This window comes from Arvicola amphibius, chromosome 3 (genome assembly GCF_903992535.2).
Source record: "Arvicola amphibius chromosome 3, mArvAmp1.2, whole genome shotgun sequence".
NCBI lineage: Eukaryota > Metazoa > Chordata > Mammalia > Rodentia > Cricetidae > Arvicola > Arvicola amphibius.
This window is the reverse complement of record NC_052049.1, coordinates 117,051,113-117,112,060: the sequence shown is the minus strand read 5'-3', so window position 1 is coordinate 117,112,060 and position 60,948 is coordinate 117,051,113. Positions and strand designations below refer to the sequence as shown.

Here is a 60,948-nt window from a genome sequence, read left to right as displayed (position 1 = left end):
AGTTTCCTTTTCTTCTGAATTATTCTCACATGTATAGGAAAATCAGAAGAACAGTGGAGACAGCTAACTCTCTGTTCTCCTGCCTCCACCAATGCAACTCTTCCACAGCCAGCTGACTGCAGCCTTGACTGGCACATGTGTGGTTGTTACACCAAAGACGATAGTCTGTTAGCGGGACAGGGGTGTCTGCTTCCTTTGTTTCATTCCCTATTTTTCGAGACAAGGTCTCATACAGCTCAGGCTGCCCGGGAACTTTGTGCATAGTCAAGGCTGGACTTGAACTTTTGGTCCTGTTTCCTCTCAGATGCTGAGGTTTTAACCGTGAGTAGCTGCACTGGGCCTGACGAGGACATTATGCCATTTATTTCTTCGAGTATGTGGAAATGGTGTCTGCACACTTGTGTGTACGGGTGTGGAAATGGCGTCTGCACACTCATGTGCACAGGTGTAGCCACACCAAAGGGACTCCTGCTCTGTCAAGCCATGACTTACTCCCTGAGATAGGGTCTCTCACAAAAGCTGCAGCCAGAGAGGAGGAGAGGGTGGGATCAATCAAACAACCACAGCAACAAATCTTTGATCAGGGAGCCAGCAAGATGGGCTCATTGGGTAGAGGAGCTTCCCAAGCCTGGCAATCTGAGTTCCATCCCCAGGACCCACATGGTGAAAGGAAAGAACAAACTCCCCAAAGTCTCCCTCTGACCTCCACACCCCAAACCCCAAAGTAAACAAAAATAGTTTTTAAAAGGGACATTAAAGAAAGTCTTTTATTGAATGATGCTAAACATTAATAGCTCTCATCTTCAAGAAGCATCCTAGTTACTTTTTGGACCATGTTTGGTGAAAACTTAAAAAGCATTTCTATTTATCAAAAATCAATGTTTCTCTTAATTAAAGGGGCCTAGCAGAGACAAAAAGCACTCTCTCTGCTGTATTGTTTGTAGTTGATGTTCATTAGACAATACCAGGTTCCCATTAGCCGCTTGTAACTCAAGAGCCCAGCGACTGTTCCCCAAGCCTGAAGACGTTACCGCCTAAGTCTGATTTAAGACAGCTATCTGGATCTCAATTATTAATGAAATTAGGGTCCTGGATGCCAGCAAGAACATTGCCTTAGGTAAAGGCTGTAAAGGAAATCATATTAGCGTGGAATTTCCTCTCCTCAGGGGCTCCTCTTCTATTGCATTATTCACTTAGCCGTCTCCTGTAAGGGAGATGGACTGTTGGCCATCGTCCTAGGGCAGAGCCAAATGGAGATGCTAGTGGGGTTCATGAAGGCATCAATCTCAAAACCTCCATGTGGTGTTTGTATGCCTCGGTCCAGTGGCATGCCCACAAAATAGCACCAAGGTTACCACAAGTGAGCAAGCAGAAGCACAGGGTGGAGAGGTGCCGAGCCACCCTACAGTCACCCCTCTTCTCTGGTCCCTGCCCCAGCACAGCTGGCAAGTGCGATGAGTCTTCCGTGGTCCTGCCTCCTGGTGGCTGCTGTAGGTAAGTCCTGCCCATAGTTAGACTGGGCACTGTCTTAGCTCTCGCAGTGTGGTGTCCCCACGGAGCGGGAACACTTCAGAGTCATTCCTTTTTATTCATACTCTGTTGAACGCTAGTCCTAGGATAGAGACAAGCGATATGTCTCTATGTCCCCTCCCACACACAATCATGCACAGCTATACAGCATCGTGCCCTGGGACTTTATACAGGTGAAAATTCACCCTGAAACATTACAGTTGGTGGGCAAATCTTCATGTCTGAGGAAATCCGGCTCACTGTGGTAATTTGCATTAAGCATGGGGCAATCTCTTTCAGATATGAACGGAGAGCAGGTTTTAGGATCCTAGATAGCCTTGGCATTAATATAAGCCTTTAGCTGAGCAGAGGAAGAGTCCCATGGATATATCTCAACTGTAGATGCCTGCATACTGTTTAGATACTTCAGTGTTTAAATCCAGCTTTACAGAATCTATAGACGTGGCTAGTATATTGCTAACAGCAGCTGCAAAAACATGCAAGTTTTGAGTGTGTGATTTCTCTCAAAATACTTTAGAGATTGTATGTGTTTTAATGTATGAAATGATATTTCCATGGTAACATTCACTATATATATATATTGAACTGTTTTAGTTAGGATGCAATTAATTTCTTAAAAAGAGTGTAAAATGAAGGATCTGTGGGAGATCCATACCCACACCTGGGTATGCATCATTCTCTTCTTCTTACATCCCCTTCTCTAATCCAGTGGTTCTCAACACATGAGTCGTGACCCCTTTAGGGGGCCAAACCACCCTTTCACAGGGGCTGCCTAAGACCACCAGAAAGCACAGATATTTACATTACAATTCATAACAGTAGCAAAATTACACTTATAAAGTAGCAACAAAAAATAACTTTATGGTTGGAGGTCACCATGACATGAGGAACTGTATTACAGGGTCACAGTGTTAAGAATGTGGAGAAGCATGAGGACTAATCTGTTAAAGTGTCTTTTCCTACACTCCAACTGTTTCTGACTTCTAACATGCTACTTTTTTCCAGCATCCCCCTCATGCCCTCCCTCTCTGTGGGTGCTCCTAGAATTTGGGTCTGAATTCTCAAAGTTTAAAATATAACTGCAAGTAGTTATGCAAGTCAGTTATAGAAAGGAAATAAAGACATTTGGTAGCTAGAAAGCTGGGAATTTACAGAGAAAGGAAGAAAACACTGGAAATGATTTTTTTCTTTCTGTTTGGTAGAGAAGAAAAATAGCACAGATATCCTGAACATTTAACTTCAAGGATAAAAGCCTATCTTAATTATAAGAGTAAAATAGAGGAAATTTCATTAATGCCAAATGGATTTCTTTGCAGAAAATAACTATCAACATGAAAATAAGATAAAATAAAGAACCGACATCCAGAAGCCTCAGGAGATCCTTCTTACCAGCTTTCCCTCTGATGTTCTGTGCTCAGCGGGACAGGAAGAATGTTTTACCAGGGTCTAATGGCTGAGGCCTCCTCGTAAATCACACGGAGGGCATCTGTGGCAAAGGGATCTGACATTGTACTACAGAGTTGACTTGTAAACAGCAGAACTGGTTTTTGTCCTCTGCACTGAGCGGTGCTAGGGATTAGGCTTGTACACCTACAGCCTCACTATTCACTGACCCACATAAGTCAATTCATTCTTTAGGCAGTTTTTCAGGGCCTTATGTAGCCTGGGTTAGCCTTGAACATACCGTAAACCTGAATGCTGAACTCTGATCCTCCTGCATCCACCTCTCAAATTCTAGGCTACAGCTGTGCACCATCTCGTCCTGGGTATGTGATGCCGAGGGAGGGACCCACGCTTTCATGTGTGCTAGGCAAGCACTGTTTACGGGTCCTCACCCTCATACCCTTAGGTTGGTTTTTATCTGGAATATTCACGGAGATCAGACTGTGGAAGCGTAATGTGTAACACAAATGTAAGATATTATCAACCCAGAAAGCACCGGCTCAGGAAAGACCACTGGCTGCTTCTGCTCAGTAATAGACACTGTGCAGGGTGTATCGGTTTTCCTTCCAAGGGCGTATTCAGTGCTGGTCCTAAGGTCACTATAGTGTCATGCCTACGAGGCTGTTCTCTGAATGCAGACCAGCTGTGCTTCAGCGCCAGCCCTTAATTTGGAAGCTATAGCCCTGGGCATACTTTCACTGAATCTGTAATAATTGTGCCTTCTTCACACACACACACACACACACACACACACACACACACACACACACACTCACCAAACCCAAACAAAACAACAAGTGAAAAAGAAAGAATGCTTTTGTTGTTGTTGTTGTTGTTGTTGTTGTTGCTGTCATTTTTGAGTAGGGACTCAGTCTTTAGTCCAGTCTGGCTTGTAACTCAGTATGCAGTCCAGGCTATCCTCAGATTTGTGATTCCCCACCTCAACTTCTGAGGGCTGGGATTCCAGACATGTACCACCATGCCTGCCTTTGCATTCGTATTGTCTTTTTAAAATCTGTTCACCCCCAAATACTTCATAGCTCAGTTCCTAATAGATTCATTCTCCAGAAACAATACAAGTGACTTAAAGGAAGCTGGTTATCTGGACCTGAGGAGACAGGCCAGGAATCTCTCCTGAGCCCGACGGTAGCTTGCATCAGTGTCTATGGAAACAGCCTTGAACTTTGAGTCATTTAGTGCTGTGTGAATGTCACATTAGCTTTCAAGGGGGCATCATTTGCTGCTAATTAATGGTCACTTAAATCCTTAATCTCTCTCCTGTAATTGATCTTTCTCCTTGGGCAAATTTGCATTCATAGTAGAAATGCAATTTATTATTTCCTCCCAGCTTATGCCAGAACTCGGTTCTCTTTGCGTTTATGTGAGCTTACTTTCATTTGCTTTTTATCTTTCTCTTTATTCCTAGTCCTAGCCTGCAAAACTTTCTCTTTGTACCTAGGCTTTTGACACCTTCTAGAAAGCATGGGTCTATCTTCTCCAGGACACCATAAGAGTCAGAGAGAGAGAGAGAGAGAGAGAGAGAGAGAGAGAGAGAGAGAGAGAGAGAGAGAGAGAGAGAGAGAGATTATTTGGGTCCCTTTGAGTGGAGGGTACAAAGAACGTACCTTCACCTCTCAGCATTATAATTTATCCACGTCTATTTCCTGGGTTGAATCATGCCCATTTCAGAATTTCTCCAACTGAGACTTGAATTGGGGATTCCCAAGAGAGGGAAAAAAAAAACAGCTGCTGCCCAAAGCAAACTTTGTAGGGGATCATGGGACTGCCTGGTTTGATACTCCCGACTTCCCCTCCCTGGGGTACAACAGTGAGCAATGTTCTCAGATAGAGAGTCACACCGCATGTTTTGACAATAACAATTCACAAAGACCTTAAAAATGATGTCCCGTGAAAGCCACCCACCTTCGTCCTGCATGCCCAAATAGCTGATCCCACCCTAAGCTTCTTTCTGGGTGAACAGTCAGGGAGTTAAAATGCTCATTGAGTTCACAGTTCTGATGATAAGGAAAGTGTGTTTCTCTGCCCGCTACCAGCCCAGGATGACAACTCCAGCATCGTCATTGGTCGTTTTGGTTTCCACCTCCCTGACATTGATAAAATCATAGAAATTGCTGCTTGTGGTGGCAGGTAGCATGACTTAATTCATAAAGACACGGGTCCAAACAGGATTGTTGCACAGGGAGAAGTGATCTCATTCACTTTCCTACTGGATTCCTCAGACCTTCAGGAATTCATCAAAATAGGGCCAGTCCACACGCAGGACACCTCAGACAGCTTTCATCCCGGGCAGTATGGGAGGGGAGGTGTGCAATTTGCTTTAGCCCAATGACTTATCGAAGCTTCAAATTCCCCAAGGATTGGCGAAGCTTGTGAACAAAATATCTTTTTGCAATTCAGAGAGAGCCCTCACAAATCTGTCACTTCCAATCCCTGGTGTTTGTTTCCCTTGCTTGCTTTCTCCTGCCTCGACACCAATCGTGACTCCTAGCAAATCAAGATTCCGGGATCAGAGGAGATGATTGTTTCCTGAAGCCAGGGAGAATTTTCCCAAAGCAAAGATCTCATTTTTCTGACAAGTACATTTTAGTCAAGGACAGATGGTGTGAGAAAATAGATTTTTCAGTGGAAACAAAAGAGCATGAATTGAACTCTCATTGACTTCATTAGGTGGAAATCCATGCCGATCTTTGGGATCAATGGATTGTCCATTGCACATGGGAAATCAAAAGAAAGAAAGGAAAAATAAAATACAGGCCTGGGGAGGCAGCTCAGTGAGTAAGGTGGTTTTGTTTCAAAGTGTGAGGTCCTGAGTTTGAATCCCCAGTGTTCATGGAAAAAGCTGGGCATGGCTCTGTATGACCTATAACTTCAGCTCCGTAAGGAACAAAGACATGAGAGTCACAGGGGCTTGCTGGTTGCTAATTTAGGTCCATGCTCAGTGAGAGATCTTGTCTCAGGGGAGTAAGTCAAAGAGTGATGGATTGGGACACCCAGTGTCTTCCATGTGGTACATGCACCTGCCCACACTCACAAACACAAACCAACACGGGGTTAACTTTGGGCTAAGGGTGTAGGTGAATTTTTCATCATACAGCAGAGTACATGACAGGAACAGAGACAGAATCCTGTCTCGGCATAAGCACTGTGAAATGGAACTCAAGGTACCGTTTGCATTCCTGAAGATGAAGTCGCTTTATGTATCTTTACAATTCAGTCTCGTTTGAGGGAATATTCTAATTTGTTTTCCTGTTGTGTCATAAACGCCATAACCTAAAGCAGCTTGTTCATCTTGCAGGTTACAGTCCCCTATCAAGAAAAGTCCTTAAGGCAGGAACTGAAGCAGATACCATTGGGGGAACACTGCTTACTGGCTTGCTCCCAGACTCTGGATCACTTGCCATTCTTAAATGGCCTAGACACCCTGCCCACAGATGAGAGTGCCCACAATGGGCTGCACCCTCCTGTACCAATTAATAGTCAAGACGATCTCTCACAGACATGCTTATAAGTCAGCCTGCTGGAGGCAATTCCTCATTTGAATTCACACCAACAGCCGAGATTAGCCCTCACAGGGATCTTGGGCTGTCAGCTTACTTTAAGTAAGTGTCTACTAGAAAGCCCACCCACTGGCTGTGAATTTGGACAGCCTGGAGTCAGTTGACTGTCGCACAGAGAGCCACCATGTCCCAAACGGTCTGTCTACTGCTCTCTAAAGATGCTCATTGTCTTCATCTTCACAGCGACAGCTTTCTTTTTAGGTATCCTAGGCACAGCGACTCCCCATCCCAGGACTCCCTCTCTGCATCGTCTCACCAGGCAGCTCTTACGGCGGTATCACAAGGATGTCAGGCCAGTTTACAACTGGGCTGAGGCCACCACTGTCTACCTGGACCTATGTGTTCATGCTGTATTGGATGTGGTAAGGACTAACCTGCCCTTTCTTGCTCTTGCTGTTCTGGTCGGTTGACTGATTGAATGATTGATTGATTGAGACAGGTCTCATGTAGCCCTGATTGCCCCCAAACTCACTAAGGATGGCACTGTGCTTCTGATCCTTCTGCCTTTGCTTCCTGAGCACTGAGACCACAGGAATAAACCTCCACAGCCAGCCTCTTGTCCTCCACGCTTTATGCAGAAGCCTGGACAGAGGTCTAGTCCTAAGACTTTGGCTGAACTGCTGGTACTAGGAAGAGTCTGCATTTTTTGGAGATGGAGCTGATTTACGTATCTTTTCCATTGTTAGTGATAATGGCATATTATAGTAGACAACCAGGTCTGGGGTTGCAGTTGAATGGTTGAGCACTTGCCTGGTGAGAGAGGGTTTGCTTGTTAGATCCAATACTTACTGTCTGAAATTTGAAAAAGGAAAAAGAAAAATCTCTGCCCTGATTATTGCGAATGTGTAAAGGGCTTTTTCTCGACTGTTATCAGAAGGTGGGAGGACTCATTTGAGACCCTATCAAAAACAACAACAACAAAACAAACGAACAATAAAAAACAGAAACGGGGGCTGGAGAGATGGCTTGGTGCCTAAGAGTATTGGCACCACTTCAGAGGTCCCGAGTTTAATCCCCAGCAACCACATGGTGGCTCACGACCATCTGTAATGAGATCTGGTGCCCTTTTCTGGCCTGCAGTCATACATGCAGGCAGAACACTGTATACATAATAAATAAATAAATCTTTAACAAACAAACAAAAATAAAACCTTGTTTCAGCTCAGGGTTTTGGAGGTTCCATTCCTTGGTTAGTGGGTTTCATTACTTTGGGGCCTTCAGCAGCACTTACCACAGGAACATGCCTCAGAGCAAAGGCGGAGAAGGGCAGGAAGGGTCCAAGTCCCCTTCAATGGCAGATTCCAGTGAGGAAGAGACCTCTTACCAGGCCCCACCTTTTAAGGGTTTCATGGCCTTTCAATGGCACTACTCTGTCCACCCAGCCTTCACACTCTATCCTAGGTGGGGCTACTATTGCTGTGATAAAAACGCTACCACCAAAAGCAGCCTGAGAGGAAAGGGTTTATTTCATCTTCCAACCGCCAGGTCACAACCCACACTGAAGGAAGTCAGGACAGGAGCTCAAGTATGGCAGGAACCTGGTCATGAAGGAATGCTGCTCACTGGTTATTCCTCACAACTCCCTCAGCCTGCTTTCTTATACCCAGGACCACCTGTCTCGGGTTGGCACCACCCACACCTGGCTGAGCCCTTCCACATCAATCAAAGAAAAAAAAATACCCTGAAAAATTTCCTACAGGCCAATCCTATGGAGACATAGTCTCAGTTAAGATTCCAGCTTCCCTGATGACTCTAGCTTGTGCCCAGTTGGCATAAAAGTAGCCAGCACACTCTGTCTTCGGAGGACACTGGATGTCCTCTTAGCGCGGCCACCACCATAACAAAGCTGCCTGCCCCCGGTGCACCGTCATCCCAAGGCTATGCCACTCACTGAGCTGTCTACAGACCGTGTGAGTGTGAGTGTGTGTGTGTGTGTGTGTGTGTGGTGTGTGTGTGTGTGTGTGTGTGTGTGTGTAAAGGCATGCATGCCACAGCACATATATAGAGGTCAGAGGACAACCTTGGGTACTGGTCCTCATCTTCCTTACCATGTTTGAGAAAGGGTCTCTCTGTTGTTTATTTCTGCATATGCCAGTCTGGCCTTTGGGCTTCTTTCTGGGGGATTCCCCTCCCTCTGGCTCCATCCACAACAGGGAAACTGGAATCACAGTTCTTGCTAATGTGTCTGGCGTTAAGTGGGTTCTAGCATCCACGTCTGACCTTTCCTCTTCTGTAACTGAGCTGAGTCCCCAGCCATACTCTCAACCTTTATAATTCAAGAAAATCACAAACACGGAACTACATATACATGACCTTCGACCTTTGATCCTTTCTGTTTGCTTGATTTGGTTTTTTGTTTCTTTGTTTGTTTGTTTTAGAGGCAGCAATCTCAAAATGTAGCCCAAAGTGGGCTCCAGTTCTTAGCAAATCCTCCTGCCTCAGCCTCCCAAGTATTGAGATTATAGCCATAAACCTGTATTTCACGTTTTTTAAAAAAAAGGCTAGGTTCCCCCAAACATGGTTATTTAGTCCACTACAAGGCCACAGTGGGCGTGGCAGCCACAGATGAGCTGCCCCTTCATGTCACTTCTCCCAGGCTCGTCTGCTATGTGTAGTGACAGTCCACTCCCTGCTGCTGCTCTGTAGTATTCTAGGTCATTGCTCTTGTGTTTCTAACTGGTCTGAAAACCCATTTTACCTTGTGCACTTGCCAACACTATGCTGCTGTTTGTTTCTAGAATTCTGGTTTTGTTCATCTGTTTTTTTCTATCCTTCCCTGGCTCAGGTATCTTATACATTTTTAATAAATGTTAAAAATGCTTTTAAACATTTGTAATATTTTGTTTTTGTTATTTAAGGTTTGGTCTCATGTAGCTCAGGCTGGTTTTGAACTCACTATGTAGCTGAGGATGTCTTTTAGCTCATGATTCTTCTGCTCTATCTCCCAAATGCCGGGATACGATACTCTGATTATATCTCCCTCCATTTTTCTGCATTAAATCACAGAATTTCCTATTTTTATGTGTGTTTGGTTTTTTTTTAAATAGTTTTATTTAAATTCATTTTATGTGCATTGGTGTGAAGGTGTCAGGAGCCCTTGAACTGGAGTACAGTTGCTGGCTGCCATGTGGGTGCTGGGAATTGAACCCGGGTCCTCTTGAAGAGCAGCCAGTACTCTTAACCTCTGAGCTATCTCCCCAGCCCGTGTGTTTGTTTTTTAAGAACAGTATCTTGCTGTGAAACCCAGGACTGTATGGAGTTCTTTACATACCTTAGACTAGCCTGGAACTGGTAGCAATCCTCCTGCCTCAGCTTCCCGTATGCTAGGATTTTAAGCATGGTAGTGCATGCTGTAACCCCAACAGTCTGGAGCCAGAAACAAGAGTATCAAAAGTTCAGGGCCAATCTTGGCTACATGGCAAGATAGTGCCAGCCTAAGATACACAAGATTCAATCAATCAATATTCCCAAATTCCTCCTTTCAACAGCAAATTTCACTTTTCCTTTTTTTAAAAAAAAAAAAGATTTATTTATTTTTATTATATGTGTATGAGTGATTTGTCTTTGTGTACTACTTGCATGTCTGGATCTGTGGAGGCCAGAAGATCTGATCCCCTAGGACTGGTGTTATAAACACTTATGAGTCATCATGTGGGTGTGGGGAAATGAACCCCAAGTCCTCTGGAAGAGCAGCACCTGCTCTAACCCCCTGAGCCATCGCTCCAGCCCCTAACTTTCTCTTTTCTCAGTCTGACTTTTCCATAACCTAGTGAAAGGACCAGTCTATCTAGAGGGGGTTGTTTAATTTAATGCCAAGAGAATCCTCACCTGAAAGGCCTAGTGTCACCCACTCCTAATAGATAACCCCTTTAAGGTCCCTTTCTTAAAGTCTCTTTTTAATTGGATATTGAACTAGAATTTTGGAGACTTAATTTCTTGTGGCTAACGCGTCCCCTGGCTAGAAGGGATACAGTTCCTCACCCTGTAGTTATCAGTGGATTATTATGGACATCTCGCTTCCTGGAGTCCAACGTTAAGCATGATCTGAATAGCACTCGGGAGACTGAAACAGGAGGATTGCTGTGAGTATGAAGCCAAACCTGAGAGACTGCAAGACATTCTATCTCAATAAATACAAACAAACCAACAAATAACTAAATGGCACCCAACAAGAGCTACGTCATGTGAAACATCAGGGCAGGTGGATAACAAGCCCTAAGAAGAGGTTAGGATGGCTCTCAGTTGCTTCCTTAACTTTTTTCTTTGGATTTTATATTGATTAAGATAAAGTAGAACTGCTCAGCTTTGCCTTCAGTGGCTTATTTGGAGATAAATATAGAAAAAATAAGGTCTTTTCATTAATATTTTCCCTTGGAACAAGGATGTCCAATTGAACTTTTAAAATCTAGCATTTCCTGCCTTGGTGAAAGAAAGCAAAAACATATTATTATTATTGTAGATAAGGAAAAACTGGAAAATATGGCTCTCCCACCCCATGTTGTCACATACATTTGTTTGTTACTGAACTGGGTTACACATAATTCACAATTAGGTTCAGTCAATTCTTTCTGTTCTTTTTTTTGAGTCAATTTTCTTTTGTATGTGTGTGTGTGTGTGTGTGTTCAAGCATATTCATGCATGCGAAGTTATGTGCGGGTGCTGTGGATGCTTGTGGAAGCTAGAGAGTAACCTCACTGCCATTTCTTAATATATATATATATATATATATATATATATATATATATATATCTCCTATGTGTGTGTGTGTGTGTGTGTGTGCGCGCGCGCGCGCGCCCGCGCACGCGCATGCTTGTGTGTTCAAGTCGCAATGGGCAGTGTAAGTCAGTTCTCTCCTGTTATGTGTGTTCCAGCTTTGTGGCAGGCATCAAGTTGCTGAATCATCTCACAGGCCCTCAGCGATCATTCCTCAGATGATATCAGTTATCATTCCATCCACTTTATCTGTTTTCTTTCTTTTCTTTTCTTTCTTTCTTTCCTTTTTTTTTGTTGGTCTTTTGAGACAAGGTTTCTCTGTGTACCTCCCTCTGGCTCTCTTGGAACTCGCTCTGTAGACCAGGCTAGCCTTGAACTCACAGAGATCTGCCTGCTTCTGCCTTCCTGAGCGCTAGGACTAAAGGTGTGCACAACCACCGCCTGGCTTGTTCTCTTTTTAACAGAGTCTCTCACTGATCTGGAACTTCCCAAGTAGCCTAGACTGGCTCACAGATGAGCCAGTCTCCACCTGTCTCTGCCTCCAAAGCTCTTGAATTTTAAGGGTGAGCTTCCAGCACTTTTCATTTTTTTTTAACATCATAGGTTCTAGAGGATTGGACTCAGGTCTTTCTGTTCACAACTGTCCTTTTTGTGGCTGTGATAAAACACTGACCAAAGACAAACTGGGGAGGAAAGGGTTTGTTTGACTTACAGGTTACAGCCCAGCAAGAAGGGAAGCCAAGGCAGGAAACTGGAGGAAGGAGTTAAAGCTTACTGCATTTCTCCTCCTGGCTTGCTCGGTTTTTCTTCTTTTCTTTTCTCTTTCTTTTCTTCCCTCCCTCCCTCCCTCCCTCCCTCCCTCCCTCCCTCCCTCCCTCCCTCCCTCCCTCCCTTCTTTCTTTCTTTCTTTCTTTCTTTCTTTCTTTCTTTCTTTCTTTCTTTCTTTTGAGACAAGATCTCTCTTCACAGTCCTAGCTGTCCTGGAACTCACTATGTAGAGCAGGTTCTGCCTCCCAGTTCTGAAGTTAAAGACTCCTCTAAGCCTAGCTCTTATATAGCCCAGGCCCATCTGTCCAGGGATGATGGTACCACCCAAAGTGGGCTGGACTCTCTTTCATCAGTCAGCAATTAAGAAAACATGCCCCCAGATGTGCCCCCAGACCAATCTGATGGAGGCATTTCCTCAGGTGAGATACCCCCTCCTATCCAGGTTTGTGTCAATTTGACAACAGCTGTATGCCAACCAGGCAAGCAAGTGCTCTCCTGAACCGAGCAGCTGTTCTACCACCCAACCCTTTGAGTTCTGGGGCTATAGCGTGGGTCACAACAGCTACACATCCCTTAAGCTGTTACAAGTTTCTTGATAGAAAGTCTTCGTTCTTTGTGTTATTTCCCACCACATGCATTGTGATTTATTTTTACTTCCAAGATGCTAGATCAATACTGTAAAAATAGCTAGTGACTTAAAACAAAACAAAACAAAACACCGACTCTAAGTTTATCTCTATTGATGACTAGGTTACTCCGGAGACACTTTACAAATGTCACTATTATATGTAGATGAGCCAGACAAAGGTAGTTGCAGCCCTAGGAACAGTTCTGAGGGTTCTGCTAAAATCGCTCACAGATTCTGTCCGGAGGAAGATGCTCCCGCTGTGAATAGCGAACTTGTCGGATGCCTCTGCCAGCAGCTGTACTGCTAGCAACTCGTGCTGAATGAAGCACGCGCAGCCTGGCTCTCGTCGCAGCACCTCGCCTCCCGTCGCATGTTTTGCCTCCTGTTTTGTTTATGGAAAAGCCTACAGTCTTGTCTTCGAATTTCTGAGTATTACGAGTTCCTTGGGGAAATCTGATTATAGAGATAATCTACTCAACAGTGAAGAGTTCCAATTTGTTTCTATTTAGTTTTGTCAATTCCGAATTCCGGATACCTTTGTATTCCAGTCCATTGACTGGAGCCTCCCAGCCAGACGTTCAAGCATCTGTTTCCATAGTCTCCGGAACTAGGAAAGATAAATAAGAATGTGAGGGAATTATCTGTATATTTGCTAACCACCAATTTAGATCTAAATAGACTCCCTCTGTTAGGAAGACTAATGAATTCCAATTCTCGGAAATATCCTTTGCTTTTAACAAGCAAGATGGAAGGTATCGAAAGAAAAAAGAGAGGCACGCAGAGGGAAGAGCTGTGAATAATGCCACCAGAGAACCAATTACACTCACCAGCTGGCATTGGGAAACTTGTTTCTTTGACAAAAAAAAAAAAAAATTGTTAGTTTTAGCCTCCAACTACTTTTTGACATCGCATTCTTTAGGACTGAATGATGACTCTTCCCAGCTACCCCCATACGATTCTAGAACAAAAAAAAAGGGTAAATATCATTTCTAGGTGTAAAACAACAAAGCAGTAGGCAAGAAGAGGAAAATGAGTATCAATATGGCTGGCAATTGAGTCAGCTGGACCAAATGAGAGCAGAAAGGAGCCATGGGAACAGGGAAGTCCTCTTCCCAGCTATCCAGATCAATGAGAGGCGTTTATAGGGTGCTAGGTCAGTGACAGAGAAACCAGTAAGGACAATGGAGTTACTGAAACAAGATAATATTCCTATGAGACCCTCAGCAGCTAAAGGAGCTTGCCCCAAGCCTGAGGAACTGAGCTGCATCCTCAGAGCCTAAGACAGAGGAAGGAGTGAACCCGGTCCTGAGGCTCTCCTCTGACCTGCACACTCACACTACAGCACGAGTGTGCCTGTGCACAGGCACACAGACGTAATCCTGTGAGCATAGTTAACGACTGTTTCCATTAATATAAACTGCATTTTGGAGTTTTACAAATACGTGTTTGTAGGGAATCCTCATCGAGTGTCACTAAGCCTAGCATTACTTGAGTGAGTATGGCATGATCTATTCCAGAATTACTTGGCTCATACATTTCCCAAGGAAGTGAAGTGAGTGGTATCCTCTAATCTTGGATTCTCAATAGAAGACTTAAAAAAAATAAAAACTTCCAGAACCCCTGCTGAGCCAATCTTGACTGGGGGTCCCCACTGGTCCTTCTACAAGCTGTTCCTTGGGGAAATATTTGTGAATTCCAATCTTTTCACTTTGCATCCCACTTTAAAACCTGCCTCTCTCAAGTATCTATTTAAAGTCCATAAAATCTGTAGTTCCCGTGAGTTCAAAGCAGCCTTTGTTGAGCCTGGAAACAGGGTTCCTTATCTGCTTGCTCTTTCTTCTTTCCTGCTGTACCTAGAAATGCATATTCAGTAACCACCCACTTTCTTGACTGTAAAAAGGGGAAACTTTAATCCGAAAAGTTAATTGGGTTTCCTTTGGGCTTGGGAGGTAGCTCAGCTGGGGAGCGCTTGCTTGGTGTGCAAGAAGCCCTGGGTTCTTTCCCTCACCCTGGCATAAACTGGGCATGGTGCATGCTTGTAGTCCCAGCACTTGGGAGATGGGGCAGAAGGAACTGAACTCAGGTCTCCTGCAAGAGCACTCTCAATCACTAAGCTATCTCTTCAGTTCCCTGATTAGCTTTTAAAGGCTGGGTCTCACATATTTCAGGCAAGCCTTAAGCTACTTATATAGCTGAGGATGACTTCGAATATTGGGTCCTCCTCCTGCCTCTGCCGCTCGAGTGATGGGACCACAGGAGTGGATCACCAAGCTCAGCTCTAACGAGGTTTTACTGAGCTTGTGGTTCAACTTTGACACTTTACTTAGCAAGTTACCCATCTGCTCTAGGTCTTCTGGTCCTCTGGCATGCAGTTGTTCATGGGGTCCCATGAATGTTTGTGTTTGTGTTTCTTTGGTACGTGTTGTGATGTCTGGGGGCTGGTGAGATGGCTCGGTGGGTCAAAGCACTTGTTCCCCTGACACACACACAATAGAACTCACAGTAGAAGGTGGGAACTGACTATTGAAAGTTGTTCTCTGACTTCAACACATGTGCCTTGGCATATACATGCCCACACAACTTGACACACAATAATGATGATATTTAAATGTTTTAATGCCTCATTTTGCCAACTTGTGATCCATTTTTATAGTTAATAGTTGTTAGATACGATGTGTGTGGAATAACCCTTCTCTTTCAGTCTCCAAGAACATCTTATTTTTGGATTGTCCTTTACTAGGTTAGATGTGGAAAATGCTGGTAAAGAGGGTTTTGTTGCTGTTGTTGTTACTGCTGCTGCTGTTTGGGCGGCGGGGGGGGGGGATCTTTAACAAAATATTACCAAGGGGCTGGAAAGGTGACTCAGTGGTTAAGAGCACTGGCTGCTCTTCCAACGGATCTGGGTTTGATTCCTAGAGCCCACAGATAGCTTACAGTCATCTGTAGCTCCAATTTCAAGAAGTCCAATGTCCATTTCTGGCTTTCATTGGCACCAGGCCTGAATATGGCGCACAAATATACATGAAGGCATGTCTCACCCACATTAAGTACTTTAATTTAGAAACCATCACCGAGTTATTGCAGACATGGAAAAACCGCATCTGTTGTCAAGAAAGTGTACCTCACCTGTATTGAGCTCATCAGTCTGTTTCATAAGCAGACACATTTAAGCACAAAGTAACTTCATAGAGATGTCTGCATGTGTCAGTGCAGATAGCTTTCATTGAAAGATTATGAATAATATCTTGATTATTCATAGAATAATCTTTATTCAATAATCTTTATTCAAGTAGAAGCTTGGTCTCATCTTTTCAGCTCAATATTGGCTAAGACTTACATATTATTTTTTTTCAAGTTTGATTAATGGCAGAGTAACTAATTAAAGCAGGAAAAGAGATTAGAAAATCACTCAAAATGTTAAGTGCTGTTAGAGCACTATTTTGTCCTGGATAATAGAGCAACATGCAAAGCCACAGGTGTGCAAGATAAGCGGGAGCTGAGGATACTCGGGTATCAAGGAGGCTAGGTAATGTTTTTAAAATCAGCTTTGGTTGGTTGGGTTTGATTTTCCTCCCTCTTAAATTGTCAGATGTTTGCGCTTGCCTCTGATAATTGATGTGCTGAGGTTTCGTGGGGATGTTCCTGCACTTGCCTTCGCTTGCTCATGTGCTCAGATTCTGTGCGGATTTTTTTTTTCTTTTTTGCTCTGCAGGACGTACAGAATCAAAAATTAAAGACAAGCGTGTGGTACCAAGAGGTAATCCATTCATTCTCCTTCCCCCTCTGCATGCTGGCTTCCTGATCAGGATCTACCGCAAAACGTGGTTATTCTAAGGAGGAGGTACTGCCTCTAGGGATATAGTCCCTTCGCCCAGAGAGACTACATTCATTCAAGGATATAGCTGTAGAACGGATTTCCTTCCCCTTATCAGAGAACATCACAGGGCTGATGAACTGGATCAGTCCGCAGTTATGCCCGTGCACTTAAGCTTTCTCATGTTGCTGCTTCCTGCTTGACTGCTCTTAACAGGTTTGGAATGATAAGTTTTTATCCTGGAACTCTAGCCTGTTTGATGACATTCAAGAAATCTCTCTCCCTCTCAGTGCCATCTGGGCCCCTGACATCATCATCAATGAGTTGTAAGTGTTCTGGGGGTGTATTTCTGTGACCTTTGGGTTGATTCACCTTTTCGGGCCAAATGCCAATTACTTTCAGTCATTGTTGCTATACTTTGGTTTTCTCTGGTTACTGGGGTTATACTATGGGGAATATTCAGAATGGAATTGCCATGAGTTGACATTATTCAGGATGCAGATTTGGAGGCTAGAGAGATGACTTAAGAGTTAAGAGTAGTTACGAGTATGTCCTGCTTTTCCAGAGGACCAGGGATTCAGTTCCCAGCACCTACATTGGGTAGCTCATAACCTCCTGTAACTTGGCTCCTGGGGATTTGATGCTCTCTTCTGGTCTCTGTGAGCATCAGCATTCATGTGAGCATACCATCCCCATGTCTATGTATAATTTAAAATAAAATAATTCTTTTAAAAAGATACATATTTGATTAATGGTCTTGGAGTTATTGTTTATGTTGTAGCTGTAGCAGGTGAGTTAATTGATGAGACTTGTTATTTCTGAGAGTGTCTGTAAGGGTGACACCTCATGGGAAAATATCATTCTATCCTTTTTTTTTCCCCCTAGGTCTTACTTTGGGTCTCAGGGTCACTACCACCGCAGAGTCAGTTCTGCGTATGTTTGGAACAGACTAAGGTCCTCTGCATAACAGGTTCTCTTGCGTTTCCTGTAGTGTGGACCTTGAAAGCTCTCCCGACCTCCCCTACGTGTATGTGAACTCTTCTGGAACCATTAGTAACCACAAGCCCATCCAGGTGGTCTCCGCATGCAGTTTGCAGACGTACGCCTTTCCCTTTGACATCCAGAACTGCAGCCTCACCTTCCACAGCATTCTGCACACAGGTAAATGAACCACAAGAGACGCCGTCTGCCGGCAACACCTAAGCTGTGTGGGCATACATAGGTGAGATGATATTAACGTCAGATCTATTTTATTCTTACACATGGCTGATTGTTTAAAAATCTGAACCTCAGCTGGATGTGGTAGCACATGCTTGAAATCTCAGCACTTTGGAGGTGGAGGCAGGAGGATCAGAAATTCAAGATCATCCTTGGCTGTAGAGAGTGCTTGAGTTTACCGGGGACACACAAGACTGTGCCTCAAAACAAATGTATTGTTGCAGTGTTTTTTCCTAGAATTCAGACAGGGTACAGGGTTGTAACCGGTGCTTTTAACTTGTTATTATAACATCAGGATTCTATCATCATTGAGGATGTTCTAAAAGCCACAGAACACGCTTCATACACTGTGGAGAGCAGGCTTCAACTTCAAATTCATAGTTTAATAAAAGATTAAGCTACTTTTGGTCCTCCCCCACCCCCGCCTCTACTCTGTAACTCAGACACTGGTGATACTGTGGATGTGGTCAGGATAAGAGGAAAGGCTCAAACTGGGGGTTGGGAAAGTGGGGGATGCTGGCTTCTGCTTCTCCCCCAGGAAACCCATTGTTTCTGGGTTGGTTTTTTTTTTTTTTTTTTTTTTTGTGGAAGACATAGACCTGGGCTTCCTGAGGACTAAGGAAGACATCGAGAATGACAAAAGGTCATTTCTGAATGACAGTGAGTGGCAACTGCTCTCAGTGTCCTCCACGTACAGCATCCTGAGGAACAGCGCTGGAAACTTTGCACAGATTCAATTTAACGTAGGTTCTCCTTCCTACCCAGTGCTCACGTCTCCGAGGTCTGTGGCCTTCTCTATTGAGCTGCGGAATCTGCTTTATTGCATATCCTCATTATTACCTGAGAATAGCATGTTGAGATGGCTCTGCCCATCCCCCTGAGCTGCAGTATTTGAGAGCAGAGATCCCGAGCCACCAGGTTACCACCATAATCTACAAGGGAATCAGAGAGAACAGTGTGTAGACTCCAGAGATCTGACCCACCTCACAGCAGAAGCCTTCAAACCTTTTGGCTTACACAAACATTATCACTTCTAATTGCCACTGAGAATAAAGCCCAAAGCAGTGTACACCATCAGCATTACAAGGAATTGAAAGAAAACAAAACGAAACAAATCAAAACCTGTCTCATCAACATAATTGTCCCATTTTTAATTGAGAAAATTATCAATTAATTTCAGATGCAGATGCATAAAATGATCATATTACTAACTTGAATATCCGAAGGAATTAGCCGGTAGTCATCTGCATGACCCACAGAAACAATGAGTGGGGCTGGGGACATAGCTGAGTTGATAATTTACAATAAACCCTGGGGTTTATCATTGGTACACATAAACCAAGCTTGATAACACACATATGTGATTCCAGCACTAGGAAGAGACCAGAGGATTAGATCGACTTTGAGGCCAGCCTGGGCTACATGAGACCCTATTTCGTAAAAAGAAAGAAAAGGAAAGAATAGGGAGGGAGGGAGGGAAGGAGAGAGGAAAGACAAGAGAAAGAAAGAAACAGAGAGAGAGACAGAGACAGAGAGACAGAGAGACAGAGACAGAGAGAGAAACAGAGACAGAGAGACACAGGTAGAACAAGTAGCTTCAGGGTCAGAGGCAACAACGGCTGACCAGGCCATGGTGGAAGCCATGGTACTCTAATGCATGCCTGGGAGTGCTCTTGGTCAAACTGTACCCAGGGAAATTTGTCTGTCTTGAGCTCTGGGAGAAGGACAGTGGTGCTCACCACTTTTCCTGCCAAGCTTCTGTTTCTCTGGCTTTCCTAGAAAACCACCTTGTCATGGTCACGGGCAGGCTCACATCACCAGGGGACTCTCAACGCTAGAACTCGGCAGAGAGCCCTGCTTTACTGCGCAAAGTGAAGGTGCTATTTGTGACAAGGCAGGAGGATGGTATCCATGGCAGAGAATAAATTTAGTTGAAAAATAGGTACTCCAAACAGGTCAGGAGTGCCTGTGACGTGGATCTCTCCAGAATCAAGCCTTGGGAATGAGGAACCTGCAGGTCAGACTGAGGGCTGTTGCAGAGAGTGAGATCAGGGTTCCTGAGGGCATGAGTGGCCTCCATTGCCTGAAAGGTGTGTGTTTTCTAGAAAACTGGTGAAGCCAGCGCCTTAAAGCACTGGGGTTTGAGCCTCCCTCATGGCTACTCCTTGGCTAGCAGCCCATCACAAAACACGCCTGTAGAGCAAGGGATCAAGGGTGTCCACTGTGGCCGGCCTGCCCTCTCTTCTTTGTTTCGTGATCCTCGGGCTCAAGCAAGGGCCTTGCTCACACTCGGCGAGCATTCTACCACTGAACCACATCCGCAGCTCTTGTCCACTCGTTCTCAGAAAGAGAAAGAGAGTAGGGGGAAGAAAGCTTTTTTTTTTTTTTTTTTTAAATTTCAATGAGTTTCTTGGCTAAGAGTAAACACCTCATTAATTTTAAAGATATCAGCCTGCAAACATTATTAATGCAGCCCAAATAATGGAGAGCATTAAAGGGAAATGCGAGGGAATGGCAAGTGCAAGGTGGAACCAGTCACCTACCAAGCACTCCACGGAGTGCTGCACACATCATTACCTACACTGCACGGAGACAAAGGCGTGAGCGGCAGGTAAATGGGAGTGTGAGTGTGGGTATACCCTTGTGTGTGCGCGCTCTCTCTCCAGTTACACGTTACATGCCACCCTTTCCCTAAATATTAGCTTGTCTTCTTGAGGGTAGCTGGACCCATTTGGAATAAGAGAAAAGGCAAGCACTGCTTCCTGAGAGGTGTCCCTCCATGTAGGAACCATAGTCCGGTTCTTCTCTGTTAGGGTGTTTCTATGAAGGCATGCTGGAGGTAGGGATACATGCATTTTATTTCATGCCCTGGAAATTTTCCCCAAGGTGTCTTTGCCCTGGGGGTCAAGGTGGGTAATCTGACAAGGCTAGCTTTCACTTGATTCTCTGGAACCAAATCCCCCCCAAAATCCTGAGTAAAGTCACAGATTATATTAGCCAGACTCAGAAGTGATCCTGCAGCTTTGGAAAGACTCACATGTTCCAGAATGCTTGCTGGTTTCCATCTCTCCCAACCTCTACACCTTTCCATGGCTGCCATGTGCCCCATGCCTGGCTTCATTGTTTTCATACCATGTAAGACATTCTACATTTAGCAACCAAGGCATCCTGGTGTCATTTGAAAGCCCTTGGCCAGTGTGGTAGCATTTGGAGTTTAACTCTGTGCCAACAGTGCGCTCACTGGTGTCCTGATGGTAAAGGACCATCTTTCTCTTAATCTAATCACCTGCTGTGTCTCAGACCAAGCTGGGGACAGTTGGAACAGGCAAGAGAGACAACATTCTCTTCAAAACACTGCATCATTCCACGCTAACACACACAGCTACCATCTATCTGGCATCAAATGCTCGGGATGGCCTTAGGGCCAGTTGACGCAATCACAATACACTTGTTGCTTATTCCAGGGTACAACTGATGTTTTAGAATCCAACTGCATTGTACAGGAATCCCAGACAAAGCTCTTCTCCCTGTAAGGATGTTTGTGTACAACCTGGGACCCAATCCAACAGCCATGGGAGGGGATATTACCTCCAATACGTTATTAGAGGTGCTGGTTCCCAGAAAACAACAGGATAGACATTTGGTTTCTGTATAACCTTGTAGGAGTGGGCAGATGTAGGGAGAAAATCTAGAAGTCATTTTGTATGGAAAGAGCCAATCAAGATACCCTGATACTGAGTGGAGACTCACCAGGCACTGGAAACCCAGAGAGTACTGGGGAAATGAAAAGGGAACTTGGGAGAAATGCCTCGCTCAGTCTCTTTTTCTAGCATGATTCTCATGTCTTTTCTAGATTAGGGTGATTTTATTGAGATTTCCATTGAATGCTCTAAATTTAGGATCCAAAGCGTTCTGGTGTCCTTCAAAAACTCTTGATCAATAATATGGATGCAGGCAGCTCATACTTGACAGGACACCCTTCCAAGGAAGAGAAGGGAGGGAAAACAGGAAGGAAGGGGGAAGCTTGAACTCTAGAGCCATCCTAGGGTTGCTCAAGGAATGTGGTAATCACAAGATTTCTGTTAATCCAGCCCGACCTACAGTCTGCATCCCCAAAGTCCTTGCTCTGGGACAAGGCTCTTGCTTAAAAGGCAACAACTTTCCCATTCCTTCTGAACCAGGGGTGTGAGGAGGGATTTGGGAGGGGAGGAAAATGGGCTTCTGTATGGAGCATGAGTCTGGGCGTCAAAATTCCAAGTATGTCATAAAGACGGTCATGCAAAATTGAGTACTGGTGGGGTCTACCATCAAGGAGGCAATTAGAGGCTAACCTTGGGGCCTATTCCATCTCCAAGGAGCTCTCCACACACGCATTCTGAATTAGATTGATCTCTTTCATTAACATCAATAGGCTCCAAATACCTTTGTGTACTTATTATTACCTGGCTTTAATGGATAATGAAATTGTGGCATAATATTGCTAACACCTGAAGGGTGTCTAATGGAGAACACAGGCTGAAACTAAAGTGCTTTTTCTTCCTTTTCTGTGGAATTTAAAGGCACCAGTTCCTCTAGTCCATTAGGAATGATGGGCTCTGTGTAGGGCAGGCTTACAGAGAACAGTGTCACGCTGAGCAGGTGACACATTCCTCTGAGCAGAAGCAGGAGTCATGGGTTCTCAGGTGAGGTCCATATGAAGACCGACCCCAACAGGGCGCCCACCATTTGGGCTAATCTCACATCTCCAGTTGATTGAAGCTGAAGGTAGCCTTAATAACCGATTCTGATGGAGTTCAGGGAACATTTCAGCATTAATGATTGTTGGAGTTTAATCTCTGTTGCTGGGGCAAAGCACTGTGACCAAAAGCTTCTTGGGAAGCAAAGTGTTTATTTGGTACATACTTCCAGGTTACAATCTATCACCAAAGGAAGTCAGGGTAGGAACTTAAGGCAGAAACCATTAGAGGGACTTGGCTTGCTGGCTTGCTGGCTTGTTGTCTGGCTTGTTCATTCCCAGGCTCATGCTTAGCTAGTTTTCTCATACAGCCCAGAACCACCTGCCTAGGGATAGCGCCACCCACAGTGGGCATCAAGTAATAATCAAGGCAATCTTTCACATACATTCCCACAGACCAATCTGATCCAGACAATTCCTCTGTCAAGGCTTTCCTCTCAGATGACTCTAGGCTGTGTCAGAAAGACTAAGCTAGCAAGGACAATGACGGACATAAAAGGTACAGAGATGAGTGAGAAAGGCTCTTGGTATCTATCATAGACATCAAAATCTGCCCAAGGAGCTATATAGCTCAGTCGGTAGATCATTTGTCCAGCATGGAGGAAGCCCTAGGTTCAATCTCTGCATAAAATAAAGGTTAAGCTTAGAAGACTTTAGTTAGTCATCATGCAAATGAGATAGGGACTCTGGTTTTGGTTCATTCTGGAGCAAGATTTATTTCTGCCCCATAGACTTTTCAAACTCTAGCCCCCAGAGTACAGCTCCCAAACTCCTAAGACCAGGCTAGGACAGGGACTTGTCCTACTTATGCCACGATGTCTCTCGTATTTCCAGTAGTATGTCAGCAGCCTCCTCATGCCCAGTGTTTGCTGGACAAAGGAAAAGAGAGCAGACAATCAGTTGGGATAACAATAAAAATTTCAGAAAGCAAAAATAAAATTAGATGTTTGTTTTATTTTTATTTCATTTTTTGTTTTGTTTCCACTGTACCAGACTTGTAGAGGACATTGATTCTTAGAAGCCATTACCTCTAAAGCAGGGAAAAAGGTGGCTACTTTATTCTAGAAAAAAACCCCCAAACTGTGGTACTACTTGTTTTCTCTTAGGAAAGGTAACATCCTTGTTAAAGACAGGAGCATATCCGGGAGGTAGTTTTAGAGGGCGTAGTCAGCGTTCCAGTTTCATAAGATAGATGGAAATTGGGAAATTTCTTTGTTTTACGTCACAGCAGAAGCTAATTATCTAATGGGCTACCTGTGTCCTTCCCTTCTGCTCTCAGTGTCTACTGAGACCCAGCGGAGGGCCATGTAGGTGCACAGGTCAAAAGCCCATGAACCTCACAGTTCTTCTCAGACCTCTCTCCCCTCCCTTTAGCCTGAGAAGTCTATACTTCCTTGGAAATCAGGGTCTTTGAGGACCCATACCACTCACATTTGGTTTCAGTCCAGATGTGTGTTTTATATCTGCATCTGGGCAGAGAAGAACATCAGCACTTTATTTCAAAAACACAACAGCTCAATTGTACCTAGGATGTTTGACAAGGCAAGGGCACACTGCTTCTTTAAAAGGAGGTGGTTCAGTTGGTAGAGTGCTTGACTTGCAAACAGAAGGACAAGAATCCAATCCCCAGAACAGGAAAAGCTGGTGTGACTCTGTACTTGTAATCCCAGTACTGGGGAGGTAGAGGCAGGCAGATCCCTGGGACTCCCTGGCTAGACAATTTAGTCTACTTAGTAAGTTGCAAGCCAATGGCAGGCACTGTCTAAAAAGAATGTAGGTGGTTCCTTTGGAATGACACCTAAAGTTGTCTGGGCCTCTGCATGCACACATTTGTATGTACACACATACCCCCCTCATACACATGTATACATACATCACACGTGCACATACCAAAGAAAGGAAGAAGGAACTGAGGCAGGGAGGAGTTGGCTGCCCCACACAGGATCACATAGATTTACATACATAGGTTCTATTTCCTTGACTACAGATCTGGGCCCTTCCCCCTTAACCAACATGCCTTGTGCTTTTCTTTCTTTCTTTCTTTCTTTCTTTCTTTCTTTCTTTCTTCCTTCCTTCCTTCCTTCCTTCCTTCCTTCCTTTCTTTCTTTCTTCCTTTCTTTCTTAAAGAAAACAAACTATCTTTTTTGATTTCACATACCAATCCCAGTTCCCAGTCCCCCACTCCCATTCCCTCTACCTTCCTCCCCACCCCACCCCCATTCATTCCTCAGAGAGGGTAAGGCACATTGCTTTGGGGAAGGTCCAAGGCCCTCCCTACTATATCTAGGCTGAGCAAGGTATCCATCCAAAGAGAATGGGTTCCCGAAAAGCCAGTACAAGCAGTAGAAATAAATCCTGGTGCCACTGTCAGTGGTCCCATAGTCTGCCCCAGCCATACAGCTGTCATCCACATTCAGAGGGTCTAGTTTGGTCCTATGCTGCTTCTTTCCCTATCCGGCTGGAGTTGGCGAGCTCCCGCCCTGTGCTTTTCTTTAGGGTAATACTCATAGACTTTTTTCCCTTTCTCATGCAATCTCTGCCATGAAGTCTCCAAGGGTGATCCCACTTTCTTCCCCCTACCTGACCAGGTATGACCGCTCCAACTCCCACTCTAAGAGACCAGATCACCAGCATCTCAATGCCCCTCCTCCTACCTCACCTCCCAAGGTTGTCTAAGTCACAGCCCAACAGAGATGCAGGTTGATGATAGTTCATTGTGTTGTTTTTTTTTTCTTGTTGACTGCACTTTGGTAGAAATGTGTTTTAACCGAATTATTGCAAAGCGATGTGTGTTGCACTGGTGTAGATATTTGTAGCCAATTATGTTTACTGTGAAGGACAACAGTCAGATTACAATGCACCAAACAGCTCTGGCCTGCCAAGCTCCACTGAGTTGGGCCATGGTCCCAGATCCAATGACTAGGGAGCCTCAACTCTCATCAACAAGGTGTGTGAACTCCCCCAACCAAGCTGTCCCCCACTCCATCTCAGGCCTTTGTACCTCCTTTCTGTGCTCATTTCTTTGTACTTTTCTCCCAGAGCAGGATGTGGAAATGAGAGAGAAAAAAAATTAGTAAATGCCTCCTCTTCCACATCTTGGCAGATCCAGATTCGTAGCTAGGCTGTAGCTAAAGAGTGAGCACCAGGAATCAGAAGGTATGGGGTTACATTACACCTTGGCCACTGACTCAGCTTCCTTAAGGGTACAGAGTAAGGTTATCTATCCAAGAAGATGATAATGAGAATAAAATAAATGATACAATAGATGGAAAAGCCTCCAGCACATGATCTAACACATAGAAAGTAGTCAAGTGTCACATTGGCAAATCCAAGAGACAGGAGCTGTTAAACAGTGTGCTGGTGCAAATCAAACAGCGAAGGGACCAGAATATTGGTTTGCCCCATCAGGCTTTACTGAATGTCCACCACCAGAGAGGCCTTATTGTCAGCCCTGAGGGGAAATCACCACCTCAGAGAAGGGCCCTTGATCTTGCCTTTACCTCCCCAATGTTGGGATTACAGGTGTGTGCCAGCTCACCCAGTTTATGCAGATCTGGGGCTAGAACCTAGGACTTTGCCCATGTTAGGCAGGCACTCTATCAACTGAGCTACCCCCCAGGTTATAAGCCCAGGATTGGTGGACAGACATGGGCAGATCCAGAGAACTCATAAGCAAGCCAGCCTAAACAAAGTGCTGAGCTCTGGTTCAGTGAGATACCCTGTCTCAGGCAATGAGTCAGAGAATGATAAAGGAAGACACCTGGCATCCTGCTCTGGATTCCACATGCATATAAATGGACACGCATCTGCATGTGGTCACACACACACATGCAACATTGTTAGGTCTATGTGAAAATTTTTCGTCTTTTTGAATCACAAAATAGTCGTGTGTGTGTGTGTGTGTGTGTGTGTGTGTGTGTGTGTGTGTGTGTTTTGTTTGAGACAGGGTCTTGTTATGTAGTCGAGGCTGGCTTCCATCTCATAGCAATCCTCCTGGTCCCGCTCCCCACATTCTGAAGTTACAGGCACTTCCCAGCACACCCAGTTGCCTCAAATATAAACTACATAGTCATTTTGCAATACTCACAGGGCTGGGTCTTAAGGACTATGGGCTCCGCCAAGTGTTAGACTGTTTGTTTCGATGGAAGAGCTTCCTCATCTTCTGCCAGGTGGTGATTCGCAGATGTCCATTGGCCTATGTCGTGAGCCTCTTGATTCCTAGCATCTTCCTGATGCTAGTAGACCTGGGGAGCTTCTACCTGCCCCCCAACTGCCGTGCGAGAATTATATTCAAGACCAATGTGCTGGTGGGCTACACAGTCTTCAGGGTCAACATGTCTGATGAGGTGCCGAGGAGCACGGGGTGCACGTCTCTGATTGGTAAGCAGCTCAGGTGTCATCGAACACCCCCTTAGAACCATTCCTGGCCAAGATCTGGTATTGCATGAATGGTAGACTGAATGCAGCTAAATCTCTTTCTTTTCCAGGGGTCTTCTTTACCGTCTGCATGGCCCTCTTGGTTCTCAGCTTATCCAAGTCCATCTTGTTGATCAAATTCCTTTATGAGGAGCGACACAGTGGACAAGAACGGCCTCTTCTTTGCCTTCGAGGAGACTCTGATGCAGATGAGTCTAGATTACACCCTTGGGCTCCAAGTGCTGAGACAACAGGTTTGTGAGAAGCCTTGTGATCCCCACCCTGTTTGCTTTGTCATGCTGAGCACCTGGGTTCTGGGGAAGCACCCAGCCAGTCTGGCCAGCACGAATAATGGGATACTCCAGCTTTTCAGCCCCTGTTCTGAGTTTGAGATTTCTTCTGCAGACTGAAGGTGATTTCTTCCTGGGAGGTCATTTTAGCTTGAAGGTCAGGCTTTCAGGCACCTCTAGTAAGTTTCATTTCTACCACAGTGACTGAGCTATGAACTCAAAAATTGTAGCATTCTGGCATACAAGCATGTTTGCACACACAACATACATCACCATACACACACAGACACTTTACACTTTATACACACACATCACACTATACACACACATCACACTTTACACACATGCCACACATCACACTATACACACGTCACACACCACACATCACACTACCTACATACACACACATTATACATCACACTTCATACACACACACACACACACATCACACTATACATACACACACATCACACTACATACAGAAAGGTGGGAAGGAATACAAATGGTTGGGTTCTGGTTGCTTTATATAAAGAAATTTAAGAACTATCTATCCTAGCTCAGGAAATCTCCTAGATAGATATAGCCTACACACACCTCTCGTGACACAGGACAGCTCTGCCAGGTTCTCTGGGCCTTCCCTGAGCACAGCTCATCTAGAGTGTTTTCCTCCACCACACAGAGTCCCCTGTCCACCAGGAGCACCTGGTTCAGTCAGATACTCTGCAGGAAGTCTGGCTCCAGCTCCAGTACATCAACAACTCTCTCCGGACTCGGGATCAGGTTTACCAGAAGGAGGTGGAGTGGCTGGCCATCCTGTACCACTTTGATCAGCTGCTCTTCCGAATCTACCTTGCTGTGCTGGGGCTCTATACTGTCACCTTGTGCACTCTCTGGGCACTGTGGAGCAGCATATAACAATGGAGATTGCTGGTCTCACTTGATGTGGGGGTCACAACACTTAGGGAAAGCTTAACAGTGTTTGGAGAGGGATTGAAGGGGAAAGAGTGGGTAGGCTTAAAAAATTTCTCTCGAAGCCGGGCAGTGGTGGCGCACGCCTTTAATCCCAGCACTCGGGAGGCAGAGGCAGCGGATCTCTGTGAGTTCGAGACCAGCCTGGTCTACAAGAGCTAGTTCCAGGACAGGCTCTAAAAAAGCTGCAGAGAAACCCTGACTCGAAAAACCAAAAAAAAAAAAAAAAAAAATTTCTCTCGGACTCCATTGTCTCTTTTCAGTGACTACACAGATGAGCATCTTAATTGGTTATTGACTGAACCAGTAAACATATATGTTCATAATAAAGATGTACAAACAGAATAGAGTATACAGTTATATAGTAACAAGCAAGCTTTTACCTTTCCCAAGCCACCATCAGCAACCATATATACTTAGGCTTAAGCAAAAAAATTTGGTTTTAAATTTTTGAAGCAGGGTCTCTTGTATCTAGGCTAAGCTTGACTACTAGGAAACCAAGGATGACCCTGAACCCTTGGTACTCCCGCCTCTACCTTCCAAGTGCTGAGATTGTAAGTACCGTGCTACCATGCCTGGCTCCATTTGATATAATCTGCTTTAAGAGCCCATATGTTTTGAGCCCTGCTTTGGTTTCATATTACCTTATATCCTTCCCCTTTAATGCATGTGTAAATGTGAGGAGGAAAAGGGATAGACAGACAAACGACAGACAGAGATTACCAATAGCCCACATGCTTCTAGACCTGATGCTGAGACTGGTTCTATCACTATTCACCCAGGAGATCTTAGACTTCACTTCTCCCACTTCAGTTTGCTTTATTTAAAGTAGGGGCTGTTAATATTTACTCTCTCCATATCATAGAATTAGGAAAGCAAAGTAACTCAACAGCATTTTGAAAAGTAAATAACAGATGACAAAAATAAATCTGACTTGCCTGCTATCAACAGAGATGGATTCTGATCTGAGTCTTTGGTGTGAGTGTGGGCTTCTGCTTTCTGTTTATTCTTTCTGCGTTCCCCCATACCTAGCACACCCAGGGCCCTGGAGTTTTCCATGTAGGGATTCTGCAATAATAACTGCAAAACCCTTCATGCCAGCTCACTGCTTGATGAACTCATATCTGATGTGCTTTCCCATGTCAGAGGAACAAAATCTACCCAAGGTCAGAGCTCAGTCCCAGGCATTCACTTATCCACCCCTCACGGAGGGTAGTCTTCAGGAGGCTGGTGGGCAGAAAGAGAGAGCAAGGCTTAGAGACGGCCATCCATTCGGATGCTGCCAGCACAGGCCGTGGAAGTCCAAAGCTGTTTTCTAGGAACTTATTCCAGGACTAAAATTACCTTAAAATAATCTGCCCTCTTCTCCCCACCCTGAAGAAAAAGGATTTAAATTCCAAGAGCCTTTACCTACACACTCCCTCTTTCATTACCTCCCAGTTAGTGCTCAGTGCCAATTGCCCATGAAATTCCGCTGCTGCTGTTAATGAAATGGGGTAGGCAAAAAGTTTGTGAACAGGAAGTGTCCATGCAAACTCCACCTGGTTTTTTCTTCACTTCCTATTTTCGACCACAGGTCTCTTTGCCTCAGCGGTGCTCTGGGTTAGCCTCTACAACGATCCTGGCCTTCTCCACTTCCTCCCCTGTCAACAGAGGGGAAGGTAAAGACGGCCTGACTGTGGAGCCTCCTTCCCACTAACTGCATGCTGGAAAAAGTGCCAGAGTCAGAGCCAGGAGGATTCTGGTCCTGGTTCCATCATTGCTTACCCCAGGGAGCTTGGACTTCATTTCTCAGACCACAATTTGACTTACGGAAATTGATGCTATAAATATTTACTATCACCATGTCACAGAGTTCTGAGAGCAAAATGAAGCAACTTAATGACATTTTAAAAAGTCAATAACAGATGACAAAATAAACAGGAGCCTGCCTGCTATCAACAGAGAGAGGTTCCGGACTAGAGCCTTTGGTGTGGGGGTCTGATTTCCAGCAATCTCTACCAGGACTTAAGTATAGACCCTGCCTCTCCCAAGGAGTGACCTTATTACAGGATCTAAAGTTCAAGGGCTGATGCCACCAACTGTCCCCTTTGTGATGAAGGACCCTAAAGGAGACTTCCCATTCAACATCCAGCCTAGCTCACTTTTATTACAGCCCCAGTGACCCAGGATCCTTATAGCATTATTTAAGAAGCAGTCCTTTCCTGGTGGAACCTGAGCGCTAACTAGACTCCCTCTGTCTAGAGTCCTATAGCCCTAATATCAACTAGCAGCCTCGGGGCCAGATCTGCCGCCCAAAGCAGCAGCATTGTGATGTGAGCCCACGGCTCTACAGAGCTCTTGGGAGAGTGTGCGCTGTCCTGGAAGGAGCACGCTTGCCAGCAACCCTGGTTGGCAGAACAGTTTTAGGTTAGCCCTTCCACATGTTCATCCTTGTCTTGAGCTTCGTCTCAGAAAGGAAGAAAACTGAGGAACAGAACAAAAATGGGATTCTCCTAGCTGCGACTGCTCCTGCCATCTGCTGTCCCCATAATCTAAGAAATCACAGCTCCAGAGTGATATCTAGAATACAAAGAGAGAAGAGCATACCCCAGGCTTGCCAAGAAGCCTCTAGTTCGTCCTAATATCTCAAGATAACGTTCAGAAGGTTACTGTAGCCTGGCTTGTTTGTTTTGTTGTTTTTGTTTGTTTGTTTTGTTGTCTTGAACTTCTTTAAAGATGGAATCTCATGCAATCTAGGCTCACCTCTAACTTGCTATTCTTCTGAAGATGACACTGATCTTCTGATCCTCCTGCCTCTACCTCCTAAACGCTAGGATTACAGGCATGCATCTCCACACCTGGTTTTATATGATACTGTGGGGCCCTGTTCATTCTAGAGAAACACTGTACCAGGGGAGTTACACCCCCAGCCTTTTTGTGTTGCAAGGTGACACAGGGAGTCACTTGCCCCCTAAGGATACACCTACCACCTTTGGCAGACAATCTAGAGGGGCAGTAGAAAAAGAAGCTGAGCCTTTTAGCATTGAAATCTCCATACCTAGCAAGTCTCCCTGACCTCAATCCCAGGATCGGAGGGTGAGAACCAGGAGAACAGAGTAGCCATGAAAGGAGTTTGGCTTCAAGTCAGAGTCCATGGTGGACAGTCAGCCCAGGACAGACTCAAGCGCTTGTGTGTTTTTCTTGGGAAGGACGGGCCTCCTTCCATGCCCTGAATTCTCACCCTCTGTCCAGGAGCTCTTCGTGTTACCTGTCCATGCCTGCCTATTCCTGTCTTGTCTATGTCCTGTTCAGTCCCCGGTTCTGACTCTTTGGATGTTGCCACTGCTCGGTTCTGAGTTATTTACCTGCAGAGCCGGTGAAAACTTCATAATTAGCTGAGCCCCAGCATGAGGCTTTTATGAGCAGCCATGTCCCCTACTGTTCTCTGCTGTCCGTAATTGAAATGACCCACACCAGTGATTAGATTAGGGGGCTGAAGGAGCCCAGCATGACACCCCCATCCTCTCCCCTGTCCTGTTGGGGAAGTGATGTAGTTAAATTTGTGCTTCATTTGGCAGAGGCCATAAAAAGGGAATCGCAGAGCCGCTTTCGGCAGGGGCTGAAAGATACTGCTGGGTGGTAAGCAGTGGCTGAGTACTGGGGGTGGAGGGAGCCGCTCTCTCACCTTTGCCTTGTTTTCTTACCTCTCCCACAGTCTAGTATTCAGCTTCAAAGTCCTAGGACTCACCCGAGCCACACAGGGTTATCGGCCATCCTGGGTCTCTCTGGGGACAGCCAGCCTTTAATCCACTCTGTTCCTGGTTCCCTCCCCAACCCAGTCACCCGCTCATCCTCTTTCCAGAGTTCCAGGCTGAGAGCCAGGAAAGGCAGGTGCTGTTGGCAGGTTTTCTTGCCCTGCTCCCTTGGCTAGTCTTGGCTTCTCAGCTCTGGGTCCAGTAGAAGCCTTCTTCTTCGGGAGCCTGTCTCGCTGCGGCCCCAGCCCCTCACTCAGCCTTTTGAGGAGCAAGGTGAAATGTGATAGATAGTACACTAGCTGAAGCTTGTCCAAGTTCCCTGTTGTCCCTCCCTGCTCCCCATTCGTGTCCTCAGACCACCCAAAGGACCCTTCCCCATCGAGTTTTTTCTTTCCAAAGCTACCTTCTGGATTGTCATACACTCAAACACATCAGGTTCTTTCTAGCCAGACCAATTCCTTCACAATCCTTTAAAGTTAGCCCACCATGGAGCAGAAATGCCCCAGAACAAGTGCACACAAACTTTCAGTCTAGAGAGGCTGCTTCCCACACAGGGCTGAGCAGGATGTCAGGTACACGCAAAGCCAGAACCGGCATGGTTCCTTTCAACATTCGTTTTACTCAGTGGTGTATTGGGAAAAAATGTAGACTTCATGAAGTGGAAGGGGCTGTCTTGGGTTTAGCCTTATTTTATTTGACTCTGCAGCAGGCTCCTTTAGCCACTGTGCCCCCTAGCCAGCCCCTTACCTCTGCTTTAAAATGTGGTGTATTCTGTTGACATGGTAATGCCCATATGTAATCCCAGTACTTGGGAGGAGGCAGAAGCAGGAGGCTTGGGAGGCTAACCTGGGCTACATGGTGACATCCTGGCTTAGAGGTAAGTGCCATGGAAGTCAGAGAGATAGACCAATGGTTAAGAGTACTCACCACTCTTGCAGAGGTCGACCATGCAGGTAAACGAGGCTCTTACAACTCCATTGCCAGGGAATCTGACTCCCTCCTCTGACCTCTGCAGGCTCCCATATGCATGTGGTGTGTATATATCTACACAAACACACATGTACACATATAAAACAGATAAGTAAATGTTTGTTACATAAACACGACAGCGGATTAGCAAAAAATCTAAGCTACAGTGTGATCCGCAGGTCAGGAACTGACAGCTAGGAAAGATATTTATCGTGTACGGTTCCCACGGGTGGTAGCCATACCTCATACTAGCAGAGAGGGGGTAGTGTGTGTACCGGAAAATGCTCAGTTCATTCCAGTGACCAGAGGCAAATGAAGGAGGAAGAGCTTTGAAACCGTTTTCTGCAAGAAGGAGTAGAGGAATCAGGGGACATAGTTAGCACTGGCTTTGAGTGGGTTCAATGGCTTTGTGGCAGGAAGGCTATGACCGGCAGTTAGATGCTCGACATTGGGGTGAGTAGACCAAGTGCCAGTGATCTGGACGTAAGAAGGATGCAGGGCAGGGTGTGGGCTTTGGATCAGTTGGTTTGTATTTGGACAAAATGCTTGCCAGTTTAGTTCCTCACCACATCTACAGAATGGCTTATGGATGGCGGGTAGTCTCTCTAGCATCAGAAGGATTCTGGATGTCAAAGCACTGGCATACAGGACATAAAACAATGGTCCATCGTACAGCCTCCTCTGAGGATCCTTCCCAGATACAAGACTTCTCTGTATAACAGCTCTAGCTGTCCTGGAAATAGATCAGGCTGGCCTCAAACTCAAAGTGATCCACCTACCTCTACCTCCTGAGTGTTGAGATTAAAGATGTGCACCACCACCCCCCGGCCAATTTTCTTATTTTTTTAATTAATTAATTTATTTATTTTACATCCCCACCACTGCCTCCCCTCCCTCCTCTCCTCCTGCACCCCCTCTCTTTCCCCACCACAGTCCACCCCTCCTCCATAATAGCTCAGAAAGAGGCAGGCCTCCCATGGGCTTCAGCAAAGCACAGCATATCAAGTTGCTATAAGACCAAGCACCTCCCCCTGTATTCAGGCTGGCCAAGGCATGAGGAATAGGCTCCTTCGAGCCAGTCAAAGGACTGGGGACAGCCCCCACTCACATTGCCAGGAGTCACACACACATAGACCAAGATACACAGCTGTCACATATATGTAGAGGGCCTAGGTCGGCCCCATGAAGGCTCCCGGTTGTTGGTTCAGACTCTGTGAGTTCCCATGGGCCAGGCTAGTGGTTTCTGTGGGTTTTCCTGCTATGTTTCTGACCCCACTCTTTTCTACAAACCCTCTTCCTTCTCCTCAGCAGGACTCCCTGAGTGTGGTCCAATGTTTGATTGTGGGTCTCTGAATCTGCCTCCATCAGTCCCTGGATGAAGGCTCTCTGCTAACAACAGATCAATCTGATCATGGGGGATGGCCAGTTCATCCACTTTGCATCATCCACTGTTAGCAGGAGTCTTAGCCGGGGCCATCCTCATAGACTCGTGGGAGTTTCCCTTGCATCAAGGCTTCTACCTGACTTTACAAAGCCCCCCTGTCCAGTCAACTCTCTCAGTACTGTCTCCCTCCACTCACTGCCCGACCTCTCAAATTCCCATACCCACCCACCCCCAGTCCCACTAAAAGGTCTCTATTTCCCCTTCCCAGGGAAATCCATGCATTCCCCCCTTGGGCCCTCCTTATTCCTTAGACTCTGTGGATCTGTGGATGTGCCCTCACGAAACTGAAAGGTTTCCTCTGCTTTTCTGGACATTTCAATGGTACGTGCTACAAGGTCAGCTTCAACTGAGGAGACAGTTGAGCCCAGCATGAAAAGGGTTGCTTGAGGGGCTCAGTACCCCATAAGACAGACTCAGTTATATACTGGCCCACTCCTCCCTCAGCTCGGCAGTGACGGAGCATCTGCTCTGTGTGGCAGGGACCTGGTCCTGTGCCAGCAGGGCACTCCGGTAGGATGCTCACAGTGCTTAGGGGCTTCAAGGAGCTCACCCTCTGACAGGAGTGGTGATGTGGAAGGGCACAGGTCTAAGGGCTCAGAATCACAGGTTTGGGTTTCACTGTGGTGTGCTTTACTTCTTAAAGCTGTCAGACTTCATCTGATGAAAACCTGCTGGCTGCCTTGGAAGTATAACTAAATATACCCAGGCGCCCATAGAGGCTATTAAGGGTGTCAGATGCCCTGGAACTGGGATTGCTGGCAGTTGTAAGCCTCCGTGTAGGCACTGGGGATTGAACCGGGGTTCTCTGGAAGAACAGCCTGAAGACCTCCCAGCAGCCGCTATCTGTTCAAGTTTCCACCCAGTCCCAGTAGCATGATGCTAGGGCCCAAGTCGTGAACATTTGGAGCCCTAGAGAATACTCCAGATGCAAGCTACCGCAATTCAGACTCAAATATGAACACTGGATCCAGCTCCCACATCCTCAGACAGCTCATTAACACTCAGGTACTCCATGGCTCTGAACTTGAACCCTTGACCTCTGTGTGTGTGTGTGTGTGTGTGTGTGTGTGTGTGCGTGCGTGCAGGTTTGGTGTATATATGTGTTTGTGTACTCATGTGTAGAGGCCAGAGGTCAGCAACTAGTATCTTCTTTCACTTCTTCACTTTATTTTATTTTTATTTTTTTTAGAAATCTCTCATGGAATTTGGACTTGTTTTTTCAGCTAGATTGTCCAGCCAGCGAGCCCCCGGCATCCTCATGCTCCTATCCCCACAGAACTATCCTGTCCTGGGACTGGGGCCACACCTGTGCACCACCACTCCCAGCTGTGGATCGCAAGTCACGTCCTCACGCTTGTGCACGAGCTCTTTACTCACGGAGACGCCTCCTACGTGGCTTGTGTGTGACTTCATGTGTGGCTGGAGGAAGTGGTTAGCGTCAGAATAGGTGCCTTGATTTCCAACCTGACACTCCTGATTCTGGACCAGCCATAAAACTGTCTTAGCACCTCAGGGCTTGTTGCTGTTGTTTGTTTCTGCATCATTTGTTAATTTAGAAAGCTCTTTTGCTGGGGTGTCAAGACTTATTGAATGTCAAACTGATGCCTTACATAGTTGAGAATCTTCCTCAATACCTCAGCATCAGGCTATTGTGAGAGCCTAGGGGGAGGGTAAAGAGAGAGCGAGAGAGCGAGAATGAGAGAGAAAACGAGAGAGAATGAGAGAGAGAGAACGAGAGAGAAAACGAGAGAGAATGAGAGAGAGAGAGAGAGAGAGAGAGAGAGAGAGAGAGAGAGAGAGAGACTCCTGGGAACCTGTGAGACATGCAGGAGATCCACCTTCCCAGACCTGCTGATCCTGTACCTAAGTCTAAGCAGATTCCTAAGGGATGTGTTTGCATTCACCCACACGCTACTCTTGGGGGAAGCAGGGCTTCCAGGGAACAACAGGATTGAAGATGACGGTAGGGCTCTGGGAGGCCTAAACAGTTGGGAAGTAGGCTTTCAGAGCAGAACAGTGTCACTTGGAGTCCACTCTGCCACCAGGGCAGCTGGACCCTCGGGCACCTGCCAATCACTGCACTCCACTCGGTAATCTCCCCTCTTCACAATCAGAGCAGTCAAGCACCCAGTGCAGCTGGGCCTCGGAATTATAGGCTGCGGGCAGATGGCAGAGATGGCTCTGTGTGCCGTCCAAGGAAGCAGTGAATGAGCGCGAATCAAGCCCCTTCCCCTGGCTGCTTCCCCTGACACCAAACACCCACTTTCCCCAAGAAATAAGGCTGTGCCATACCATATCAAACACTTACTGCATCAGAGCCTGTTTCCTGCCTCGCTCAGGGAGAAAGCCCAGAGCCTCCTGCCCTCTGAGGTGCCATCCTCGCCTCTGACAGTTGCAATACTCTTGTTCATCACGCCCCTCCCATCCCCTCAGAGCTGGCAGCAGCAGAATGTTGGGTGGAAGGAAGTCTGGAACCAGAGAGAGCATGTGGCGCCCTCCACCCTTATCTCTTCCATCTGACACAGACACCACTCAGTGAAGGTTATTCTGGGGAGTGGGAAGGGTCTGCGAATCCCAGCTGTCAGACAGGCCACACTGCTGCCACCACTCCTGTGCCTGCCACCCAGAGGGGCAAGTTAGGAGGAGGCACCATAACTTGGAGTGGTTGCTTGTTCTTCCTTACCAAGTCTGTGAGGCCAAGTAGTCCATTCTCCCTACCACTGTGTTTCTGCCCTGGTTCCCCAGAGAATGAAAGCTCTCTCCATTTTCCATCCTCCCCTGCAGGCAACATTTCAAATACCCATTAGGTTATATGGGTACAGCTCTTCTAGAAGATGGCTTCACTGTAGGCCTTAGGCCTCCCTGTAGCCTGCCAATCTTTCTGGATACTTGCCTGGCTGCTTGCTTTTCTGCCACCATGAGGTAATTCTCTTTGCCATCCTGGGCTTCTCCAGGGCACTGGGCAGAAGCTAGGCTGACTACTGTGGATTTATAGGCTTGGGGGTCTCTTGATCTGCTGTTTTAGTTAGTAGTAGTAGTAGTATATGTGTGTGTGTCTCTCTGTGTGTGTTGCTAACACAAAATTGAAGGGCCATCAGATTTCTCGTTCTGAAGATGTGGCTGGGAGAATATAGTAAAGATGACAATGGTGATATTGGTTATTGATATTGCTGCCTACAGGACACTTGCTACATGCCATGTATTGGAGACAGAGAATAAGGCTATATTGGCTAACAATCATCTGGCCACTGTACTATAGTTAGGCCCTAACCTTAGTCTCTGACGCTGTAGGTCTCTTGCTGTACAAAAACATGATTGGGAATTGTGGTTGTAGCTCAGATGGTGGAGTACATGCCTAGCATCCGTGGAGCCCTGGGTTTGACCCACAGCACCCCATAAACTGAATATGTACCAATTAGGAAGTAAAGGCAGGAGGATTTGAGGTTTGGAGTCATCCTTGACAGACAGAGCAAGTTTCGGACCAGCCTGGGCTACAGGAGACTCTGTCTTTAAAAAAAAAATGAGAGGGGAGTTGGTAAAAAAGAAAGGAGAATTGGGAGCTGGGTACAGAAGCACATGACTATAATCCCAAATTTTAGGAGGTTACAGAAGAAAGATTGCAAATTTAAGGCCACTCTGATCTACACGGTAAGATCCTGTCTCAATAAATAAAGACAAACACAAATAAACAACCACAACAAAAGAAAGGCAGAGGAACTCCAAACCAGCAATAACAAAAGCCCCACGACTTAATTACACATGATTGGCAGTTGTACTGGTGGTTGTGGGGTATGGGGCTCTCTGTGGAATAAGATATATTAGTTCCCTGTTGCTACTATGACAAATAGCCATGGAGTTAGTGGCTTAAAACTGCATATATCCATTCTTTGATAGCTCTGGGCTTCATCCTTTAAAGTCAAGGGGTTGGGAGAAACTAATTCCTTCTGCAAAGAGGGTAGAATTCTGTTTTCTGACTTCTAGAGTCCATCTGCCTCTCCTTGCTGGTGGCGCCTCCCTGTTGAGCTCTTCGAGGCTCAACCCTCTAGTTTCTGCCTTTCTGTCTTTAAATATTCATATAAAGAGAGTTGTGATTTAGGGCTGACCCCAGCCAGTATTAGCTACCTTCTGGTCAAGGTGAATGTAACCAAATATCCGACAGGAAGCAATTTAACCTACAAATGGGACATCTATGTCGCCTCTTCCAAGGTGCATGGAGCATCCTGGAAGGAAGACAGTTTAGAAAGAGTGCAAAAGACAGAGGACAGAGTGCTGTGACGTGCCACATTCTGTCTGGGCTCGACATGGCCATCGCCCTCATGAGCTCAAAGCAGCTGTAGTTATCGGCACAAGACCTGTGCAAGATGAGACGTGCAAATAGTCCATCAGGGCTTAATAAGGTTCAACTTCTAACCAACGGGCTAATGACAGTTAATGGTTACTGGGGGAGGGAGAGAAATCTTAAAATCTTAACAGTGTAGCTACTGTTAAGATGCCCTTGCTTTTAGACTTGTGGTAACCCCAGGAGAGCCATGCTCTAGTAAATATCTCCCAATCCATGCTCATGTAAGTGACCCTTATTAAACTTAGTGTGTCACAAAAATAAAACCCCAAACAAAAACAAGAAACAGAGGGAGAGAGAGAGAGAGAGAGAGAGAGAGAGAGAGAGAGAGAGAGAGAGAGAGATGACTCCTTGAGAAGAAGAGATTCAACGGAACAGGGATAAGAAAGTAATGAACGTGATCAAAATAAACCAAACACATTCATCAAACTGTCAGAGTAAAAAACAAACAAATATAAGAAGCAATTAAGGGAGGAGAGGCTTATTTTGGTCGGCAATTTGAGATGAAACAGTCCACTATGGTGGGGGAAAGATGGTTGGGTGGGATGGCTTGAGGCTCTGTTTCCAGCAGTGTGAGACTGTTTACTAGCATCTCCATGGACCAAGTGGGAGATAAGGGGCAGGAAACCGCTCATCTCTAAACCTCCAGCTTCCCCCATCCTCAGTATCCTACTCCTCCAGCTAGGCTCCACCTCCTAAAGCTGCCATGTCATCTAAAAAGAGCACCACCACTGTATACACATGTGTTTGTATGGACATTTCATATCCATGCTATAGCACCCTGATAATCCAGTATAAAAATATCATCTCAGAACCCCTCATTTAGTCACACCTACAAACCATGTTTACCACCAAAGATACCAGTCGTAGGTTCCAGGGATTAGGACCTGGGAGCTATTTATGATATCACATTGAGTCTCCGAGGTGAATTGGATAGTAAAGAAGCCAGTCATAGAGCCAACCACAATCTAGAGTTCACATTGGGATCTCCAGCAGAGAGCTTGTGGTGACCCCAGGAGAGCCTGTGTAAACATTCAGTGCCCAATTCTTAGAGGAATCAACCTATGGACCAACAAGTCACCAGCATCTTACAGGGTCCTTCAAGTGACCATTCAGCCCTCTAGTATTCAATACTTATAAATCCCCGACTGTATGCTAGTCTCTGTTATAAACAGTTGGACTACATGAATGGGCAAAATACAGAAATTTTCACTCTTAGGGAACTAACATTCCATTGGTGTCAAGAGACAATAATTAAGTTGAATGAGATCTATCTTGTGTTATACTGTGATGTAACAAGGTATAGACTAAAGGGAAAGCAAGGCAGGTGAAGGGCAAGTGTGCTTATTATGGAATAGGATAGGTGAGGGTATTAAAGAGACTATCCACAGAAGCTGAGCGTGGGGCTACACACCTTCAATCCCAGCACTCAGGAGGCAGACACAGACAATCTGTGAGTTCAAGTCCAGCCTGGTCTGTGTAGTGAGTTCCAGGCCACTCAGCTACATAATGAGCCAGAGAGAAAAAGAGAGAGACAGGCAGAGAGACAGAAACAGAGACAAAGAGACAGAGAGAGACCAGAGCAAGTTTTGAAGAAATAAAAAGAGCTGTCATGGAGGTCTCCTCAGATCGTCTTGAAGATGAAGACCGAAAGATCTTCTGCTGGGATGTCATATGTGTGTGAATGCTGAGATGGGATGGAGGCTGGACCAGACAATTGTCTAAGAAAAGTGATGCGTTGTGCCTGTCTGGTTGCTGTCTAGACATTTGTGTTCACACCCATGGGTTATTGGTGTTGTCTCTCCATCTCGGAAGGAAATTTTTTCTCAGCCGGAGGTAGTTTTGGTGTGAACTCATAGCCTGCCGAGAATAAATGACAGGTGCTTGGACAGGGTGGCCCTGTGCTTAGTCATAAACGAAAGAAAATATCAGACGTCTCTATACCTCACCAAAACTCAGGGATATCGAGGAAGAAGCAGGAAGGATGTGAGAGACAGATGGGTGGGGTGTTGTGTAGCTACTTCCTTCAGACTGAAACATTTTCTTCTGTAAGTGGGAGGAAGGCTCATCTCCTGTGTGAGATTTTAGTGATGCAGCTGCCTGTCAGCCACCCATGTGTCAGGAAATGATAAACTCATTGGTTCACCAAGTTGGACTTGGGAGAAATTGTTTGGTCTGTTGTTGGTGGGGTGAATTTCTTTCTAGCTCCCCTAGAAAAGCTCACGCAGTATATAAATGTATACTAGTCTGTCTGGCCAATTCCTTCTCAGACCCAGAAGAGGTGGTCCACATGCCAGCTTCAGAGCCACCCTCTTCTTCCTGCCCAGTTGACAGGACTCCCTAGGAGCCTCAGGACACAGGTAGAGTTGCTTGGATCCTCCTACTTTTCTTCCCTTCTGAAGTCATTGATTCATCTATTCATTTCTGTAAGCCCCTCAAGGTGATAGCGTGGCCAGGCCCCACCCTCAGACTACTCTAATGGCTGGACCCAGACCCTCAAGGCACATTAATGGTCAGACCCTGCCTCCCAGACTAAGGTCATTCCAGACTCTCAAGAAGCAGCAGCCAAGCTCTGCCCTACAGAGAAAAAAAAGAAAAATCCAAGGCCAGGCTACAGAATCCCACCAAGCCCTGAGCTCAAAATCCCACCAATCCCCGAGCTTGCCCCAAATCCCACCAATCCTTGAACTTTACCAAAGATCAGGTAACAATATCACACCAATCCCAGGCCACCCTGAAACTGCCCCCTACCCCCTCAAGAAGTCTTACAGAAAGCCTGTCTCCTGCTCAGTTCTTTGCTGCTGCTCTCCCACGCAGAGGCAGCCCCCCTCTGTGTCTTTCCTAAGAATCTCTTGTGTGAGGTTAGTTGTGTGGTGTGACTTTGTGGTATTTTTTTGGCTTCCAACTGCCAGGGTACCTTTTACTTCAATGCTGCAAACACTTCCATAAGGGAAACCTTTCCCCTCAGAGCTATCATGTTTACAGTTTTGGCCAATGAATATTGTCCGGACGGCTTCTGTGTGACAAGCCCTCTTCTAGGCTCTGAGAATTCAGCAACCAGCAAAACAGGTGTGAATCCCTGCCTTGTGAGTCTTACAGTCCAGAGATGAGAGACAATTAATAAATGAGATGAGAGAGCAAGAATGCATGTGTCCTACATAGGAGGAATTTAGAGATATCTAGGGCCATAATCTAGGGAAAGAGGGTCCAGGAAGGTGATCTCTGAGGAAGATGACAGGCCCTAAAAGCAAGCTATAGCTTCCAGTTCTCCCACTCTTAGCCCCAGACTCCACCCTTGGCCACTGTGTGGGCTGTCTAAGCTGCTTGGGAACTACCCTTTTAGGATGTTTCTAATTCTGCTAAAGCATTTCAGATTCTTTCACTTAATTTGTTAATTCTCCGGATCCCTTTTTCGTTTGTTAAGCCATGTGCTGTATCCTTTGCATGCATCTCATTTTTTTTTAGAAAAAAATCCTCCCATACGTATATTGTGTGTGTGTGCGCGCACGCACGTATGCACGCGTGCAACTGGGCATATTCGGAGGTTAGAGTTCCACTTGTGGAAGCTGGTTCCCTTTTTCTACCATAGGGGTCCCAGGGATTGAACTTCTGTCATCAGCCTTGGCTGCAAGCACCTTCCTCCTTTAAGCCATCTCATTAGCCCCTAGCCATCTTAATCCCCACAACAACCTATCAGGGTAAATATGGCTGCATCCAACCCAGACAGGAAAATGTCAGAATTAGACACTTCAGTATTACTAGAGACTGGATGTTTGTGCCATTCCAGCATCCACACTGGTGGAATTAACCCTCAGTGTGATAGCTATAAGGGGTAATATCTTTTGGGAGGTGACTAGATCATGAGGTCAGAGCCCCACAAATAGGATTCGTGTCCTTAAGCAAAGGGTCTCAGATATCAGTCAACATGATCTGTGGTTTTGATCATTTCTGTGTAGTGGAGAACCAGGATGGAGGAGTGACACATGTCATTTTGAGCCAGGTCACATATCACCTTTCCAATTCCAGATTCATAACTACAAAGTGTCTTGCTGTTATAGATCCAGAGGAATTTGATAGGCAAGGGAATTTGGCAGACAGGGCAGTTACCACATTATTCCATTTAGTAGGTATGACTCAGAAGCCTTCACAGTTTAGCTGGTTTGTCCAAGGTCACACTGACATTCCATGATGGAAACTGGAATAGGACTGGACTGTGTCCCACCATTCCCACTGCTTCTGCTTAATGCCTCACTTAAGGTTTTTGCATATTACTTATATTTGCAATTTAGTAGCATAACAAAGTAGAAAGTGAGAAAGAAATCTTCTTTCTACTCTATCCCCTAACAGCAACCGTTCCCCCAAGTCACCAGCCACCACACTTTGTTGTGTTTTTTCCTTCTTTGTGTCTCATCCCAGTTCAAAAGACAGAAGACAGACACAAATCTTCAGGAGTGTTGCCCTGGTCTGAGCAAGGGCTATGAACCAAGTGTGGATATGAACATGAACCAAGCGTGGGCACCTTGAGCAAGTTCCTAAGTATCTCAGAATCACAGTTCATCTATGAAAGGAGAGTCTTGTCTCTGGCTCAGAGTGTTAGGAGACAGACTATCAGTGCAAGCACACTGTAAGCCTGTTAGGGCTGTATGAATGTTGGTCAGTATCACTCTCTGCCAGTTTTCTTCTCTCTGGAAGAAGAGCCCAGGACCATCTGTGATGTTTATGTTTCCACCAAGAGACCCTGAAAAGGATGGGCTGGCTATGGAACTTATTTCTACAGGGACAAGAAAATGATTCAGATTGTACCAAGTGCAATTAAAGTTAGAGATGGGAAGAAACTTTGTTTTAGAATCCCAAAGGGGAGGTTGAAGTCTGTCTTTGAAAATTTCTCCGAAAATACTAATTATAATGCATGAAAGCTCTATTCTTTACAGAATCAAGGAGATGGAAAAGATAGGCACTCCAGAAGTTAGAATTCAAGTACAAAAGAAATTTGAGGAAACCAGTCTCTGCCCATAGTTTTAGAGTAGCCAGATGGATGGATGGTGACGTCCCTCCCTCTCCCCCACACAAATAAGATAGCATGCATGGATCCTTCCTCCCTGGAATTCATTAATTCCCTTGAGAGAAACTTAAGCCAAATGACCTTCTGTCCCCAGCTCTGGGGTGACCATATGGACTGGTGACCCACTAAAACCTGGCCTTCCGTGGGAGCTTGCTAATTTTAGATATACATTCAGAGTGGCCTCCTGCCTTGGAGAGCATGCTACCATTGGTGATGCTGAATGGGGCACAGGAGAAAGCTGCTGCCTTCGAGATAATGAAATGAATTGAGGCTGGAATTCGATGGGAATCTGGGCAAAGGATGGGAGAAGTTTCTTCTTCCAAAAGGGAAGCATGCCCAAGAGGCTGAGTCATCCTCTTCTTAGATAACTTACAAGAGTTGGACTGAGGCGAGGAGAACCCACAAAACGAGATGTGTACGGAAACCTATTGCCATTAAACTAAAATCTGAAACACAGCATTAAAAAGAATAGAGAAAATAGAGGAAGAACATTTTCTAATCTATTCTAAGAGACCAGTACTATTCTAATTGCAAAATCTGTCCTGATCTTCAGAGTTTCCATCAATAAATCCTCAAGTCCTTTGGAGCTTGTTGAAGGCTTGTCAAAGAAAGACCCCAAGTTCAATGTGAGGAAGATCTCCGTGTGAGATGGGGCTTGTCTTTCTTTGTGGCTTCTCTCAGGCTGTTGCTGCCACCACCACACTAGCCCAGTCAAGCACAAAATCCCCTTCCTTCTCTTCCACTCAGTGTGAACTGTGAAGGTTGTGTGAACACACAAACTCATACACGGAGGGGTATTTGATTGTCATTCTGTAGCCCAAACTGACCTAAAGCTCACTATTAGCCTAGACTGACCTTGAACTCACAGCTCTCCAAGTGCTTGGAAGATATAAGACGCCACTCACAGCTCCAATGTGAAAACATGCTAAGGACATGAGCACATATAGGGAAGAGACAGGCAAGCAAACAGAAAAGCATATAATGGCTAAAGTCTAAACTTGCCAGGCCTAGAGTCTCGGTTTTCCAAAATCGCTCCGCAGAGTCACTGCCCAACCCCACAGCCCCTTGCCTGATGGCTTCATTTCTGCTTTGCCTGTGAAAAGATGCAGCATCAGCACCTCACCCATCACTTGTGAACAGCCTCAAAGTCATCTTGACCTCCTCGGGTTGCTATGGCATCTGGTGAGGAGTTAGAAAAGGGCCTCTTTATCTGGTGACGGGAGAGAGCAAGCTTTCCCGTCCTCCAGGGCAGCCCCGCCACTGTGTGCCTACACTCAACACAATCACAATAGGTGACCTAAACTCCAGCATCACAGCTACATGGGTCAGACATCCCATGAGGCCTCATGCTGACTTGTGCTAAGCATGCCTTGGCAGGAGCAGAACGGCAGAGTAGAGTATTTGCAAGCCCACTTCATTCTAGGGGGAATCTGAGCTTTGTGCCCCCTTCACTTATTATCTCTTCTTGCTTTCTTTGTTGTAGCTGAGTTTTGTTTTGAGACATGGTCTCACATAGCCCAGGCTTGCTTGGAACTCAATGTACAGCCAAGGATGGCCTTAAACGTCTGAGCCTCCTACTTCTACCTTTCAAGTGCTAACACCGTACCAGTTTATGTGGTACTGGGGATAGAACCCAGGATTTCATGCGTGCAAGGGGAACAGTCTACCAATTTAGCAACAGTCCCCCATCCCTCATTATATATTCTTATTCTGTTCTTCAATGAATATATCTTTAAAGTCAAGCATGATGGTATTACATCTGTAATTCTACCACTCAGGAGGAGAGGGCAAGAGGATCAGCTCAAGGCCCTGCCCAGTTACATGGGGAGTCTAAGACCAATCTGGACAACATGAGACTCTGTCTTAACTCCTCCCTAAGAAGAAATATTTTATATATTTTGATGAGAGTCAACCCATTGAGCCTGACTTTCAACTAGAGTAATAAAAGAAGGGCTTCCAACATTTCCAAGACAAGAAAGAGAGGAGTATAGAGGTCAAAGTCCAATTAGCCTGGGTATAAATCAGAAAAAAAAAAAACCCACTCAGATTATACTTCGATTATAATTGGGCTATTACAGGCCATGAGTTTATGTCAATATCCTACACCACACCCTCCTCCCAGCAGCCTTTTTGCTCTGGATGCACTGCTCTGACTTTCTCATTTGTACCTCAGGAATAACTATTAACATCTTCTTCATAGAAAACAGTGAGCAACTGAGACAAAGAGCTGGCACATAGTAGATGCTCAACAAATGGTACCTACTGTTGCTGGGATGGTGCTGAGCAGTGCAGTTGTTCAAGGATCTAGGGGCTGTATTGGCACAAAGATTAGAGTCACACACGATGCACCAAGACAGGGAAATGACCAGGAAGGGAGAGACCCTCTTCCTGTTGAGAATATTTTTATTCCTCTCTCTGCTATGTAGGCCAGTGTAGTCTCTTTGAGTAGAGAACTAGGAAGTTGTCAGACACTGCCCATCCTTCCAGTGTCTCTTCCCTCCATGAATAAACAGTCTTTGAATCTTTCAGCCTCTATGCCTGATATGTGTGGTCCCTGGAGCTAGGTGTGCCTGTCTGTTCTCCTGGCCTAGCACTCAGTACGGACAGAGGTGGGTCCTGTGAGACTCATACTTATCAAGTGTGCAACCCAGGGGAGAATAAAACCCTGTCCACAAGGTGATGGAGAGAATGATACATGGGTGTCTCCTATTCAGCACTGGAAGGACAGGCCAGACAGATGCCACTCAAAGCCTCTCCCTGGCAGGTGGGTCTGGAGTGAGACCAGATGCTGCCACTGGTCACAGGTTTTTGGGTCTTTTTTTTTTTTTTGTAAGTTTATAGGTTTTAAAAGGTCAGGATCTTTGGTGATACAAGTTTTACAGACTAGTAAAATTTTACTACGGAAGATGAAAACACAGCTGTAGTGGAAGATGCTAGAGCCAGGAGCCTGGAGGAACTCAGTCCTATCTTAAACCAGCTGTGAGGATTAAGGCAAGTCCAGATGCCTCACCTAAGTTCTGTTTCAACCAGGGAGCTGTGTGCAAGAATAGTGATTAGTGGCCTGAGGGTGCATGGCAGCATCTCTAGGTGAGTGGAGACCCTCTCCAAGCATGTCTGTAAGTCTGATCCTCATCCTTCCGTGCCGGGAAGATTGGACACAAAGAGCAAGCCCAAGCCTGTGGGTCCTGCGCTCTTAGAGCTTTTCATTAAGCAGACTGGCTCCCTGCCATATGCCATCTGCGTGTCTGCTTCCATTCCCTGGGAGGAGCCTGGCCGTCTGAAATAGAGCTCAGGAATCAAATTAGGCAGGACTCTGCTGTTCCCTCGTCCCCACTGGCCAGGGCGAGTTCATCAAGGCCTCACGCTAATTCTTATCTTGTTAAAAAAGGGGCAAAAGTGACTCCACAGTTTCATCTGAGGCAATTTACACCCCGCCACTGGCTGCGGCTCCAAGTTCCCTCTGTCTGTTGTGCCATCAAATCCATTATTAGGACCATTTCTTTAGGGGAAACTTGATTGCTGCTCCATCAGAGAGACTCCCGGGCAATCTATCTCCATCTGAGGCCATGGCCTGCCCGGCTCCCTCTAATCCTGTTATCTAAGGATTAATTCTCTAATGCACACGCTGCATACAATACATCCTCTTCCCTCCTAACCCAATTGGATGCCCCAGAGGATTCCAGTACTGAACACAGAAACGAAGGTGTAGGGCCCATGGGACAGGGTCTCCATGTTTTCTACTGATATTCTTTAATTCTCAGTGTTGAGGCTCAAACCTAGAGCAACAATTCTCAACCTGTGAGCGGTAAAATATCAGATATCCCACATATTAGATATTTACATTGTGATTCATAACAGAAGCAAAATTACAGCTATGAAGTAGCAACAAAATAATTTTATGGCTGGGGTCACCACAATATGAGGAACTGTGTTAGAAGGTTGCAGAGAACCGCTGGCCGAGAGCCTCCCCTCTGCTACCCGTGCTCCCTTCTACTGAGCAATGATCTTAGCATTCCTAATACTCTAAATATTTTTAATTTAATTTCTAGTTTGGAGGGGTTTTCTTTGAGACATGGTAGCTCAGGCTAGCCTCAGACTCTCATGTAGCTTGGTCAGGCCTTGAACTCTTGCTCTTGGTGTCTTCACCTCCCTCATACCGGCACACGCTACTACATCTGGAGGGGTTTTGCTGCTCTTGATTTTGAGATAGGATCTCGCTAAATTGCCCAGGCTAATTTTAAATGTTTTGTTTGTTTGCTTGCTTGCTGGCTTGCATGTTTGTTTTTCTGAGACAGGGTCTCGTGTACCTCAGGCTGGTCTTGAATTCCCCATGTAATTGAAGGTGACCTTAAACTTCTGATCTTCCTGTTCCACAGTGCTGACATTACAAGTGTGCACCACCATGCCTGGCTTTGTGGAGTTCTGGGGTCTGAATCTAGTGCTTCTTGCATGCTAGGTAAGCTCGTTATGAACTAAGCTGTCTATCCTCAGCCATGCTTGAGCCTTGGTTCCCTTCCCTCAGCCTCCCAAGCAGCTGGGATTACAGGTATGAGCTACCATGGAAGGCCATGGGGAGGGGCAGTCCACACTCCACCTCCAGCTGCTTCAAATGCCTTTTTCCTCCTCTCCTTCAATCTCCTGCTCCTCTCCCTCCTTGCTTTGCTCCACTCAGTCTCTATCCTATTTTCCCTTCGTGTCTCCTCTCCCTTTTCAGTTTTCACATATCCTTCTTCTTCTCTAGATCTCCCCAGTATCTTCTGCTTCTTCTTTCCCTTTTCAGTCCCACTGCAGTGCGGCCCCTTTTAGACAAGGTGTCTCTTGATTGCTTCCTCCTAACGTTATGTCTTCAGATGGAGGGCATGACTTGGATATGCCCCGGAGCCCCATAGCAGAGCATCTAAGCATAGTGATGAGGGTGTGGGAGTTGTCTGCTCTTTGGTGATAAAATAGCATCAGCAGTGACCCCAGGTGCAGATGTCTGCTGAAAGCTCAACCCTGGCTTACTGCCATGTGAGTGGCAGCATGTTGTCTGCAGGTCTCAAGATGCATATGAGTGAGAGGAGAGATCCTGCAGCCCTCTGCAGCAACTTTGCAGGTGTAATGGTTCCCAAGCAGAGGCAACCCAGGGGTTTTTAGCTGGTCCCCAGGGTGGACTTGCTTTCTTGCAGCTTTGGATTTCTTTGTGTTTCCAGACTGAATCCAAGAGATAGACTGGATCATCCTGTCTTGTCTTGCCTTTCTGTGAACCACAAAATCTGAGAACATCCTCTCTTGGGGTTGTCTGGCTTGACACAATATTTATAATTTTGGGGGTCCTTTTTCTTTCTTTCTTTCTTTCTTTCTTTCTTTCTTTTTTTTTTTTTTTTACCAAGTGTCCTTTTCTGCTCTTGGTCTCACTGCCATTCTCTCAAGACAAAATCTATGGGTTGTTTTTCCTTGTTCTAAATGGTTACTTTTGAAACATATGAATTTATAAAAGAGTAACAAAAGCTCTGTAAGTTTGATGGAACCTTCTAGAACCAAATTCTGGTTAGCATCCCTAGGAAGGGAATCTGCCAAGGAATGTCAAAGTGCTGTGTGCACGGTTTATAATTCACGTGAGTGTGGGAAGGATCCAGCCTGACCAAGGCACGTGTTTGTCTTTTAATGACAATTTAGGTCCCTGGAGATGTAGCTCAATTAGTAGAGTGTTTGCCTAACATGCATGAGGTCTTAGGTTTGATCCCCAGTATCACATAAACCAGGCTTGGTGGTACATGCCTATAATCCCAGCACTTGGAAAGAGGAAACAGGAATAGCAGGAGTTCAAGGCCTGCCTCAGCTACAAAAGACCCTGTCTTTAAAAAGTATCTTACATTTATTCTTGGCACTGGGGATGTGACATGGTCAGCTCCAGCTCCAGCTCCCGGGGTCCAACACCTTTGGCCTCTATGGGCACCTGTGTTTCCCACACACACATATACATGCATGTAATTAAAAATAAAATATTTAAAAATAACAAATACCTTTTTAAAAGAAGGCTTTGAAATTATATATAGTGTGTTTTAAATAATTTATTTATTTACTTCTATGTGGATGTGTGTGTGCTTGAATGTTTGTCTGGACCACATGCATGCTGGAGCCGAAGAAGGTCGGAAGCAGCATCAGATCCCCTGGAGCTGGAGTTACAGACAGTTGTGAGCTGCCATGTGGGTGCTGGGAATTGAACCCAGGACCTCTGGAAGAGAAGCCAATACTCTTAACCACAGAGGTACCCTTCCAATCTCCTATTTTCTTAACTATACACTTTATGGAAGGAACTCACAGAAGAACATACACCAAAATATTAACAGTGACTCTCTCTGGGGCAGTAAACCTATGGATGCTTATAACTTTTCTCCATAATTTTCTATAATTAATATTAATCTATATGTACTTATGCCCAACAAAAATTTTTTTAAAGTAAATACACATGACATTAAAAATATTTTTTTACAAGGCGGGAGAAATGGCTCAGCAGCTAAAAGCATATATTGCTCTTGTAGAGGACCCAAGTTCAGTTCCTAGCACCTATGATGGGCAGTCCGCAACTGCCTATAACTCTAGCTCTAGGGGACCAAAAGTCCTCTTCTAGACTCTGAGGGCACCTGCACTCAACACATAGAACACACATGTACAGGCTCACCTACGCCCTCCCCCTATCTATATACACATGCTTAAAAGTAAAATAAATCTTTAAAATATATGCATATTACTATTTTTAAGTCTGTGTAGGAGAGGGGAGGGAGGGAAGGGCGTATAGAGAGAGGGGCAGGCATGTCAGGTTCTCTATGCAGCCTGGGCTGGCCTCGGGCCTATCGTTCTATTACTTCACCCTCCGCGTGCTGAGGTTACATATGGGAAGGACAGTGCTCAGTCCTTTTGCATTTTTAACTTTTAATTAATTAATTTACTTTTTTGTTTGTCTCTTGAGGCAGGGTCTCATGTAGCCCAAAGTGTGCGGGAACCAATTGTGTAGCTCAGAGTGACCTGAGACGTCCGATCCTCCTGCCTCTACCTCCCTGGGATTAGAGGTGAGCACCACTTGGCTATGTGGCACCAAGGATTAAAGTAGGCTTTGTGCATGCCAGGCAAGCACCATACCACGCAACCACGTCCCCCAACTTAAGATAAGACTGTAACCACAAAGGGATATATTTCTTCTCTTTTTATTAAGCTTTTTTGTTTATTTTACATACCCACCACAGTTTCCCCGGACTCCCTCCTCTCCCCATTCCCCCTTCCCACATCCCATCTACAACCCCCCATCCACTCCTCCTCCATTCAGAAAGTGGCAAAAGGCCATGCATTTAATGGTAGTTGTTAAGGCTCAGAAAATCAGACAAAGAGATGTAAAATGTATTTCGTTGTCTTCAATTCTTGGTGGAACCTGCCTTAAGTCATCCTAGTACTGAAGAGGTGAAGTCAGGAGGATTAGAAGTCCAGAGCCATTCTCAGAGTCCTCGTGAGTTCAAGGACAGCCTGGGCTGCAAGAGACTCTGACTTAAAAAAAAAAAAGCAAAAAATCAAAATGAAATTTAAAAAATTTTAATTGAATGAGGATGAAGGCGAAGACCTTTAGTTGACACTCCCCCCTCTATCCTCCCCCCGCATCCTCTCAGTCTGCAGAAAATGTCCAGTTACCTGCTTCCCTAGAGGCATTATGTCACCTTGGGGAGTCAAAGTATGACTCCTGCTGCCCCTGCTTAAGCCACCCCCCTGGCTCTCCCCATGCTATACTTGTGAAGGGGCACTAGTGACAGTGACAGCCCAGTGTATAGTCCCACCACGGCCAATCTGCATCTTTGTTCCACAGATCCTGTAGACCCCTTTCCCAAAACATTTCCTGGACAAGATGCGGCCAAGCACCTACTTGAATGAGTGGCATGAGCTCCCTCTCCTGACATCAGTCGGCAGACTTCCCCTCCCCTTCCTCCCGCCCTGAAACCTGATCCAGCGGAAAAGCGGCTTGCTGGAAAACTTGGCGGCTCCCCAACTCTGGTGGCCCGAGTGCCAGGCTGCAGCCTCACAAGGTGCAGACAGCAGTTGAAAAAGCAGGCTGCCTGGGACATGAGGTTGGCAGAGGGTGTGCAGACTGGTAGTCAGGGCAACTCACCCTGAGCGACTGCTCCGAGGCCCTCCCACGCTCGGGAAGCTGGCCATGCAGCTCTGCGCGCGGCCGCAGGTGCTGTTGGCCCTGTTCCTGTCCACTCTTCTGGCCCAGGCAGAAGGTAAGGAGTTTGCTGGGGAGGGGAATAGCAAGCTGGGGTGAGGGAAGGCCTTAGGTCTCAAAAGGGCTGAAGGTAGGAAAGGCTGGGACCACAGGAGGGCTGAAGAAAGGTCGGCTATCTCTATCTGGTTACTGTTGAGCGAGAAAGCATTCTAAGAGGTATGGGGTCAAATTAGGTGTCTTGAGAAGTTGAGCTCAAGTTGAGTCCTGGGCTGAGAAAGGAGTAGGGTGGTTGTCCGTCTATAAGAAATTCACAGGTAGGGGCTGAGGGACGGTTCCCATTTGCTTCCAACTTATCAAACGGAAGCAGCTATGGACCTGTGAGCTCATTCAGTCCACCTTTTCTTCTTATAGCCACAGTCCAGAGCGGGAGACTAATTCACTTAGGGGCAGCAGCAGAGTGTACGGTAGCAGAACCACTTTAGTAACTTTTTCTTGCTTCTGGTGGCTTTGTTGTGTGGGTCCTGTGGACTTTCTCCTCCTCCAGGTTCCCCCAAGACTCACCTCTAGTAACAGCAAACTTCCTGCCCTTTCTACCGAATCCTCTTCTGACTGCCTCAGAAATCGGTGTTCGGCCACATGGGTCCTGGGTCCTTCTGTTGCAAACCACATTCAGCCCCATTCAGGGAGGTCCCTTCTACAAAGCTCCGTTGCAACACCTTGGGGGACAGTGAGAAGGATGCCACCAAGGGGGTGGGACTGATCTGAAGGCTAGGAATAGGATGCTCTTTTCTGCAAGCTGTCATTGCAGGAGAAACAGGTTAGATTTGTCAGAAGCAAGTTGCATGTGTAAATGCTTTGAGCTACCTTTCCTCTTAACTGACCCTGTTCTGAGGCCTGGCTGCATTAGCCAGGTACACCCTCCATAGCTCCAAGAGTCCCACAAAGCCCACCAGAACCCCCCTACAAGTCTCTCAGAATCTCAGGTAGTGGTGTGGAATGTGGTTTGAATCTCTGTCTCTCGGCTAGCAGTATATGCTGTTTACCCTCCTGTGCCTTGGGGAATCATGTTCGTATAATGGTCTATCGTGCTAGCTACTCTGGCAGGCTGTCCTGAGATTGAAATGGAAGACTTGTGCAGATACTGTTCCATTATTCTGAAGAAGACTCAATAAAAGAAAGTCTCTTGAGGCTGGGGATAGCTCTGTTGGTAGAGGCCTGCTGAACCTAGCATGCATGCACACAGCCCTGGCTCCAGTCTGCATAAAACCAGGAGTGGAAGTATAAGCTCATAATCCCAGAATTTGGAAAGTGGAGGAGGGAGAGCAGAAGTTCAAGGTCACGTGACAAGTTCTAGGCAAGCCTCCGTTATGTGAAATCCTGCCTGAAAAGCAAAGCAAAATAAAACAAAGTTCAAAAATAGCCCCATCCAATTCTGTTTGCTTGCCTCTGTCCTTCCAGACGGGGAGGAAGCTTATGGAGCAGGTAGATGACACATTAGTGAAGGGCCTGCAAGAATTTCTTGCTGTCTGGTGACCAACTTGAGCGCAGGATATGAGGACATGGTATTATTTAGTGATAACAAGCCTTGTGGCTCCTAGTTTGCAAAGGACCAGTCAGTCAACCCCACAATCCCGCCTTCTTGATGCCTGAGCCCTGGCCCTCTGGGCTGTGCCCTCCCCCACTTAATGCACATTGATTTTCACTTTGTTTTGTGAAATATGGACTGTTTCATGGATTTGCATGTCATCCTTGTGCAGGGTTCTTCATAACCTCTATATCATTCCAGTTTTAGTAGGCATGCTGCAGAAGGGAGTGAGGCTTTCATGTGTCACCCCTGCTTTCTGAGTCACTACCACTGTTTTCCAGGGGGAAACTGAGGAATACTCAAAATACCTAGAGTAGGGCCAGGGCCCGATGCTAGGGTTTCTTCTTATTTTTAGAACTACATTGTTGTTGTTGTTATTATTATGATTAGCATCATCATCATTATTGTTGTGTGCATGTGTGTAGTCACACATATGCCTTGGTGTGTTTGTGGAGGTCAGAGGACAACTTGCAGAAGTCCATTCTCTCAGGTCATGAGGCTCGATGGCGGGTGCCTTTACGTACTGAGCCATTTTACCTGCCAATACTAAATTGGGTGCAAGAGAACCAGAGCTCAGGCTCCTGTGTTAAACTGTTCTCCTTCCCAGCCAGCCAGCGGGCAGCCACCCAGGCCCGCAACACCACCCTGCCCGCTCTGCTCAGGCTGTCGGATCACCTCCTGACCAACTACAAGAAAGCAGTACGGCCCGTGCGGGACTGGAGGAAGCCCACCACTGTCTTCATCGATGTCATCATGTATGCCATCCTCAGTGTGGTGAGCTGCCCTCAACCTTTTAGGGAGGGTCAGAGAAGCCAGGTGAGGCCAAATCACCTCTGGGAGGTACCACAGGCGTCCAGAAGCCTAGAGCCTATGCTCTGGCATCATGGCTGAGGACAGACTGAAGTCGTGTCTGCACCGCTTCCCAAACCACAAAGCTGGGCCACCTATGTGCACCCTCTCCTAGATGTGGTCGCCTCCTGCATGATGGAAACTGTCTCCACGTATCCTCTCTACCCTTAGTTAACTAACCCTTAGTTAGTGCCTTACACAGGTCCCTGAGTGGCAGGTGCCACTAAATGGCAACAGTAGATACAATGTCAAGTAATAGATCAATGAACTAATCAATAACTGTAGGGTGGGGTGCACTGTTCAGCAGGTGAGGCCAAGCATTGCGTGAGATCGACAAAAAGGCATTTGAAGAGCTGGGGGCTCTCTGTCTTGCAATGGGGAGGTGGGAACTGACTTCACAGACTGTTTGGGTCACATGACACCCCTCCCCCAATATAGGAGGGAATCACAACACTTAGAAGATCTTTAGAAAGAATAGCTAATGACAGGTTGGTGTGCTGTTTCAGAAAGGGAGACCTGCAATTAGATGGAGGAGAGGGGAGTAACCACTTTTTAATTCTATACTCTTGAGTCTCTTAATTTTATAATACAGCAGGACTTATGTGCATTATATATTATATACATATACATATAAATGTGATAAACACTGACAACAGACAACATGCACAATTTACATAGCTTTAAGGTTTTTTTTTATTGAGAGGGAGTTTTACCACATTTTGAGGCTGGCCTCAAGTTCATAAACATGCCTGTCTCAGCACCCTGAATACTGGACTATAGACATGCACTGCCATACCACACTGTGTTTCTTTGAACTTGAAAAGAAACCATTGCATTTCTTTCTAGTTGTGTTCTCTTAACAGACCAGCTTCTCCTGGCTGCCCAGCGGCCAGTTTATCCCCATTCCCAGTCCCTTCCTCCCTCCTGCCTTCCCAGAAGACCAGCTCCTGTTAGGTGGTGTGTATGGGACCACCTCTCAGCTCCTTTTCCTTCTCTAGGATGAGAAGAACCAGGTACTGACCACCTACATCTGGTACCGGCAGGTGAGCCAACCGCCTCTCCCCACCTGCTTCCTGAGATGAGACTTCTCTGCAAGGAAGGACGTCCCCCTCTCAAGGAGTCAGGAATCTCAGGGGCCACAGTGGAGGTTCAGAGGCACAGTAGACAGAAGATCTAGGAGTCTGAAATGTTCCCCTCTCAGAGCCAGGGCCAAGTGGGTAGGGGCATCCTCCCAGGCCCCACCCCTGGTTTCTCAGATTCTCTGACGCTTCCCTGACAAGTGCTGAGTGAATAACCCTGGAGAAAGGACAGCCCCTGGCCTCACTTCACTTTATGTGCACAGCTCCAACTTCTAGAAAGTTCTTCTACACTAAGCTGGTTAACCACCAGACTGAGAGATGGAGACAGGGAGAAGCCATCCACTTAACCCTCAGGACTCTGCCTTGGTGGCACATGTTCATTTTTGACATGTGCAGGTCACACTGGTATACAGGTGTCTCAGGCCTTGGTTGAGCTCCAGGGAGGCAGGTAAACCAGAGAAGCCTCACCGCAGAGGCTCTGTAGGCATAGCAGCTATCCCTTCTTAAAGCATAGCTATGCTCTATCGCCACAATACCACCATGTATGGGACAGAGAACGTAGCAGAAAAACGCTGATCCCTATCAGGCTGCGCCACTTCTGTCTCTATGAAGGTCCCCTTAATTCAGAACACACCCGGTCTCATGGGCAAGGAGCCAAACAAGGACAGGCTGCATGCTTCCCCAGAAGAGGCTGCAGCAGTCTGTGCTGTTACACATGCAGGTGATGGAGAGCTGTAGGGGTGGGGGTGGGGGTCTCTTAGCAACCAGTGAGTGATGTGGGTCCATGGCCAGATTTGCCCTGGAAGATGCCCACCTACTGCCCGGCCACCTACTGCCCTAGCGGAAGGGGTGGAGAGCTGTCTGATTTGCAGGTGACCATCTCTGAAGAAGGTGGGGAGCTGCTTGTGACAGTGTCTGCTTCTCCCACAGTTCTGGACTGACGAGTTTCTGCAGTGGACTCCCAAGGACTTTGACAATATCACTAAATTGTCCGTCCCCACAGACAGCGTCTGGGTCCCTGACATTCTCATCAATGAGTTGTGAGTACTTGCATCAGAATCTAGGGGGCTGAGAGGCTGGGGCTAGAGAAGCCAGGCCCGGTGACAATATCCTCTTAGCAGTCTCCAAGCTGTCCCAGACAGCCTTGCAGGCTGTAGGCCAAGTTAGCATTTGCTCAAGCTCTCCTTTGCCAAATTTTCTCTTCTTTGCTAACCTCCAACCCTTTCTTTTTGCACTGGATGCGACAACCTTGTACTTTTCAGTACAGGGGCCTCCATCGTAGGAACAGAAGCCAGCAAGTGATGTCACACTGAGTTCTAGTAACTTAGTGGAGACAGCTGCATTTGTCAGAGGGGACCGTGGCATTTTTTGAAAGGAGTGGAACTCTGATGGCAGCCAATGCTCCTGGTCACAAAAGAGATCGGGAGCCAAGGAACATGTTCAAACCTCCCAAGCCACTTATGTGCCGAACAGGCCACAATTGGCACCTCCAGTATGAAGTGGGTCTCATTAGCTTTTGTTCCCAGCAGCCCAACATGGTCCCAATTGCCTTCAGCCAGCTGACTTTCTCCCCATCCTGCAGGTTCATCCAGGGTCCACCAACTGGACATCTGAGTTCAAAGGCAAGGAAAATACGTGGGGAAAATACAGATAGGAGGGGGAAGGCAAGCGGGGGCTGTGACTCAATTGGTAGAGTATCTAACTAGCATGCAAAGTGCCTGGGTTCCATGCCTAGTATCGAATAAACTCAATGTGGTGGCACAGGCCTACAGTCCCAGCACTTGGGAGATGGAGGCAAGATTATCGGAAGTTCAAGGTCATTCCTGACTACACAGAAAGTTCAAGATCAGCCCGGACTACATAAGACCTTATTAAAAATTTAATAATAATACTAAAGGGGAGGTTCCAGAGGGATTCATGCAGTGCCAACTGCACTGTGCTACTCTACGGCATTTTCCCGAAGAAGACCATTAAATTTGACTCCATCCTTGAATGCCCCAAATGGCATAGGTGGCAAGTGTTCTAGAAATTTCTTCCTGCCCTTTATCTTAGCTTCTCATCTTTATCCCACAGAAGGTAAAGACAGGGACCCCGGGCTCAGCTTACCTCAGGCCTTGGGGTCCGGGCTCAGTCAAGAGAATGGGCTGATTCTTGTTGGATTTTCCTAGGCTCTGCAATTCTTATTTGTGGTCTCCATTCCCTTTCTCCTGAGATGATGACTGTTTTATTTGGGGGCTTCTAGTAATGAGAATCAACGCAAAAATCAGAGTCAGGATGGATCATAGGATCCTTCTCTCCTAACAACCCACTGTTATCCTGGTTGTCACCTCTTTTCTGTCTGGCGTGGAGTGGGTGTAACAGCCTAGAGACAGCTAGGCTAGCTCCCTACAGCCAGTGGCTTGTAGACTCATGGATTCCTTCTCCGCCTTCAAGAGTTAGGTTGCTGGGGAAATCAAAGAGAAACACCTTTTATTGTTTGGAACACGACTTCGATGACAGTCAGAAAGCTAAGCTTGATAACACTGGAAAATTAAGGCCGGACAAAATGTCTGGATTATCTTACTGTCCAAACCTTCCCTGAATTTCTTTTCCTACTGGGCTATTCAAAAGATCTTTAGCTTCCCAGGGCAAGGATCTGCCTCTTCAGCCCACAAATTGATTCCTCTTCCCTGACCAGTGTGGACGTGGGAAAGTCCCCGAACATCCCGTACGTGTATGTGCATCACCACGGTGAAGTCCAGAACTACAAGCCCCTGCAGGTGGTGACCGCCTGCAGCCTTGACATCTATAACTTCCCTTTCGATGTGCAGAACTGCTCCCTGACCTTCACCAGCTGGCTGCACACCAGTGAGTATGTGTGCCTGTGGGTGGGGCAGAGATTGGGACTATCAGGTACTTGGGGCCAGGAGTACTCTCTATGTTACTTCCCTTAATCAAGAAACCGCTTATTTTTTTCCTTCTACTCTTCCCTTCAGCCAGTCCCTTTCATTTGTCTTGTTCCTTTGTGGTTCTGGGGATCTGACCTAAGACCTTATACATGCTAAGCAAGCACCCCACCATGGTTTTTTTTTTTTAAAGTCAATGAGTCTCCATTTCCTATTCCTCCAGTTGGAGCCAATATTGCTGCTCTCACTGCCTCCCCTAGTTGTTACAAGGAATAATGAGATGGTGTGAATCGGCTCCAAGGCACTCAGCAAGGGACAATTCTCACTCAGTGTCTCAAAGAGGATCTGGCAGGAAATGTATCTCAGACCCACCCCACTCCTCTCTACTCCTGAATCACGCCCACACCTCCTGCCCAGGTGCCCTCATTCCTTCCGGCCCTGCTCTTCCCCACACTCCACCCCCACTGTGGTTCATGCTCCCCACAGCAGCCAGTGAGCTCTTATTAAAAATGCAAATTGATCATGTCATTTAAACCCCTCAATGGCTTCCCAGCAGTCCTGGGACCTGATCCAAATCCTTGACCTGGTCCTGCCCACAGTGTACCACACCAGCTTCGTCTGGTGTGTGCCAGCCCAGCTGTCTTCTAGAGGCCCAGAGGTCCTGCCTGTTCTCTGTCACAGGCTCTTCCCTCTCCCAGGCTACCTACCCCTCTTCATTCCCCTACTCCTGGCACCCCAAACACAGCCTGCTCAACCCTTCCACTCACCTGATTATCCGTCAGGTGTCACCAGCCCCTGGGAGGACTTCCCATAGCCCCCTAGACTAGCAATCTCTCATGCAGTTTTTAAAAACCCTGATTTTTTTTTTACTAACTTCATCACTTGATAATACGTGTTCAGTCTGTGTCTAATTTTCTCATGGATATAATTTCAGAGGAGTGGGAACATGGTTTCTGGCACTGTTAGACTCTCCAGCACAGTGTCTGGTCCTGAGAATTTTTAGTGAGTGTGTAAGTGCCAGGTCTTTAGTGGAGGGTTGGGGAAGGCATACTGCCGGACTATTGTTCTGACATGGTCATTACATTAAACTTCAGTTAAGGGGGCTGGAAGATAACTCAGCAGTTGAGAGCACTTGTTGCCCTTCCAGAAGACCCAGGTTCTGTTCCCAGTACCCACATGATAGCTCACAACTGTTAACTCCAGTTCCAGGGAATTCAATGCCTTCTTCTGACCTCCATAGTCACTGCACACACACAGTACACAAATATCCATGCAGGCAAAACACTCGTACATATAAAAAATATTTTTAATAGAACATGTCATGATAGAGTCTTCCATTTACTTCTTTATGCATTTCCACCCACATGTATGTGCATGTGCTACCTATGGAGAGCACATATTGCATATACTATCATACACTGCTACTTGATTCTTTGTATTAACAATGAATCCCTGACTTTTTTCAAAGTTAGTGTGTATGAGATCTTCCTCATAATTTTTAACTGCAATAGACTCATCTAGGTATATCATTGTTTATTAACTATTTTCTTCCCTGATGGACATTTATTTTCCTTTATATATAAATTATATACATTTCATATATATGTATAAAACAACACCCATATGTATATATGTATGTATGTATGTGTATATATACATATATATACACATATATATGTATATATATATATATATAGAGAGAGAGAGAGATCTGTGGTATGATGTCATTGAGGATTTATCTTATTTTCTTAATTCTTTTTCAAAGACAGGTGGTTTTGTGAAGGCAGAGGTAAAAATGTTGTGCTTAATTCATTCCCTAGATGAGAAACCCTAACAAAGGAACATAGAAATCTGTTTGGAAGGTGTGTGTGTGTGTGTGTGTGTGTGTGTGTGTGTGTGTGTGTATAAGTGAGTGAGACAGAAACAGAAAGCTTTCTAATGGACATTTCCTACAGTTCTTTGCACTATAGGCTTGTGAGACAGATGGAATGTGTTCTATCACCTGGCTTTCTGATGGCACCCCAGCCACAGCCACGCCCACTCACATAGAACTCCATTTCTGTACAGCTGAGGAAACCAAGGCTGAAGGTTAAGGGCAGAGGTCAGGGGTCCAGAGATTTGACAAGAAGGTGCCTTGGGTGTTGTTCATCCTATGCCTTACCTTTTATGCTAGAAGGCTCTATGCTTGAACGTCCGAAGCTTTTTTTTTTTTTTTTTTTTTTTTGGCTTTTTGTCTCCTCTTAGTCCAGGACATCAACATTTCCCTGTGGAGATCACCAGAAGAAGTGAGGTCAGACAAGAGCATCTTCATGAACCAGGGCGAGTGGGAGTTACTGGGAGTGTTGCCTGAGTTCCAGGAGTTCAGTATGGAAACCAGCAGCAGCTATGCAGAAATGAAGTTCTACGTGAGTGGTTGTGGCTGTGCCTGGGGTAGCCACAAAAACAAGCAGACCTCCACAGTGCGGGTGGCCTCGGGAGGCAAACTGGGAAGGAGATAGTAGCCCTTCTGCCAACTCCAGGTTCATACACATTCCATGCAACTTCAGCAAGGGAGACGGGGACACCACTGAAGCACCCCCATGTTTATCCTCAACAGCCACAAGCCTGGTGTGGGAGGAAGGCGAGGGGTCTGTTACTCTCCTTCCCAAACAGTCCAGGCTAGACGTTCTGTAAGAGTGGGGTGGGTATGGACTAATGGTCTCGGAG

At 46.1% G+C, this 60,948-nt stretch overlaps 2 protein-coding genes and 1 non-coding gene across 3 annotated transcripts in view; 2 read left to right on the top strand and 1 right to left on the bottom strand.

The window, feature by feature from the left end:
* Positions 1-1,448: 1,448 nt before the first annotated feature.
* Positions 1,449-28,048, top strand: Htr3b (5-hydroxytryptamine receptor 3B). The gene is made up of 9 exons (XM_038324369.1): positions 1,449-1,494; positions 6,753-6,913; positions 16,373-16,417; positions 16,691-16,800; positions 17,466-17,633; positions 18,276-18,435; positions 26,597-26,807; positions 26,915-27,097; positions 27,813-28,048. The coding sequence occupies exons 1-9, from the start codon at positions 1,455-1,457 to the stop codon at positions 28,046-28,048; spliced, it is 1,314 nt and encodes a 437-aa protein (XP_038180297.1). The 5' UTR covers positions 1,449-1,454.
* A 23,784-nt stretch (positions 28,049-51,832) lies between these two features.
* Htr3a (5-hydroxytryptamine receptor 3A) overlaps positions 51,833-60,948 on the top strand; it is a 15,869-nt gene continuing 6,753 nt past the window's right edge. Inside the window, exons 1-6 of the mRNA XM_042054714.1 lie at positions 51,833-51,902; positions 54,037-54,203; positions 55,277-55,321; positions 56,288-56,397; positions 58,035-58,204; positions 60,487-60,647. Of these exons, the coding sequence (XP_041910648.1) occupies positions 51,833-51,902; positions 54,037-54,203; positions 55,277-55,321; positions 56,288-56,397; positions 58,035-58,204; positions 60,487-60,647 (723 nt within the window). The remainder of the gene's footprint in view (positions 51,903-54,036; positions 54,204-55,276; positions 55,322-56,287; positions 56,398-58,034; positions 58,205-60,486; positions 60,648-60,948) is intronic.
* On the bottom strand, positions 53,557-53,658 carry LOC119810902. Its single transcript, XR_005284840.1, has one exon. It is a non-coding gene; the product is annotated as a U6 spliceosomal RNA (small nuclear RNA).

Bases quoted from the DNA above. Each gene is read 5' to 3' on its own strand.
- Htr3b (XM_038324369.1), top strand. From the start codon at position 1,455: ATGAGTCTTCCGTGGTCCTGCCTCCTGGTGGCTGCTGTAG. The intron at 6,914-16,372 runs GTAAGGACTAAC...TTTGCTCTGCAG, and splicing joins TTCATGCTGTATTGGATGTG to GACGTACAGAATCAAAAATT. The intron at 16,418-16,690 runs GTAATCCATTCA...TGCTCTTAACAG, and splicing joins CAAGCGTGTGGTACCAAGAG to GTTTGGAATGATAAGTTTTT.